Source organism: Rana temporaria, chromosome 1 (assembly GCF_905171775.1).
Source record: "Rana temporaria chromosome 1, aRanTem1.1, whole genome shotgun sequence".
Classification (NCBI taxonomy): domain Eukaryota; kingdom Metazoa; phylum Chordata; class Amphibia; order Anura; family Ranidae; genus Rana; species Rana temporaria.
This window is the reverse complement of record NC_053489.1, coordinates 688,686,396-688,758,484: the sequence shown is the minus strand read 5'-3', so window position 1 is coordinate 688,758,484 and position 72,089 is coordinate 688,686,396. Positions and strand designations below refer to the sequence as shown.

General features: G+C 48.2%; 1 protein-coding gene across 1 annotated transcript; it reads left to right on the top strand.

Moving 5' to 3' along the window:
• Positions 1 to 22,056: 22,056 nt before the first annotated feature.
• Positions 22,057 to 62,207, top strand: LOC120946177. Its single transcript, XM_040361000.1, has 10 exons — positions 22,057 to 22,260; positions 32,325 to 32,645; positions 43,361 to 43,552; positions 45,899 to 46,093; positions 48,031 to 48,070; positions 48,930 to 49,078; positions 49,471 to 49,523; positions 60,977 to 61,045; positions 62,059 to 62,127; positions 62,187 to 62,207. The coding sequence occupies exons 1-10, from the start codon at positions 22,167 to 22,169 to the stop codon at positions 62,205 to 62,207; spliced, it is 1,203 nt and encodes a 400-aa protein (XP_040216934.1). The 5' UTR covers positions 22,057 to 22,166.
• Positions 62,208 to 72,089: the final 9,882 nt, after the last annotated feature.

Here is a 72,089-nt window from a genome sequence, read left to right as displayed (position 1 = left end):
TAGTGTGTATATTAAAACACACAGTTTTTATTCACGTTAATTCACGAATTTGTCTCACGATTCGTCGTTCATCCAGAACGCAAAGTAAAGCCTTTAAACAGCAGAAGCTGCGCTATTTTAACATTAGAAACCCTCGGGTTTTATCACATAGGAACATCTTTTCATTTTATTTTAGACTTGTTTTTTATTGTATGTATATGGCGATACATCGCACACTCATGTGGAGATTAGATTGTAACGGGACATTACCACGGAGCTCAGCGGTGTGATCGAGTGAGAGCGCCCTGCTGGTTTGCAGATTCGGGTGACACGCTCTCCAGCTCTATGAATGTGAGCTCTGTAGTCACAGGAAGAGGGCGTGTCCTCACAGACTGTGGTGATGCCTGAAGGGTTGCCTAGGCAACAGGCAGGTATATAAGGTTTCACCTCATTTGACCCACCCATCTGACGAAGGCCAATGAGAGGCCGACACGCATTTAGAAGGGAGGAGCCATATCTGTGACGTCAGGTGAAGCGCCGTGGGTCTAGATCGGCGGTGAATGAGCTGGTTATTTGATACTTGCTGTTTTTATTGTTATTTCTTGTAAGTGTAACTTTTTAGGGGACTCTCGCTATGACTAAGCACTAGTTTCAGTGTGAAACGCGTCAGCAGTCGGGTTTTATTTTGCTGTGACTTGTAGTGCTGTCCTTCTTTTAATAAAGGCGACAATTTGTTCAGAGTGCGGCTGTCCAGAGACAATTTTTGTTCCTGTGTAACTTTTTAGGGGGGTCTTTTATAATAAATTCAGAAGCAGAGAGCACTATGGTACTTGTGTTTTTTCTTTCATGTCCTTCCCCCCGGGATAAAGAAGTGGAATTGATTATTAATAAGTGAATGGAGGAAGGTGGTGTTTGGAGACAATTTATACGTTGATTCCCCACACAGAGGTGCAGTCTGGAGACTGTAGGAATTACTACCATTGGTAAAGTGGACGGATCGTGATCGGACACGAGGAGTGATCTGTCTATGAGTTTTATACTCACCCTTGAGGTGAGCATGCATTTTAGCAGGTGGGGGTGCGCACTGAATATTGGATCCATTTAAATCGGATTTTTCACAGCGGTGACAGCTTCGGAAACCTCCATATGAACTGTTTTTTATTTTCATTTATTTATTTTTTCATAAATAGTTTTATGGAATGTATAATTATTTGTTTCTATAAGATTTATAGATACGCAGCGCTGCACTATTTTCACACAATTAATACGCAGCTTCTACTTTTCAGAGGTGCGATATCCTTCTCTGTACAATCCGTGTTTTATTGATTGCATGGAATATTGGAATTTTCTGAGATTGTGGATTTGGGGTTTTCATGAGCTGGAAGCCACAATCATCACAATGATGACAAATCACGGCTTGAACCCTCTTGCTTTGCATGTAACGAGTCTCTCTCATATATTAGTCTCGCCTTTTAAGTTGCATTAGTGAAATAAATGAACTTCTTCACCATATTCAAATTTTTCGAGTTTCACCCGTATATCAGGGTGTGCTTCTTCCCCACATGTCCAGCAACATTCACATACAAGACATTTCCCGCACTCACTAATACACCTCGAGGGTTGTGTGGGACCCCTGATGTACAGGAAGACAGGACTTCAGTGAGGAACATTTCCCTCACTCAGGACAGGAATACGGCTTCTCCCCCGTGTGTGATCTCTGATGTGTGGAAAGACTGGACTTCACTGAAAAACATTTCCCGCACTCAGAACAGGAATACGGCTTCTCCCCCGTGTGTGATCTCTGATGTCTGGAAAGATAGGACTTCAGTGAGGAACATTTCCCTCACTCAGGACAGGAATACGGGTTCTCCCCCGTGTGAGATCTCTGATGTGTGGAAAGATTGGACTTCACTGAAAAACATTTCCCGCACTCAGGACAGGAATACGGCTTCTCCCCCGTGTGAGATCTCTGATGTGTGGAAAGATCGGACTTCTGTGAAAACCATTTCCCGCACTCAGGACAGGAATACGGCTTCTCCCCAGTGTGAGATCTCTGATGTGTGGAAAGATGGGACTTCTGTGAAAAACATTTCCCGCACTCAGAACAGGAAAAAGGCTTCTCCCCCGTGTGAGATCTCTGATGTCTGGAAAGACTGGGCTTCACTGAAAAACATTTCCGGCACTCAGAACAGGAAAAAGGCTTCTCCCCCGTGTGTGATCTCTGATGTGTGGAAAGATCGGACTTCTGTGAAAAACATTTCCCGCACTCGGAACAGGAAAAAGGCTTCTCCCCCGTGTGAGATCTCTGGTGTCTGTAAAGCTTGGACTTCATTAAAAAACATTTTCCGCACTCAGAACAGGAAAAAGGCTTCTCACCCGTGTGAGATCTCTGATGTTTGGAAAGACTGGACATCTGCGAAAAACATTTCCTGCACTCAGGACAGGAAAAAGGCTTCTCCCCCGTGTGAGATCTCTGATGTCTGTAAAGATTGGCCTTAATTGAAAAACATTTTCCGCACTCAGAACAGGAAAAAGGCTTCTCCCCCGTGTGAGATCTCTGATGTCTGTAAAGCTTGGACTTCATTAAAAAACATTTTCCGCACTCAGAACAGGAAAAAGGCTTCTCCCCCGTGTGAGATCTCTGATGTTTGGAAAGACTGGACATCTGCGAAAAACATTTCCTGCACTCAGGACAGGAAAAAGGCTTCTCCCCCGTGTGAGATCTCTGATGTCTGTAAAGATTGGCCTTAATTGAAAAACATTTTCCGCACTCAGAACAGGAAAAAGGCTTCTCCCCCGTGTGAGATCTCTGATGTGTGGAAAGATAGGACTTCATTGAAAAACATTTTTCGCACTCAGAACAGGAAAAAGGCTTCTCCCCCGTGTGAGATCTCTGATGTGTGGAAAGATGGGACTTCTGTGAAAAACATTTTCCGCACTCAAAACAGGAAAAAGACATCTCCCCCGTGTGAGATCTCTGATGTGCGGAAAGATTGGACTTCATTGAAAAACATTTCCCGCACTCAGAACAGGAAAAAGGCTTCTCCCCCGTGTGAGATCTCTGATGTCTGGAAATATAGGACTTATCTGAAAAACATTTCCCACACTCAGGACATGGAAACCTCTTATGTGTTGGAAAGATAGCACCGTCCCGCACAGTCTGAGGTTCCTCAGGATAAGAGGAATACGATGGTCTGGCACCGTCCCGCACAGTCGGAGGTTCCTCAGGATAAGAGGAATACGATGGTCCGGCACCGTCCCGCACAGTCTGAGGTTCCTCAGGATAAGAGGAATACGATGGACCGGCACCGTCCCGCACAGTCTGAGGTTCCTCAGGATAAGAGGAATACGATGGACCGGCACCGTCCCGCACAGTCTGAGGTTCCTCAGGATAAGAGGAATACGATGGTCCGGCACTGTCCCGCACAGTCTGAGGTTCCTCAGGATAAGAGGAATACGATGGTCCATCTACACTGTGTGGTGCCGGATGGACATTTGAGGTAGTCGGGTTTTCTCCTGGACTATACTGTGTGATGTCCTCATCTTCTACTTTACAGTCTGGAGACAAAGTGAGACAATCCTCTGAGGTTTTCCTCATCTCCCGTCCATCTACTAAAATAGAAATACAAAGATTATTACTAGACATGAGCTGATTGGTTCCCCTAAACCAGGACTCCGCCCACATCAGGCAGCTTTGTCTCTGAGGATCTTACAATTCCCCCCTCAAGGTAACTAGTAAATGGGTCCTCTGATCTCCTACCAGATCATTTCTTTATTCATGGACCTTAGTCAGAGAGTGAGGAAACAACGAGAACTGTCTTTTATAGGAGTGACAGCGATGAGGGGATTATAGGACGAGGGTCAGGAGTATGTAATGTACAACATAGAGTATATAGTGCAGGGGTCAGGAGTATGTAATGTACAACATAGAGTATATAGTGCAGGGGTCAGGAGTATGTAATGAACAACATAGAGTATATAGTGCAGGGGTTAGGACTCATGATATTGGTATTCAGTAATCAGTGGTGGATGAAATGTTTACTGGAGTCAAGTTGCAGAGATCCCACCCCGCTGCCTCCCATCTCCTGAGACTGCACTCAGTGACTTGGGTCTGAGACTATACAGACATATCCCTCCACCACGCACAGCCAGCAAATAACAGAGCAAGTAAACCCGGGAGAATTGTTCTGTCAGAGATCTCACTAGACCCGGGCATGGGGCAGAAGACCCAAGGTACATACCCCAGGTGTCTAGGTCAAGCAAACCCTATGGTGAAAATCAACATTTTGCTGCCAGCTGAACCCCAGAATCTCCATAAATCCAGTCTAGAGACATAAATTGTGTCTGCAGCACAGAGAAGGAAGATTATCCGAGAGAAATACAGGAATACAGGACGGGGAACACAGCTCAGGAAAGTGACCAGGGGATTACAGGCTGATATCACCCAGTCCCCGCCCTACTCTGGACCAATCAGTGAGCAGTATGGGTGGAGGAATGGATTTAGTGTTAATGACCCACCTGTGCTGATCTCTGTAGGAGTGTCCTCCTCTATAAACGTCCCCGTTATTCCATCCTCCTCCATAGACTGCTGATCATCCCTCACATACGTCTCTTCTTCTTCTGATTTCACCTCAAATTCTATATCGATTGGATCTCCACTCTAAACCAAGAGAATGAGAGAGAATGTCATCTGTAAGATATAAACTTACATACAAAATCCACACATCATCTCCACCAGTCCATGTTCTAGATGTTCCGTCCCACCGACCTTGTAACAGTGGGGGATGGTGTGACCTTCCTGTGTGGAATCCCGGGAATACAGAGGACGGGGACATCTCTCTGGTGGGTTCCTGGTATTAGGTGGCTCCATCATATCCTTGTGTCCTTCTGAAAACTCCTCCATCCCTCCATACTCCTCATCCTCCTCTTTATACTCTTCTTTAACATCAATATTATCATCCCCGAGGTTTCCACTCTGAATATATAATAAAACATTCATTATAATAAACATGTCTGTGTATAAATCATAACCACCAATAATTGTTCCTCATCTACCTGATGATGGTGGGGGATGGTGTGTTCTTCCTCCATCACCCCATCCTCATCATCCTCCTCTTTTATCTCTTCTTTAACCTCAACTTTAGGATCTCTCAGGTTTCCACTCTGAATATAGAATAAAAATGACATCAATGGTAACAATGCAGATAATGTACAGATCCTAATGATACTATCAGTGATTGTTCCTCATCTACCTGATGATGGTGGGGGATGGTGTGACCTTCCTGTGTGGAATAATCCCGGGAATACAGAGGACGGGGACATCTCTCTGGTGGGTTCCCATTACTGGATCCATCTGTAGGAAACACACACACTGACTGAATACATTGTTTCTATGTGTTTATCAGATGATGGGGGATCTAGGTGGAGCCTCCGTACTGCTCTCTCCTTTACAATAAAGTCTCCTCTTACCCGGTGATGTGAGGGGCGGCTGATTGTCCATCATGACGTCCTTGTAGAGATCCTTGTGTCCTTCTAAATACTCCTACATAGGGAAATAGACAGCGACATCACCTGATACTTACAAAGATAAAGTCATCATCCAGACACATCCCTTGTGTTGAACCTTCACAGACATCAGGAATAGTTATTTCCTCCTCCATAAAGATTATAAAATCAAAAACAAGTATCATAAGTCCACCTCTAACTAAAACCCAACCCGTATTATCGTATAATCTGTTAGTATAAACTGAAATGAAGAGAATGTTCCGGCCCTGTAAGTGGGGGAATGTTCTGCCCCTGAAGGGGTTAATCTAGGTCTCCACACTATATATGTGTGTATCATCATCTGTTGGAGATAAAAGACGTCACAGTGACTATGGGGGAAGAGGACGGACATGACAGGGTTACTGGGTGTAAATAGAAGATAAGATCTTATTACCTCCTCTGCTGCTTCTTCCAGCGACGTCTCCTCACTAATTCCTCCCGACTCACCTCTCACCCGGAACTTCCTGTCTGTCCCTGACATCACTTCCTGTCTTCCATAGAGACTTCTTCTCTCTATGGTAGAAGTGAGATCACCATCTTGTGGAGATCAGAGAAACTGCAGCCCAGAGAAACGTCTCATAGGTGTCCTTTTATGAAAGTTGTGGTAAAATACCGCTATTCAGTTCTCAGGCATTCTCAGGGGAGATCGCTCTCCTCTGAGTGCCTGTTTATGAAGCTTTGTAGATCGATTCTCATGTTGAGATGAGGAGCGATCTACAAAACGGCTGGAAACTCCTGAGAACTGCTTCTCTCACTGTAATCTGGCGTGATGTAGCGGGATTACAGTATGAGGAAGTGAAAAATACAGAAAAAGTTGAACACGAATCAGCACACATTATACACCACATATTAATAACATAATAAAGTTACATTCCCACCAAACAATATACATTAACCTAATTATTAAAAAACATTGTTTTTATCAATATTTAAAGCTCATACATGTGCCTATTTACATGTGAATGGTGTATAGGAAATGAATGGAATCCCACATATGTAATGCAGCTATACACCATTCATATCAATGAAAAATACATTTATAATCATTACATCTTTTTTTAACCACTTAAGGACCGGACCAATATGCTGCTACATGACCCAAGGGGTTTTTACAATTCGGCACTGCGTCGCTTTAACTGACAATTGCGCGGTCGTGCGACGTGGCTCCCAAACAAAATTGGCGTCCTTTTTTTCCCCACAAATAGAGCTTTCTTTTGGTGGTATTTGATCACCTCTGCTGTTTTAATTTTTTGCGCTATAAACAAAAATAGAGCGACAATTTTGAAAAAAATGCAATATTTTTTACTTTTTGCTATAATAAATATCCCCCAAAAACATATATAACATTTTTGTTCTTCCTCAGTTTAGGCCGATACGTATTCTTCTACCTATTTTTGGTAAAAAAAAATCGCAATAAGCGTTTATCGGTTGGTTTGCGCAAAATTTATAGCGTTTACAAAATAGGGGATAGTTTTATTGCATTTATATAGTATTTTTTTTCTTACTACTAATGGCGGCGATCAGCGATTTTTTTCGTGACTGCGACATAATGGTCGGACACTTCGGACAATTTTGACACATTTTTGGGACCATTGTCATTTTCACAGCAAAAAATGCATTTAAAATGCATTGTTTATTGTGAAAATGACAGTTGCCGTTTGGGAGTTAACCACAAGGGGGCGCTGTAGGAGTTAGGGTTCACCTAGTGTGTTTTTACAACTGTAGGGGGGTGTGGCTGTAGGTCTGACGTCATCGATCGAGTCTCCCTATAAAAGGGATCACTCGATCGATGCGCCGCCACAGTGAAGCACGGGGAAGCTGTGTTTACATACGACTCTCCCCGTTCTTCAGCTCCGGGGAGCGATCGCGAATATAAACGAATAGCCGTGCCGTCGTCCCGGATCGCTCCCCGAGGGAATCCGACCGCCGCATGTACCGGGGGGGGGGGGTCCCGATCGGACCCCGGACCCACGTCTAGGCAGGGACGTACCTGTACGCCAATGTGCCTGTCCGTGCCATTCTGCCGACGTATATCTACATGCGGCGGTCGGGAAGCGGTTAATAAAGTATACAAATATAAACCCCGTATAACTGTAATAGAACAGTCCATGGGTAAAACCATATTTTAGGGTTTACAATTTTTTTTTACTAATAAATAAAAAATTATATAAAAATGACTTTAATAACATTTTAATGCAGGTAGACTAATATATATATGTAGCGGGGTCATCCTGTCAAAGTTTTATGACAGGTCATCCCCGCTGGAACTTTATCCATTTTTGTAAATACTTAGGATACCTTTAAGGAAATGATGCTTTGTGGGACTGCAAGTAGCAGGAGATATGGACTCCATTGACTCGTAGAGAAACAGACTACACTTCCCACAATGCTCTGTACTATTAGAACATGTGACACCTCCGCACAGACTTATGGGGGAGTTTACTTAAGGAAAGGGGTGTGGCTGTTTTTCGCTCTCTCGGGACCTGCGCTTCTCTCCTCTGCGGAGTTGCTAGCAGAGCACAGCCATGCTGTTAGGCCAGAAGCCTGGGCCTATCCACTGAGAGACCAGCTCTCCCCACGGAAGCAAGACTCCAGCATCCAGGCCGTGTTCCTGAAGATTGAGAAGACTGCCCAGCTGACACTGAAACAGTGGAGTACCTCCGTCCGGGATCCTGTGTGCCGTGGAGCAGAGCTCGTCAGCGTGCCCCTTTCTGAGGAGAACTCAGGCGGATCGGCCTGTCGGGTGAGAGAGCACCTCCTCGGTTTCAGACTCTGGGTTTAACACCGACACCTAGTGCCATTTCACAGGCCACAGACACTTGTTCGGCCTATAGCCGGAACTTAGGCCCCATACACACGACCGGATCTATCCGCTGAAACTGGTCCGACGGACTGCTTCAGCGGATATATCCGCCCGGAGATTTCTGTCTGATGGTTGTACACACCATCAGACAGATGGACCAATAAAGCGACCACTTAAAATGAGCTCTGGGTTTGGACAGAATTTGGCTTGTTTAGGTGATTGGTTGCCACAAGTGTCCTAACACCCAGTGATGTACACCCACCAGGCTTATTCAGCTGTCAGCTGGGGATTTTCTGGTTGGCCGGTAAATGTAATGTTAATAAAAGTACAAAAAAATAGGATTTTTATAACAGCTTACCTGTAAAATCCTTTTCTTGGAATACATCACGGGACACAGAGTTCTAGTCATTACTAAGTGGGTTATATGTTCCACCTTCAGGTGATGGACACTGGTGTAATCAATTAGACAGGAAGTTCCCTCCCTATATAACCCCTCCCATACTGGGAGCACCTCAGTTTTTGTAGCAAAGCAATAAATGTCCCAATATTCCCCAGACAAGAGGGGCGGGAGCTTTGTGTCCCGTGATGTACTCCAAGAAAAGGATTTTACAGGTAAGCTGTTATAAAAATCCTATTTTCTTTATCGTACATCATGGGACACAGAGTCTAGTCATTACTAAGTGGGATGTCCCAAAGCAATGCTTACTGAGGGGAGGGAGACACAAATAACGCAGACCGCCATCAGACGTGAGGACCTATAATGCTGCCTGCAGCATACTGCGCCAAAAAGCGGCATCCTTAGACACTGGAGAAACAACGGAGGTGCTCCCAGTATGGGAGGGGTTATATAGGGAGGGAACTTCCTGTCTAATTGATTACACCAGTGTCCAGCACCTGAAGGTGGAACATATAACCCACTTAGTAATTACTAGACTCTGTGTCCTGTGATGTACGATGAAGAAAAAACTGTATGGACCCCCCACCACCAAGAAATTCATACTAGACCCTTATTAGAGCATGCAGCCTGACTGCCCAGGGAAGGGTGGGGGTGGGGAGTGAGCATGCCTCCTCCTGAACCATACCAAACCACATACCCTCAACATGGGGAGAGAATCTTGCCCAGTCCATTCCCTCCTGGTTGGAAAGTTGAACAAGTCCAATGTATGATCTCGTATCGGGGAACATGAGGGATCTGTACAACATAAGACATCGGGAAATGTATATCTGTCTGCAGAACACAGGGGAGATATTGGAACTCTAATTCATGGTCACCTGGAAATAATGAAAAGGAGAAAGTCCATCCAAACCGTGAGATTGGTCAGAGACTAATTGGTATCATTCTGGGCATTGCCAGACTAGGTCTTGGTGACAGAGTGAAGGGTGATGCTGCTCATACTATATGTGACCCTCATCTACATCATGGACATCTTCTTCAGCTTCTTAGTAAATAGGATAGAAATCTTCACAATCCTATAGAAGAGGTTGGGGGTCCTGAGTAGTCATAGAAAGGCCCAGCACCCCAATAGTAGAGGAAGAGGTGGTCTGGTGACATGGAGAAGAAGACTCCGGTTAGTCTCTGGATCTCCATCATTGGAAACATGGTGAGACAACAAATACAGCGGGATGGTGGAGGAGATGTTGGTGTCGGTGTGGAAATGGACAGAACACGGGATGATGACACTGAAAGAACAATACGGCTTCATTCTACGATATGTCAAGGAGAGAACCGTACAGGAGAGACTTTTCTCTCTAATTAATGTCAGCAGAAGATCAAATCTGTATTCCAGATATCCCACTACATCCGCCCCTGATGAGTGTTTTTCATATACACGAAACGCTGCGTCGGGCTTACAAAGATGTAGCTATACGCGTTTATGGGACCCATTCTGATCAACCAGCACTTTTATGATCTATTTACATTTTATACTTCACCTATTGCGTGGTTATGCTCAACCTCTATGTGGTTATATATGTTGTCATCAACTGTTATTTATTCAATGTATTTTTATACCAACGATTGTATTATGTATGAAATGTATGTTCTGTACTTTTGTACAAGCTATTTGTTTCTACCAAATATTCTATTTTCTCAATACATGAACATTTCATCTATGGTTTGTTTCATTACTTTGTCCCCATTTAGCCCACTCTTTCATTTAAAGTCCCAAATTCCCTTCATTGCAATTTTCCGCATATGGGATGGAGATATAGTATGGATGTAATCTCATATAAAGTCCAGACACAAGGATGGAGATGCATCACAGAGGTATTCTCATTTAAAGTCCCAAACACCTTCGGGTGGTTCCCCCCCTTTTTTTCAAAAATGTTCATCAAACCCACCTCCCTCCGGCTAGGTTACACAGGATGGGTCTCCTGGCCTCGGTTGCCTGTTTCCATGGCTGTGGCCAGGAGGCCGATTTCTTACACTGCTTCTGGTCATGCCCAGTAGTTTCGGAACTTCTGGGAGGAAGTGGGTGCTTTCATCTCATCGGCGCTAGGCCTCCCAAACATAATCCACCACAAGAACTGCCTATTTTGGCAAATTACACCTATCATCACATGCCAAGAGACTGCTCCGCATACTCTACTTCTTTGTTAAAAAAGCAATTTTACTGTACTGGAAGGGCGCACAGACCTCTCTGAGGTCCCTCTGGGTAAAACTTATTAATGATTCTATCCCACTGTATAAACTTACTTTTGAACTCCAGAAACAGAACAAAACCTTCCACAATATTTGGGGTAGATGGTTGGCTAGTCCGCTAACCCTCTCCCAGCACTGATTGTACTACTCTTGATTGACCATTGATGGGCCGTGCCCCAGGGATCTATGCCCTGGTAATATACCTGAACCTTTTACCATTGTGCCTACTTTATATCTTTGCACTGATATCTGTTTATTTTTCTATGTCTGAGCATATTGCCTACTGTTTATGACCAGCTTGTCTGGTGGTATTGTTGTTGTTTTTTGTGTTTCTTTCTGTTTGTTGGTTTGTCTTAAATCCAATAAAAATATCTTAAAAAAAAAAAAAACAATGTCCCGCCTCCAGTGGTCACGTCACACTGATTAAATGTCCCCGGCATTGGATCAGTGTGCCGTCTATCACAGGAGGCGGGACATTGTTACTGCGGCTCTGGCAATTCATCTCCCTGACACAGGAAGATCGCAACTCTGCAAGGAGAGGAGGGAGGGGAGGGCAGGTCAGGACCTTGAGCCATCAGGATGACACCCCGCAATGGGCGGACCCCCGGAGGCACGGCCACCGCGTATGTGCAATTATCTGCACTTTTTTTTTTCTTTCGGCAATATGCTGAAAACACCATTTTGGGACGATAGTTTCGGCCGATTCAATTCCGGAGCATCCCTAATTATAAATACACCTCTTAATAAAACCCCCATCCCGTATTATCGTATAATCTGTTATTATAAACGGAAAAGCTGAATTAGATTGGAAAAAAAAAACACATTTCAGAAATTAATAGAATGTTCCGGCCCCGTAAGTGGGGGAATGTTCTGACCCTGAAGGGGTTAATGTACGACTCCACACTATATATGTGTACATACCTCCCAACTTTCTGAGATGGGAATGAGGGACTTCTATTAGCAAAAGTATGTAGGCATAGGACACACCCCTTAATGGAGACATTAAAAAAAAAAAAATCGGATAAACCCACAAGTGCATTTTTACCACTAATATTCCTAAAATGCAGCAGAAAAATGTAGAAATTGGATGGAAGGTTTAGCACCGGGAAAGACTTTTTGATAAATAGTGCATTTTATATACATGTATATAGATCAGACCAACATGAGGGACACATGAGGAGGAAAGAGGGACTTTGTTGTGTATGAGGGACAGTCCCTCCAAATCAGGGACAGTTGGGAGGTATATGTGTGTATCATCATCTGCTGGAGATAAAAGACGTCACAGTGACTATGGAGGAAGAGGACGGACATGACGGGGTTACTGGGTGTAAATAGAAAATAAGATCTTATTACCTCCTCTGCTACCGATTCCAGGGACGTCTCCTCACTACTTCCTCCCGACTCACCTCTCACCCGGAACTTCCTGTCTGTCCCTGAAATCATTTCCTGTCTTCCATAGAGACTTCCTGTCTCTATGGTAGAAGTGAGATCACCATTTTGTGGAGCTCAGAGGAAATTGCAACCCAGAGAAACGTCTCGTAGTGTGAACATGGCCTTGTGCTGTGTGTGTATGTATTGTATATCCTTATAGATGCTGCTCATACTATATGTAACCCTCATCTACATCATGGACATCTTCTTCAGCTTCTTAGTAGGGATGAGCCGAACATACCCGGGTTTGGTTCGCACCAGACATACGTGCACTTACAGTAAATGCGTTTACGTGCTATTAAAGAGAAAACTTGCACTTGCAGAAAATGCGCTTACGTGCGATTAAAGAGCAAAATTGCACTTGCAGTAAATGCGCTTAGTTGCAAATAAACAGGACACGTGCACTTACAGTAAATGCGCTTACGTGCGATTAAAGAGCAAACTTGCACTTACACAAAATGTGCTTAGTTGAAAATAAACAGAACACGTGCACTTACAGTAAATGCGCTTACGTGCGATTAAAGAGCAAAATTGCACTTGCAGTAAATGTGCTTACGTGCGATTAAAGAGCAAAATTGCACTTGCAGTAAATGCGCTTACGTGCGATTTAAGAGCAAAATTGCACTTGCAGTAAATGCGCTTACGTGCGATTTAAGAGCAAAATTGCACTTGCAGTAAATGCGCTTACGTGCGATTAAAGAGCAAAATTGCACTTGCAGTAAATGCGCTTACGTACGATTAAAGAGCAAAATTGCACTTGCAGTAAATGGGCTTACGTGCGATTAAAGAGCAAAATTGCACTTGCAGTAAATGCGCTTACGTGCGATTAAAGAGCAAACTTGCACTTACACTAAATGCGCTTAGGTGCAAATAAACAGGACACGTGCAGTAACACCCAGTACGTTTAGGTGTAAACTACACAGCACACACACAGGCAATACAACACGTTAGAGCACTGCAGCTATGCACAATCTCCTGCCTGACAAATACTAAGAGCAGATCTAGCTAAGCTATACAGTGTATAAATATATGTACAACTCCTAGGGATGTGAATATATTCTCTACACACTGTATTTCAAGCTAAACTGACCACCCTGCTCTATCTATCTAAAAAGATAATCTCTCTGTCTCTCTAGCTGCTCTCAGTAACAAGCCGGAACACACTACACGAGGCCGCCGTGCAGGCTGCCTTTTATAGTGTGGGACGTGTGCTAAAGCCCTGAGCCATAATTGGCCAAAGCAACCCTGGCTTTGGCCAATTATGGCTCTTTGTTTTTTGCGCGCTGTGATTGGCCAAGCATACAGCTCTCAATGCCAAGCATACAGCATGCTTGGCCAATCATCAGCGCTCAACGCCGCAGTGAATTATGGGCCGTTTTGCGTCACTCGAATTTGGCGCGAACGACCCGTTTTGTTCGAATTTCGACGAACGATCGAACGGCCGATGTTCGAGTCGAACATACGTTCGTATCGAACGCGAAGCTCATACCTAGTAATAAGGACGACCACCACACAAAAAATAATGGGAAGCCAAAATTTCCACAGAATTAAATAAAACTACTGTAACTCCTCAGTGAAGCCACTGTCCTGGATAAGATGATATGGCGGAGTCAGAGCTTCATGGGATTCGCTTAAGGTCTAGGGATGGGCCAAACACCCCCCCCCCCCGTTCGGTTCACAGCAAAACTCCCAAACAGGGGAAATGTTCTAACCTGAATGGCAAACCCCATTAAAGTTTATGGGAGCTGAACAGGAAAAAAATATCAAATGTGCCCATTTTGAAGGCTTATATGCATGTATTTGGCCATAAAAGGGGTATGGGGGTCTGGGCATCGCCCTGGGGGAAAGCCCATCCATCCAGCGGTCTTCACATTCACGCTGAAGCACGGATGTGTCCCTCGTTAAGGCTCTCTATTGGAGGAACTGTTGGACGCTGATTATTCACCTTAATTTGTGAGTGTATCGGATTTTATTCTTTTATATCCAATAAAAGACGTTATTGCACCATGAACCTCTGCGCTCATATTCTCTTTTGTTTTTCCTTGTCCCCATCAACATGGGGACAAGGTGCTTTGGGGTAGGGGAGGTCTGCACCAAAGCACCTACTCCCCCCCCTCCATGTTAAGGGCATGTGGCCTGGTACAGTTCAGGAGGAGGGGGGCACTCGCTCGTCCCCTCCTTTTCTGACCTTCCAGACTGCATGCCTGGATAAGGGTCTGGTATGGATTTTTAATTTACCAGTTTTTTTTTTATTCAGCTGTCAGTGGGGAAACCCATTTACAGCTGATGACTATTGGGTTGTTAAGAACACCGCAGATGGCTTCCCATCCTCACTCCTTAACAACCAGCTTATACTGCACCCTGATTGGGCAAAGCTTTGCCCAATCAGGGCGCAGAATGCACTGTGCAGCACTCAGTGTATTGCAGGGTGTTCATTGGGGGCGAACACCCTGAAAACTCGGTGTAACGGAATGACCCGGGACAACCAGAGACTTTGTGAGGATGGAGGATACTCCTGTGTCAGCGTCACTGATAACTCTTGGGTCTGAGTCCACTCTGTGCCCTTTGGGTATGGGGTGGCAAGTGAATCATAATTCATGTATTACATGAGATAGGACATCACTGATAGTTCGTATTGCAGGATTTTGAGACACTGCAAGATGTTGGTTAATTGTGACCCCAACCAGTCAATAGTGTCTCATCTCTCTCTGAAGACTGTTAATATGTTAAATAAGGCTGGCTTTTGAAAGGCCTTTAATTGTGTGATAACACTGTCTAAAACCTATTGATGCTCAGAGGTGTGAATAGGTGTCAAGCTGTATGCGGAGACGAAACGTCTGCCTAGGGAACTGAGTGGGTGAAGGTGTTTTGTTGTTATGCTGTTGATTAAGGAATGTTAAGTAATTAGCCTTAGTGTGTGATTAGGGGGGTGGAGATCTCATTGTTGCTTTAATGCCTTGTACTGTATAAAAAGCTGAGAAGAAACCATTAAAGTGTCATTACATTTGAAACCAGAAGCACAGAGCTGTGTCTCGTGTCTGGGGGGAATTCTTATGGATCGGGTCCTGTTGGTTGGAGTGTCGATAAGCTGTCTTGGATGGGATGGAAGGTCGTAAACGGTGGTGACCGTTACACTCGGATGTTCAGCGAACAGACAAATGTTCGGCCCAAACTCATGCTTGGGCTGAAATGTTCGCCCCATCCTTATTAAGGTCCAGTCTGGACAGAAGTTCACACCAAATCCTGGCTATTTAGGTGCTTGCCTGAACATTTACCCATTCTGCATGCAGGCTACGCCGAGTCCATAGCAACCAAACACATCAGCTGACTCCAATCCCTTACATGGGCAGAAATCCCCAGCCATGAAAGCAATGGAGGTGGAGGTGATTAAAAACAACAAAACACCGCTGGGGTTCCTCCTAATTCATCCCAGGAACTTCAGGTATGATAAGAATTTTAAGGGGGGCAACACAAAAGAAACCAAAAAAGGCATAAGGCCCCTCAAATTCTTAACCAAACCTTTTGGGTCTGGCATTTATTTTAGGAGGTGCCAGGAAAAGGGTGGAGCCACACCAGGCTACATGGATATATGGTGAAATGGTGGGTTGATGGGTTTCATGATTTATGTGGATCTTTTGTACATCACTGGATGACATGATTGATGATGGATCTACATCCTGGGACTTTTCTGTGGTTTTTTTTTTTTTCATTAAAGAATTTGCCAAAAACTGTGCCTGTGTGTTTATTTACACTTTCTATTTTTACTGGGAATTGCTATGTACCCAAGGGGGCCCATATCTGGGTGCCCACTTATTGTTAAAGGGGGCTTCCAGATTCTGATAAGCCCCCTGCCTGCAGATCTGCACAAACACTGAGCCAGGGTTGTGGGGAAGAGGCCCTTATCTTAATCAGGGTGGGGAAGAGTGTTTTTCCAAGGGGTCCCCAAATTTGCCAAGGTGCCCTTGAGTGCATGTGGCTTGGTATGTTTCTGGAAGGGGCACACAACCATTCCCCCTTTTCTGACCTGATAGGCTTCTGCATTGATTGTCCCATTCTGCCGGAATAGCAGCTCACCACCCCTTTGTAAACACACCTCTGGTGATAAGGATGTCCATCTTTGAGGCACAGGCATTCATACCCCTTAGTATTTGCCCACACCAACATCTATGACCCGAGGACCCCCGTTACAAGAGCAGGGGAGGAAGAAACAGGGTCTGGGAAGAAACTATGCCACAAATATTGCCTGATTAAACTAGGTAGACATGACAACCTTGTAGACCTGTGAACCTATTTTTTAGCTGAGAAGTACAGTACTTCTGGCTGCAACAAATGATATCACAAATAAAGTAATAGTACAAAAAATAACAAAATTTCATTGTTTAAAACAATATTATTATGCCAAGTGACAAATAAGCAGAAAACACAGGGGCCCAGATTCTCAAAGGGCTTACGCCGGCGCAACGCCATGTACGCCATTGTAAGTCCTAATCTGGGCCGTCAAGGTTACTATTTGTTCAGAGTGCGGCTGTCCAGAGACAATCTTTGTTCCTGCTATTCTGATCTTTAGATGGCAGCACCCATCCTTCATCTGTATGTAACATACTCAAATACCTGATCTGAGCACTAGATGGCAGCAGAGTACCCATCCTTCGTCTGTATGTCACATACTGAAATACCTGTTCTGAGCACTAGATGACAGCAGAGAACCTATACTTGTCTTTTATCTTCCCTGCCATCCCTGACACACACAAGAATATTCAATCTGAGCTCAGTATGACAGCAGAATTCCCATTCCCTGCCTGTATAATCTCTGCACCCCCCTGACACACACTACACACCACCCTCAACATCTGTGTGTTCTCTGCACCCCCCTGACATACACTACAATACCAAACCTGAGCTCCAGACAGCAGCATATATCCCACCCTCAACATCTGTGTGTTCTCTGCAATCCCTGACATACACTGCAATACCTGATCTGAACTCCAGATGGCAGCAGAGATCCCATTCTCAACATCTGTGTGTGCTCTGCAATCCCTGATACACACTGCAATACCGGATCTGAACTCCAGATGGCAGCAGATGTATTCTATGCAGCCATTTGCACACACTGCAATACCCTATCTGAGCTACAGATGGCAGCAAGGTTCCCAACATTGGCCCGTGTCTTCCCTGTAAAACCTGACACATCCTACAATATTTGATCTGATCTGTAGATGTCAACAAAGTGCTCATCCTTGGCCGGTGTCTTCGCTGCAGTCCTGAACAAACTGCAATACCTGATCTGCACTCTAGATGGCAGCAGGTTACAGAATGTTGTGTTAAAGCCCAACCAAAATGTTTTGAGTATTTTTTTTTAAAGCCTTTCTCTGCAATCCCTGATACACACCGCAATACAGGACCTGAACTCCAGGTGGCAGCAGAGATCCCATCCTCTGCCTATGTACGCTATACAGTCACTTGCACACACTGCAATACCCTATGTGAGCTCCAGATGGCAGCAAAGATCATATCCTATGTCTGTGTATGCTATGCAGTCAATTGCACACTCTGCAATACCCTATCTGAGCTCCAGATGGCAGCATAGATACCATCCTTTTCCTGTGTACGTTATGCAGTCAATTGCACACTCTGTAATACCCTATATTAGCTTCAGATGGCAGCAGAGATCCCATCCTCTGCCTGTGTATGCTATGCAGTCACTTGTACACACTGCAATACCCTATCTGAGCTCCAGATGGCAGTAGAGTTCATATTCTCTTCCTGTGTGTTCTCTGAAGTCCCTAACACAATCTGCAATACTTGATTTGAGCTTTAGAAGGCAGAAGAGAGCCCATCCTCTGTCTGTATGTTCTTTTCAGTAACTGATATACATTGCAATACCAGATCTGGCCTGTGTCTTCCCTGCAACCCCTGACACACACACAGAAATACCCTATCTGAGCTCCAGATGGCAGCAGAGTCCTGTGTCTTCTCTGTAGTCCCTGACGTGGACTGTGTGAAGCATATGCTTCAGTGTAATTCTCCCTGCTTGTTTTAGTTATATTGTGTGTGTTAGAGGTAAAAAGGGTTCATGTGTTACATGCTGATTGATATGTTAATGACCCTTCCTCAGCCAGCTCCCTATTTCAAAGAGTTAATTGACTCTCTTGTGTGTATTGTTCTAAATGTTAATTGATAAAGAAATGTGTCTGATCAGGTTAAACATAGCGGAGCCGAACCGGCTAGATACTGATTAGTTCAAAGAAATATCCTTATTTCAAAGGATCTGTATTGAAGACCCCCCACTGTGTGAGGGGGGGCGGAGATTGTCATTGTAACAGTTGTAACCACATATAAGCTCTGTGTTATACCCATTAAAAGTCTGTCTGGTTCCAGCAGTAAGCCTTGTCTCATGTGTGGATGATTCTGTGATGTTCTGTTATGGGAAGAAGGGACTGTTTGACGGGGATATCATACCAATACCGTCACAATTGGTTGGCAGCGGTGGGATTTTCCCTTCTATTCCCCTTTACATCCGGATTCCAAGCAGACACTGGAAGAACTACTGGAAGTTTGTGGAAGGATTGCTAGCAACAAAACCAAGCGGGTCATCATAGCAGAATTAATGGAGCGAGACCAGGAGGACGGGATTGCAGCAACGCCAGCAGTACAAGAGATGGAGACACCAGTGATTCAGGAGGAGGAATCACCAGCCAACAAAGTAATGAGAGAGAAGCTAGCATGGTTCGGTCCGAACCCAACGGCAGATGTGGTGCTGAAAGTGATGGACCTGTTAGCAAAGGCAGAACTACAGAAGGCTAAATAAATAAGAGACTCAGAACTACAGAAGGATAAACAAATAAGAGACGCAGAACTACAGAAGGATAAACAAATAAGAGATGCAGAACTACAGGAGGCTAAACAAATAAGAGATGCAGAGCTACAGTTAAAACTGGCAGCAGTCCAACAAGCAGCCGCACATCCTCCAAACAGTGAGTACAGCACAGCAGACGCAAGGAAGATTCCGTTTAGCGCTTTTAAAGCTTTTGATGAAAAGGACTGTGAGATTGATAACTACCTGGCAGATTTTGAGCGACAATGTAACCTGCACCGAATAGCTAGAGGAGAGTGGGTCGCAATATTGTCAGGCAAACTGTCAGGCAAAGCTTCTGATGATTTCCGGACCGTGCCAGATCAGGATATCCATAGCTACGCCAGGGTTAAAGAAGTGCTCCTGGCTCGTTATGCAGTAACCCCAGAGTCCCACCGACAGAAGTTCAGGGACTCACGCAAAACCACGAAAGACTCTTACGCAGAATGGGCATGCCAGTTATCTCTGTCGGCCTCTAACTGGGTTAACAGCAGCCAGGCCACCACCGCAGAGGACATTTTGCAACTAATGCTCCTGGAGCAATTTTACAATCACATCCAGACGGACGTCAAAGACTGGGTGAGAGATCGCAGGCCCATGACTCTACCAGAGGCCGCGAAATTGGCGGATGAATATGCGGATACTCGCAAGACGAACCAGGTCACACCACAGGTACAACCTCCACGACCAACGGCGCCCTCACACCCACCAGCCGCTAGATACCAACCTCCTAACAGACCGGTGACATCTAGCCCTCGCTATCCACGCCAGGAGGACAACGAACAACGCTGCTTCCGGTGCAAACAGCTGGGTCACTTCAAGCAGAATTGCCCCATGAACAACAACACCAGGTCAAATTGGTCTCAACCTGGGTACCGCCCACCAGCAGCAGCCCATTGTGTAGACTCGGCTTGGGATCCCCAGGAGCTGGGTCAGGAAGAACCATTGGGCACCCCTTACGAAGCCCTCACGGTACAATCTGTTATTACGGACAACAGGGAACACCATTGTCAGCTGGTCATGGGTGACAGCCATGAGCCGGAGGGGCCCTGGAGGGAGCTGGGCAGAAAGAGGCACCGCCGGCTACCCCCCAAGAAGAAGAGGTCCTGGAAGCTGTATAACCAGCTGACCTGGGAGGAGAAGAAGCGACTGGAGGAGAGGAAGTCGCAGCGGGCGTCCCAGATGCGGGCCGAGATGTTCACCAAGGGCCCACCGGTGGCCCCTTACACCACCACCCAGTTCCTGATGATGAAGGACCACGTGGAGAGCCTGCAGGACATGAGCAAGCAGGATCTGATCCGTGAGTACATAGAGCTGGAGGAGTGCATAAGCCGCATGGAGGAGGAGAACAACCACCTGAGGTCACAGCGGGCTGACCCCCCCAGGCTCCTTGAACTGGAGATGGAGCTGGAGAAGCTCAAAGAGGAGAACCGGCGGCTGCGGAGGGAGCAGAGGGTGGCTGACCCTATGGGGCACTGATCCCCCCCCCGGACTCTGAGCACCAGTGCTACAGCATTTCAACAAATATAACTTTTTCTTTTTTTTTTTATGAATCTCCTGTGATTGTCACTTCAGAGCCATAACCTGCACTCCCATAGCGGGACACCTAGACGGCGGTGCACAGACCCATTCGCCGTCTTCACACTGACTTCTGGTGACTCTGCAGATTGCACCAAGACTTGGGGACTGACCGGCGTGTGATCTGACGACCCGGTGGCATACCTGAGTCTGAAACAGTTGCCAAGGGAGGTCAGTTACGCCAAACAGAGTTAACCTCGGACTAAAAGCTCTGAACCCGTCAACCCTACTGGACCAGGAAAGGTCCAACCGGGTTTGCTGGAGCAGGGAGAAAAAGGGGGGCCATTGTGAAGCATATGCTTCAGTGTAATTCTCCCTGCTTGTTTTAGTTATATTGTGTGTGTTAGAGGTAAAAAGGGTTCATGTGTTACATGCTGATTCATATGTTAATGACCCTTCCTCAGCCAGCTCCCTATTTCAAAGAGTTAATTGACTCTCTTGTGTGTATTGTTCTAAATGTTAATTGATAAAGGAATGTGTCTGATCAGGTTAAACATAGCGGAGCCGAACCGGCTAGATACTGATTAGTTCAAAGAAATATCCTTATTTCAAAGGAAACTGTATTGAAGACCCCCCACTGTGTGAGGGGGGGCGGAAATTGTCATTGTAACAGTTGTAACCACATATAAGCTCTGTGTTATACCATTAAAAGTCTGTCTGGTTCCAGCAGTAAGCTTGTCTCATGTGTGGATGATTCTGTGATGTTCTGTTATGGGAAGAAGGGACTGTTTGACGGGGATATCATACCAATACCGTCACAGACTGCAATACCCAATCTGAGCTCTAGATGTCAGCAGAATTCTGAACCTGACCCATTATGCAACACTCTATGTGAGCTCTAGATGGCAGCAAAGTGCTCGTCCTTGGCCTGTGTCTTCTCTGCAGTCCAGGACACACTGCAATACCTGATCTGAGCTCTAGATGGCAGCAGGTTGCAGATTGTTGTGTTAAAGCACAACTCCAGCTAATATGTGTATATATTTTTTATATTTAATTGTTCTTCCTTTCTCTCCCTCTTTCTCTCATTGTGCCTCTCTCACCTCATCTGACTGCCCTCCCCCTTAATCACTATGGTGGTACTAAGAGTAAAACACCCTGCAGTCTCACTTACTCTGCAGCGTCATAACAGAGTGTCTGTGTTTGGCCCCCACTGATCATCTGAGAATGTGGTCAATAGACAGGAAGTCACCACTGAGTTATTTTCATCTCATATAATTGTGTTCCCGACACTGAGATCTGATGTTCTCCTTTCTGTTCTCATTTCTCATCAGCACACGGAGCGTTCATCAGAGGGGCACCGCTGTCTCCTGGGGTCCCTCTGTGTCCCATTGTCCAGGATGAGGGTCTCCGCTGTGATCTGGGGGTCCCTCTGTGTGCCATTGTCCAGGATGAGGGTCTCCGCTGTGATCTGGGGGTCCCTCTGCCTTATTGGTAAGTTCATCAATACATAAGTATTAGGGGTGAGAGGGATATAGGATGAGGGGATCCCCCACAAATTGGGGTCCCTCTGTATGTCAGTGTCTGGGATGAGGGTCTCCACTGTGATGTTGGGTCCCTCTCTTCATCAGTGTCTGGGATGAGGGGCTCCACTATGATCTGGGGTCCCTCTCTTTATTGGAGTCTGGGGTGAGGGGCTCCACTGTATTCTGGGGCTCCTTTCATCAGTGTCTGGGATGAGGGTCTGCCCTGTGATCTGGGGTCACTCTCTTCATCAGAGTCTGGGGTGAGGGGTTCCTATATGATCTGGTGTCTTTCTTTATCAGTGTCTGGGTTGACGGGCATAGCTGTGATGTTAGGGTTCTGACTTGATCTGGGGTCCCTCTTCTCATCTGTGTCTGGGATGAGGGGCTCCTCTGTGATCTGGGGTCCCTCTTCTCATCAGTGTCTGGGATGAGGGGCATAGCTGTGATCTGGGGTCCCTCTCTTCATCAGTATTTGGGATTAGTGTTCTGCCTTGATCTGGGGTCCCTCTTCTCAGTCTGGAATGAGGGGCTCCGCTTTATTCTGAGGCTCCTTTCATCAGCGTCTGGGATGAGGGGGTCCATTGTGATCTGGGGTCCCTCTCTTCATCAGTTTATGGGATTAGAGCTCTGCCTTTATCTGGGGTCCCTCTTCTCACCAGAGTCTGGAATGAGGGGCTCTGCTGTATTTTGAGGTTCCTTTCATCAGTGTCTGGGGTGAGGGACTCTGTTGTGATCTGGGTTCCCTTCTTTAGAGTCTGGTATTAGGGTTCTGCCCTGATCTGGGGGTCCCTCTTCTCATCAGATTATGGGGTAAAGAGCTCCACTATGATCTGGGGTCCCTCTCTTTATCAGAGTCTGGAATGAGGGGCTCCACTGTATTCTGGGGTTCCTTTCATCAGTGTCTGGGATGATGTCCTCCTCTGTGATCTGGGGTCTTTCTCTTAATCAGTGTCTGGGATAATGGTGTCCTTTGTGATATGGAGTCCCTCTCTTCATACACTGTGATCTGGGGTCCCTCTCTTCATCAGTGTCTGGGATGAGGGTCTCCCCTGTGATCTGGGGTCCCCCTCTTCATCAGTGTCTGGGATGAGGGTGTCCATTGTGATCTGGGGTCCCTCTCTTCATCAGTGTCTGGGATGAGGGTCTTCCCTGTGATCTGGGGTCCCTCTCTTCATCAGTGTCTGGGATGAGGGTCTCCCCTGTGATCTGGGGTCCCTCTCTTCATCAGTGTCTGGGATGAGGGTCTCCCCTGTGATCTGGGGTCCCTCTCTTCCTCAGTGTCTGGGATGAGGGTCTCCCCTGTGATCTGGGGTCCCTCTCTTCATCAGTGTCTGGGATGAGGGTCTCCCCTGTGATCTGGGGTCCCCCTCTTCATCAGCGTCTGAGATGAGGGTCTCCCCTGTGATCTGGGGTCCCCCTCTTCATCTGTGTCTGGGATGAGGGTCTCCCCTGTGATCTGGGGTCCCTCTCTTCATCAGTGTCTGGGATGAGGGTCTCCCCTGTGATCTGGGATCCCTCTCTTCATCAGTGTCTGGGGTGAGGGTCTCCCCTGTGATCTGGGGTCCCTCTCTTCATCAGTGTCTGGGGTGAGGGTCTCCCCTGTGATCTGGGGTCCATCTCTTCATCAGTGTCTGGGATGAGGGTCTCCCCTGTGATCTGGGGTCCCTCTCTTCATCAGTGTCTGGGATGAGGGTCTCTGCTGTGATCTGGGGTCCCTCTCTTCATCAGTGTTTGGGATGATGGTCTCTCCTGTGATCTGGGGTCCCCCTCTTCATCAGTGTCTGGGATGAGGGTGTTCATTGTGATCTGGGGTCCCCCTCTTCATCAGTGTCTGGGATGAGGGTGTTCATTGTGATCTGGGGTCCCCCTCTTCATCAGTGTCTGGGATGAGGGTGTTCATTGTGATCTGGGGTCCCTCTATTCATACACTGTGATCTGGGGTCCCTCTCTTCATCAGTGTCTCAGATGAGGGGCATATCTGTGATCTGGGGCCCCTCTCTTCATCAATATCTGGGATTAGGGTTCTGCCTTGATCTGGGGTCCCTTTCTTCATCAGTGTCTGTGATGAGGGGGTCCATGGTGATCTGGATCTTTGGGAGTCAGAGGTAAAGGGCATTTGCATAGTCCAGTCTGGAGTTTACAATTGTTCCCACCACGACTGCTATGTCTTCTTTAGGAATAAATGGAATAAGTCTGCGTAGAAGGCGCAGCAGATGGTGAGATCCGCTGACTACTGACCCTATTTGTGCATCCATTGTCATATGGGTGTCAAAGATGACGCGGAGACTTTTGACTTTGGTGCTAGGGGTGATGATTTTGCCCAGAATGGGCGGGGGAGTCCAGGTTTTTAGCCTGTTGATTCTTTCGATTGGCGTGAAACAGGAGAAGTTCTGCTTTCGAACCGTTGAGTTTAAGATAACTGTTTGTCATCCCGTTGTGAATCAAAGAGAGACATTTCTCTAGATCGAGATGATGATCCTTTTTGTTGCAGATGCGGAAATACAGTTGTGTGTCATCTGCATAAGAGTGGTAGAGCAGCTTCTGGCTACTGATGATTTCAAAGAGAGGGCGAAGATAGATATTAAACAATACCGGCGACAGAGGGGATCCTTGAGGGACTCCGTAGGACACTGTGCGTTTCTCAGAAGTGAAAGGTCCCAATTTCACTATTTGTGATCGGTTTTCCAAAAAGGAGGAGAACCACGATAGGTCACATTCCGCGACTTTGGCTATTTCAGCTAGCCGAGTCAGTAACTGTTTGTGGTCTACCGTGTCAAAAGCTGCGCTTAGGTCCAGCAGTACTAGAAAACAAGATTCTCCTTCGTCTGCGGCCTCGAGGGCGTCATCCCATATTTTGAGCAATGCTGTTTCCGTCCCGTGCCTGGGACGGAAACCTGATTGAAATGGATCAAGCTAATTATGGGTGTCTAGATGCTGTTGCAGCTGTTGTACCACTACTTTCTCCATTACCTTGGAGAAAACGTTCAGGCCTGTTATGGGACGACGATGTTCAGGGTCCTTGGGGTCAAGGGTGGGTTTCTTTAAGATGGGTTTGATTATGCCTTGTTTCAACTGGGAGGACACTATGCCTTCCCTGAATGACTGGTTTATAAGCTGCGTGATAGGCGGTGCCAGAATATCGGCACATTCCTTCAGCAGTTTGGTGGGGATGATATCATTAGGCGCTGTGCTATTTCGCAGAGTACCGATGATATTTTTTGTGGCCTCGATGAAGATGGGTTTAAGAGTGAACTTTGTTATTTGCGGTGAATTTATGTGAGTATTGGGCGAATGATTGAGGGGGGGGGGTTGAGGGGGGTACTGTTTCGCTGAATGCTTTCACGGATCCTTTCAATTTTGTTAATGAAATAATCCGATAATTCATTGCAAAATTCTTGGGTATCTGAATTGGGGGCTTCAAGACAGACTGGATTCATGGTCTGGGTGACAAGCTTGAAGAGTTTGCGGGGGCGGTTTAGGGCATTTGTGATGGCATTGGAAAAGTGATTTTTTTTGGCTTTGAAGATTTCTTTGTGATATTTTTTTGTTATTGCCTTGTAGATGGTGTGGTTTTCCTCTGAAAAGCTTATTTTCCAAGCTGCTTCCGCTCTTCTGCGTTCTTGCTTCAGCAATGACAGCTGGTCGTTAAACCAGCTGGAGTTGTTTTTCCGGATGCAGGTTTTGCGTTTGGGCGCTACTAAGTCTGCTGACTGTAGTAGAGCCTTGTTGATGGCATCCAGGGTTTCTGCGGCTGTTTGATGTAGTTGGATTGTTTTTATTTTGTTTCCTAATGTTGTTTTAAGGAGTTCCGAATGGAGCTTCTTCTGAGATCTCGTCCAGTGCATTGTCACTGGTTTTGATGTTTTTACTAAAGGGGCATTTTTGGTAATCATGAATATGATTACATGGTGGTCTGTCCATGGTAACGGCTCATTTTTGAGAATTTTTACTTCCAGATCTTGTCTGAAAATAAGATCGAGCGTGTGACCAGAAGCATGTGTGGTCCCACATACTAGCTGCTGCAGCCCTAGTTTTTTTAGGTGGTCAATGCAGGCGACGGCCATGGGATCCTGTGAGGAGTTGGCCCACAGGTTGAGATCCCCAAGCAGCAGAAGATGTTTGCTGCTTAGGGTATAAGTGGAGATGAACTCTGTTAAAGATGAGAGCAGCTGCGATTTTCGACCCGGAGGTCTATAGCAGAGTAGGATATGGACGGTCTCCTGGGGATTTGTTTGAAGTTGTAGAGTGAGGGTTTCCATGAATGAAAGTGGGTTTTGGAGGACTGGTTTAATGATCGCAAGGTGATTCTTGTGGATCACTGCCAGGCCTCCTCCTCTTTGCCCCACTCTGTTTTCTGTTATTATGCGATAATTTTCTGGCACCAGTTCTCCTAGAATGGAGTTACAGTCGTTACAGCCAGCTTTCTGTAATAAAGAGGCAGTCTAAATCGCATTGTAGGATGAGTCTTACTGTCGATCTTGTGTTGACCAGAGTGCATGATATGCGCTTTGGTTGGGATAAGGGGATGTGATGTTTGACTGTCGATCGTCGATCGATTCTAAACAGTCGTTTGGTCCTTAAGGCTTTTTTGATGTCGACCGGTAATATTGAGGCAAACGGCTTTAGTCCCCGAATGGTTGCTGCAGAGTATCTCAGATTAGTCATAGTCGCTACTGTACTGGGGGGCAGATGTCTGACAGGGGGGGGTTTCAGTATTGATGGGAGGGACGATTCGTTGAATCCTACTGTGACGGTATCGGTATGATATCCCCGTCAAAGATTCCCTTCTTCCATAAGAACATCACCCCAATATTCCACGAGGAGGAATATTCCTGAGATCGCCCATTAAGCCACACATTAGTCCAGGCTTACTGCTAGAACAAGACAGACTTTAATGTTATATCACACAGCTTATATGTCATTTCCAAAACTGTTACAATGACAAATCTCCGCCCCCTCACACTGGGGCTTCCATACAGATGAGTAGGCAGACACGACGGAGCAGAGTCTGAAAACACATTTTCTTTAGACAATGACATCAGTGACGCTGATTACTAGTTGTACTGAATACATTAACTAGACAACTCGACCCCGCATATAGAGAGATAATTACCACAATGAAGCAATCAGAATAATTAACACAAGCCACATAAACACAGATCTCCTTCACACAACACAATAGATCAATTAACCTTTAGAAATAGTGAGGGGACATTAGCACTTCAATAACCGGATGGTAATCACAATGGCAAGCAGGGAGAATTAAACTGAGACATATAGGCAAATGCATCACAATGGCTCCCCTTTTTCTCCCTGCTCCGGAAAACCCGGTTGGACCTTCCCTGGTCCAGTAGGGTTGACGGGTTTAGAGCTTTTAGTCCGAGGTTAACTCCGTTTGGCATGACTGACCTCCCTTGGCAACTGATTCAGACTCAGGTATGCCACCGGGTCGTCAGATCACACGCCGGTCAGTCCCCAAGTCTTTGTGCGATCTGCAAAGTCACCAGAAGTCAGTGTGAAGACGGCGAATGGGTCTGTGCGCCGCCATCTAGGTGTCCCGCTATGGGAGGGGCAGGTTATGGCTCTGAAGTGACAATCACAGGAGATTCATAAAAAGAAAAAGTTATATTTGTTGAAATGCTGTAGCACTGGTGCTCAGAGTCCGGGGGGGGGGAGGGGACTCAGAGCCCCATAAGGTCAGCCACCCCCTGCTCCCTCCGCAGCCGCCGGTTCTCCTCTTTGAGCTTCTCCAGCTCCATCTCCAGTTCATGGAGCCTGGGGGGGTCAGCCCGCTGTGACCTCAGGTGGTTGTTCTCCTCCTCCATGCGGCTTATGCACTCCTCCAGCTCTATGTACTCACGGATCAGATCCTGCTTGCTCATGTCCTGCAGGCTTTCCACGTGGTCCTTCATCATCAGGAACTGGGTGGTGGTGTAAGGGGCCACCGGTGGGCCCTTGGCGAACATCTCGGCCCGCATCTGGGGCGCCCGCTGCGATTCCATCTCCTCCAGTCGCTTCTTCTCCTCACAGGTCCGCTGGTTATACGGCTTCCAGGACCTCTTCTTCTTGGGGGGTAGCCGGCGGTGCCTCTTTCTGCCCAGCTCCCTCCAGGGCCCCTCCGGCTCATGGCTGTCGCCCATGACCAGCTGACAATGGTGTTCCCTGTTGTCCGTAATACCAGATTGTACCGTGAGGACTTCGTAAGGGGTGCCCAATGGTTCTTCCTGACCCAGCTCCTGGGGATCCCAAGCCGAGTCTACACAATGGGCTGCTGCTGGTGGGCGGTACCCAGGTTGAGACCAATTTGACCTGGTGTTGTCATTCATGGGGCAATTCTGCTTGAAGTGACCCAACTGTTTGCACCGGAAGCAGCGTTGTTTGTTGTCCTCCTGGCGTGGGTAGCGAGGGCTAGATGTCATCGGTCTGTTAGGCGGTTGGTATCTAGCGGCTGGTGGGTGTGAGGGCGCCGTTGGTCGTGGAGGTTGTACCCGTGGTGTGACCTGGTTTGTCTTGCGAGTATCCGCATATTCATCCGCCAACTTCGCGGTCTCTGGTAGAGTCATGGGCCTGCGATCTCTCACCCAATCTTTGACGTCCGTCTGGATGTGATTGTAAAATTGCTCCAGGAGCATTAGTTGCAAAATGTCCTCTGCGGTGGTGGCCTGGCTGCTGTTAACCCAGTTAGAGGCCGACAGGGACAACTGGCATGCCCATTCCGCGTAAGAGTCTTTTATGGTTTTGCGTGAGTCCCTGAACTTCTGTCGGTGGGACTCTGGGGTTACTGCATAACGAGCCAGGAGCACTTCTTTAACCCTGGCGTAGCTATGGATATCCTGATCTGGCACGGTCCGGAAAGCATCAGAAGCTTTGCCTGACAGTTTGCCTGACAATATTGCAACCCACTCTCTTCTAGCTATTCGGTGCAGGTTACATTGTCGCTCAAAATCCGCCAGGTAGTTATCAATCTCACAGTCCTTTTCATCAAAAGCTTTAAAAGCGCTAAACAGAATCTTCCTTGCGTCTGCTGTGCTGTAATCACTGTTCGGAGAAGGTGCGGCTGCTTGTTGGACTGCTGCCAGTTTTAACTGTAGTTCTGCGTCCCTTATTTCTTTAGCCTCCTGTAGCTCCATCACTCTCAGCACCACATCTGCCGTTGGGTTCGGGCCGAACCATGCTAGCTTCTCTCTCATTAGCTTGTTGGCTGGCGATTCCTCCTCCTGAATCACTGGTGTCTCCATCTCTTGTACCGCTGGCGTTGCTGCAATCACGTTCTCCTGGTCCATCTCCATTGATTCTGCTATGATGACCCGTTCGGTTTTGTTGCTAGCAATCCTTCCACGAACTTCCAGTAGTTCTTCCAGTGTCTGCTTGGAATCCCGGGTGTAAAAGGAGAGTAGAAGGGAAGATCCCGCTGCTGCCAACCAATTTGTGACGGTATTGGTATGATATCCCCGTCAAAGATTCCCTTCTTCCATAAGAACATCACCCCAATATTCCACGAGGAGGGGTATTCCTGAGATCGCCCATTAAGCCACACATTTGTCCAGGCTTACTGCTAGAACAAGACAGACTTTAATGTTATATCACACAGCTTATACGTCATTTCCAAAACTGTTACAATGACAAATCTCCGCCCCCCTCACACTGGGGCTTCCATACAGATGAGTAGGCAGACACGACGGAGCCGAGTCTGAAAACACATTTTCTTTAGATAATGACATCAGTGGAGTTGAGTACTAGTTGTACTGAATACATTAACTAGACAACTTGACCCCGCATATAGAGAGATAATTACCACAATGAAGCAATCAGAATAATTAACACAAGCCACATAAACACAGATCTCCTTCACACAACACAATAGATCAATTAACCTTTAGAAATAGTGAGGGGACATTAGCACTTCAATAACCGGATGGTAATCACAATGGCAAGCAGGGAGAATTAAACTGAGACATATAGGCAAATGCATCACACCTACCTCCCTGTTTGATCCAGAGGAAGGTGAAAAACCCCCTGTCCGTGCTATGCCAATGTGCCGTGGCAGGGGAAAAAAATCATTCCTGACCCCCTGGGGGCGATCGGACGTAGCCCTGGATCAAATGCTGAGAAAAACCGTGGTGGTGACCTTGGGGGGAGAATGGGGAGGGGGGGAGTACCCAACTGGCAGTTATTGTGTTGTGGATTGGGAGGGGGGGTGAGTGGTAGGAATATCCCAATTGCAGGGGTGTACCAAGATGGAGCGGAGGCTGCTCAGGGATGGCTTGTGATGGATAGGGGGTGGGGGGGGGGGGAAGTTGTGTCCTGTTAAGGGAATTTTTTTGGAGGTTGCTGGAGGTGAAGTGTGGCGAGCCGCTAGGCCGCGGGTGAAGCCGCGGTCTTTCCTAAAATCGCGGCCGCCGCTTCGTTTCACGAGGTGGCGTAAGGGCCGCCGCCACGGCTTGTCCTGAAAAAGACGGCCGCCAGCAGTACTCGGGGAGGTGGAAATAGCCCTGTGCCAGGGGCTTACCTTTTGATAACTTGCGGAGGAAAGAGGGAGCCGGGGAAAGGCAGATAGCAGGTCCTGGAGCTAAAGCTGATGGCTGACTGGGGGTGGAAGCCCTGCCTGTCTGGATCCAGGAGCCACACGTCCTACTGCTAGGTACGTGCGCCGATTACTACTGGAAGCAGTTCAAGCCCTGGGGAGGAGTCACTCTTTCAGACTCGATCCTGTGTCTGGGATGAGGGGGTCCATTGTGATCTGGGGTCCCTCTCTTCATCATTGTCTGGGGTCAGGGGCTTCTCTGTAATCTGGGGTCCCTCTCTCTATCAGTGTCTGGGATGAGGGGGTCCATTGTGATCTGGGTCCTTCTCTTCATGCACTGTGATCTGGGGTCCCTCTCTCTATCAGTGTCTGGGATGAGGGGGTCCATTGTGATCTGGGTCCTTCTCTTCATGCACTGTGATCTGGGGTCCCTCTCTTCATCATTGTCTGGGGTCAGGGGCTTCTCTGTAATCTGGGGTCCCTCTCTTCATGCACTGTGATCTGGGGTCCCTCTCCATCATTGTCTGGGGTCAGGGTCTTCTCTGTAATCTGGGGTCCCTCTCTTCATGCACTGTGATCTGGGGTCCCTCTCTTCATCATTGTCTGGGGTCAGGGTCTTCTCTGTAATCTGGGGTCCCTCTCTTCATGCACTGTGATCTGGGGTCCCTCTCTTCATCATTGTCTGGGGTCAGGGGCTTCTCTGTAATCTGGGGTCCCTCTCTTCATGCACTGTGATCTGGGGTCCCTCTCTTCATCATCGTCTGGGGTCAGGGTCTTCTCTGTAATCTGCGGTCCCTCTCTTCATCATTGTCTGGGGTCAGGGGCTTCTCTGTAATCTGGGGTCCCTCTCTTCATGCACTGTGATCTGGGGTCCCTCTCTTCATCATTGTCTGGGGTCAGGGTCTTCTCTGTAATCTGGGGTCCCTCTCTTCATGCACTGTGATCTGGGGTCCCTCTCTTCATCATCGTCTGGGGTCAGGGTCTTCTCTGTAATCTGCGGTCCCTCTCTTCATCATTGTCTGGGGTCAGGGGCTTCTCTGTGATCTGGGGTTCCTCTCTCTATCAGTGTCTGGGATGAGGGTCTCAGAAGTCATCTCAGGCCCCTTCTCTTTAGCAATATCTACGATGAGGGTCTCCAGCATTCTTAGGGTCAGTAGTGTTCTCAGTCTGCTCTTCCATGGAGTGGGTCTTGGGGCCCAATGGGACGGTGTAATCTGGATGGTTCTGTTGTCTTGTTGGGTCCCAATCCTCCCTCCATAGAGATCATGGTTTCCATACACTACACTGATGGTGGCCAAGAAGCCTGAACCCCCCGTGGTCAGGTTGGAATGAACGGCCCTTATGATATTTGGCCATACTTGTACCATCCCCCGGCAGTGTGATGCTATCTGAGTAGATGAAATGGTTCTGTTGGATTTTTCGATGTTGGGGACATTTTGTATCATTTATTGTCATACAATGTGACATCACAGGGACATTAAGGGTTATGTTCTCTTCTCTCACAATAGGAGCCGGGGCCCTCAGGGGCCCCAGTGAAGTCATTGTCCCTTACGGAGAGGAGTTATCTGTGACCTGTGATTACGATGACGGCTTTAGGTCTCATGTGAAGTATTGGTGTAGAGGAGTCTACTGGAAGACCTGTGAGATCCTCATCAAATCAAGTGATGGAGGATCCGAGAATCGATATTCCATGGAGGACAATCCGCTGTCACTCAAGTTCATTATTACCGGAAGACCAATGAGACCGGAAGATTCCGACACGTACTACTGCGGGATGGAAATAATTGGGATTGATAAAATGCACGTCGTGAAGGTGACCGTCCTCCCAGGTAACGTCCTCTTCGGGGTCCGTTGGGTTTATTGTCACAATGATGTCACACAATGCCACCCCACCCCCCTCACAGAGCAGACTGAGGTTTGATTAACCGCTTCCCGTCTGGCCTATAATGGAATGATGGCCGAGCGGGAGCGCTGCCATCCATCCTGGGGGGATATCATATGATGTCATTCCAGTATTGCACCAAATCGGGACCCGTGTGGTGCCACCCGCTGTATCCTGCTCTGTCCAGTGGACGACAATTCATTGTATTGCAAGGACATGGAAGGTAGAAGAGGGGGAGGGGTGAATCTATATGTAAGAAATTATGTAAGGGTGGTACCGTGTTTCCCCAAAAGTAAGCCCTACCCCGAAAGTAAGCCCTAGCGTGATTATCGGGGTGGGCTGCAGTATAAGCCCTACCCCGAAAGTAAGCCCTATCGTGATTACCGGGGCGGGCTGCAATATAAGCCCTACCCCGAAAGTAAGCCCTATCGTGATTATCGGGGCGGGCTGCAATATAAGCCCTACCCCGAAAGTAAGCCCTAGTCAAAGTTCATTAAAATTATATTTTTTCAAACCTAGACATTGCTGCAGTGTTTCCGTTTATTACTGTGTTAAAAAATATGGTACCGTTATGTTTAAAGCCACTGCTGATCCGTCCTCTTCTCGCCTCGTCTACATCACGTCCCTCTTTACCTCTTTTCCTCCTCTCCTCCCCCCTGACATCTTCAGCCCGTCCCTTCTTACTGCACAGAGCGAGCCGATGACAGGTGACCTCGGCTCTTCTCTCTCCTTCTCTCCTCCCGCCTGACATCTTCAGCCCGATCCTCCTCAGCGGGCCGGCTCTTCTCGTTCCTCCTCTCCTCCCCCCTGACATCTTCAGCCCGTCCCTTCTTACTGCACAGAGCGAGCCGATGACAGGTGACCTCGGCTCTTCTCTCTCCTTCTCTCCTCCCGCCTGACATCTTCAGCCCGATCCTCCTCAGCGGGCCGGCTCTTCTCGTTCCTCCTCTCCTCCCCCCTGACATCTTCAGCCCGTCCCTTCTTACTGCACAGAGCGAGCCGATGACAGGTGACCTCGGCTCTTCTCTCTCCTTCTCTCCTCCCCCCCCTGACGTCTTCAGCCCGTCCCTTCTTACTGCACAGAGCGAGCCGATGACAGGTGACCTTGGCTCTTCTCTCTCCTTCTCTCCTCCCGCCTGACATCTTCAGCCCGATCCTCCTCAGCGGGCCGGCTCTTCTCGTTCCTCCTCTCCTCCCCCCTGACATCTTCAGCCTGTCCCTTCTTACTGCACAGAGCGAGCCGATGACAGGTGACCTCGGCTCTTCTCTCTCCTTCTCTCCTCCCGCCTAACATCTTCAGCCCGTTCCTCCTCAGCGCGCTGAGCGGGCTGACATCAGCGGGATCTCTTCTCTCTCACTCTCTCCTCCCGGATGACGAAAGAAGAGCAGGTGAATACCGGTACACCAGGGAGCTGTATACCCTGCGGTAAAAGGTATTTTCTATGGTACTGCACCTTATACAGTGCCAAGATGTCTTTCTCAAAATACCGTAATGACTCCTGACCTGACAGTTGGGGGGGGGGGGGGTGACAGGGGGACACAGAATCTTTGTAAAATGTGTACATTCCTTAAATAAATAAGCCCTACCCCAAAAGTAAGCCCTAGTGTGTTTTTTGTGGACAAAATTAATATAAGACCCGGTCTTGCTTTCGGGGGGAAACACGGTAGAGAGGAAAGGTCTTAAGTTTCTGGCCTAGCAGCCCGGGGCGATACAACACACGTCCAGCCAGACAGCCGTCCAGGTGGCACAGAACCCCGATCACCTGACTCCACCCAAACAAATAGGTTTTCCCAGCAGGCCAAGGGACCCAAGAACATCCCTGCCCATTGGCTGAGACACCCCCATCCATTCCTAATCTGTCCTTGCAATGCCCTTGTCTTGTCTAATGTCACCAGATACCCCGCCACCTAGTGACAGAAGAGAGAAGTGCAGCAATTCCACAATTAGGGTCATTGATCTCCTAACTATTGGCCAAGACAACTATCGCTTGGCAAATAAATGTAATAGCACCCCTGCCTAAAAATCAGGGGGCTGCTACATTCATCTCTTCATTTTCCAGAAAATTGTGGCCCAAAAAAACTTGACATGCCTCCTACTTAATACCTCAGACTGTGTTATTTCCAAAAAGGAGTGATTTGGGGGGGGGGGTAATTTATATTGTCCGGGCGTTTTAGGGGCTCAAGAAATCAGGAATTATTGATTATCACATATTGTATTCCACAGTGTCCCATCATTGGTGTCAGTGGGAGGAATAGTGTCCCATCATTGGTGTCAGTGGGAGGAATAGTGTCCCATCATTGGTGTCAGTGGGGGGGAATAGTGTCCCATCATTGGTATCAGTGGGAGGAATAGTGTCCCATAATTGGTATCAGTGGGAGGAATAGTGTCCCATCATTGGTATCAGTGGGAGGAATAGTGTCCCATCATTGGTGTCAGTGGGAGGAATTGTGTCCCATCATTGGTGTCAGTGGGAGGAATTGTGTCCCATCATTGGTGTCAGTGGGAGGAATAGTGCCCCATCATTGGTGTCAGTGGGAAGAATAGTGTCCCATCATTGGTGTCAGTGGGAGGAATAGTGCCCCATCATTGGTGTCAGTGGGAGGAATAGTGTCCCATCATTGGTATCAGTGGGAGGAATAGTGTCCCATCATTGGTGTCAGTGGGAGGAATAGTGTCCCATCATTGGTGTCAGTGGGGGGAATAGTGCCCCATCATTGGTATCAGTGGGAGGAATAGTGTCCCATCATTGGTGTCAGTGGGAGGGATAGTGTCCCATCATTGGTGTCAGTGGGAGGAATAGTGTCCCATCATTGGTATCAGTGGGAGGAATAGTGTCCCATCATTGGTATCAGTGGGAGGAATAGTGTCCCATCATTGGTGTAATTGGGAGGAATAGTGTCTCATCATTGGTGTCAGTGGGGGGGAATAGTGCCCCATCATTGGTGTCAGTGGGAGGAATAGTGTCCCATCATTGGTATCAGTGGGAGGAATAGTGTCCCATCATTGGTATCAGTGGGAGGAATTGTGTCCCATCATTGGTGTCAGTGGGAGGAATTGTGTCCCATCATTGGTGTCAGTGGGAGGAATAGTGCCCCATCATTGGTGTCAGTGGGAAGAATAGTGTCCCATCATTGGTGTCAGTGGGAGGAATAGTGCCCCATCATTGGTGTCAGTGGGAGGAATAGTGTCCCATCATTGGTATCAGTGGGAGGAATAGTGTCCCATCATTGGTATCAGTGGGAGGAATAGTGTCCCATCATTGGTGTCAGTGGGAGGAATAGTGTCCCATCATTGGTATCAGTGGGAGGAATAGTGTCCCATCATTGGTGTCAGTGGGAGGAATAGTGTCCCATCATTGGTATCAGTGGGAGGAATAGTGTCCCATCATTGGTGTCAGTGGGGGGAATAGTGTCCCATCATTGGTGTCAGTGGGAGGAATAGTGTCCCATCATTGGTATCAGTGGGAGGAATAGTGTCCCATCATTGGTGTCAGTGGGGGGAATAGTGTCCCATCATTGGTGTCAGTGGGAGGAATAGTGTCCCATCATTGGTGTCAGTGGGAGGAATAGTGTCCCATCATTGGTGTCAGTGGGAGGAATAGTGTCCCATCATTGGTGTCAGTGGGAGGAATAGTGCAATAGAGATATCCATTAAACCTAGGGCAATATCAAAACAAGCATCGGACAGTAGATGTATTTGTTAAACATAGCTAAGGTCAGGGCAGGCAGCAGACAGCAGAGGTACAGTATAAATTAAATGTAGCTAAGGTCAGTGCAGGCAGCAGGCAGGAGCTGTATCTGTTAAGTATTACCAAGGTCAGAGCAGGCAGCATGCAATAGAGATATCCATTAAACCTAGGGCAATATCAAAACAAGCATCAGACAGTAGATGTATTTGTCAAACATAGCTAAGGTCAGGGTAGGCAGCAGACATTAGATGTATTTGTTAAATGTAGCTAAGGTCAGGGCAGGCAGCAGACAGTAAATGTATTTTTTAAACATAGCTAAGGTCAGGGCAGGCAGAAGACAGTAAATGTATTTGTTAAATTTAGTTAAGGTCAAGGCAGGCAGCAGACAGCAGAAGTAACAGACAGGGAATGTATATGTCAAATGTATCAAAGGCCAGGGTAGGCAGCAAAGATGTCTACTAAATGTAGCTCTGGTCAGGACAGGCAGCAGACAATAGATGCATTTGTTAAACATAGCTAAGGTCAGGGCAGGCAGCAGACAAAGATATCTATTAAGCATATATTTCATTTCTTATATCTTTAAAGAGTATTTCCACTTTTGCAGCCAGATTGGGATAACCCCCGACCTTATATTTGTCCCCATTCACGTAATATCACTTTAAAAAATATTCAAAAACCTCAACTGACCTTTCTTTAGATGCTTTGTTCTGGACCTTCCAGCAAGGAAACATCCTACATAGTTCTCTTTGTTTGTAAGGGGGCGGAGCAGCCAGCTGCATTTCCCATGATTAACCCTGTCAGTACTGTGCTGACAGAGCTCATTATCATTTGTAAATACATTTGAACATTGTGGGGGGGGGGGAATTTACTAAAACGGGTGTATGGCAGCCAATCAGCTTTGTTCCTATGATTGGTTCCTATGCAGAGCTGCACCACGTTTTGCACTCTCCAGTTTTAGTAAATACCCCACCCCCCCTGTTTCTCCTAACACATGTTTTAGAGGTAAGGCTTCTTCCATTGTATGTTAATGAGGACAAACTTGGGACAGACTCACTTTAACATTGTTAAAAAAAAAAATCTTGCAGTCGGCCATGACACCTCCTCCTAGGTAATTATTTGAAAACATTGGCCTAGATTCAGGTACATTTACGCATTTTTTACGTAGGCGCAGGGCACCGTTTTTGCCCTGCGCCCCCGCAAATTTACTGCGCTACCCGCGATTCACGGAGCAGTAGCTTCGTAAATTGCGTGTGCGCTCTTTAAAATTGCCCGGCGTAAGCGCGCGCAATTTAAATGATCCCGTAGGGGGCGGGAATCATTTAAATTAGGCGCGTTCCCGCGCCGAGCGTAGAGCGCATGCTCCGTCGGGAAACTTTCCCGACGTGCATTGCGGCAAATGACGTCGCAAGGACGTCATTTGCTTCAAAGTGAACGTGAATGGCGTCCAGCGCCATTCACGAATCACTTACGCAAACTACGTAAAGTTCAAATTTTGCGACGCGGGAACGACGGGAATACGTAACATTGGCTGCCCCTAATAGCAGGGGCTGCCTTACGCGAAAACCGCCGTACGCAAACGACGTAAACTGCGTACGCAGGGCTCGCTTAACGTTGTGAATCGGCGTTAGTATGCAATTTGCATACTATACGCTGAGCACAACGGGAACGCCACCTAGCGGCCATCGCAAGAATGCAGCCTAAGATATGCGGGCATAAGAGCCTTATGCCACGCATATCTTAGGCTGCAGTCGGCGTAACGAGCTCTCTGAATCAGGAGCACTCGTTACGCCTGCGCAAGTAAGCAATTGCGCTGCGTAACTATGGTTACGCAGGCGCAATTGCTCTCTGAATCTGGGCCATTGTTTTGCTGTGTGAATTGGAACTCATAGCCGACACATATTGAGGGGTTTTCACAAATGGAACCGCAAAAGTAGAAATAAACTTTAATCTCACCCACAGTCATATCTCTTATTTCCTTCCCTTTTCTCTCATCCTGCACTTCCCTTTTTTATAGTGCAGCACCTTTCCTTGAAGTAGTGCAGCCGGCGATGAAGGGCTTTATCCTTCCCTATAGTGTTAGAGAATATCTAATCCTGAGAAGGAGAAGAGAACCCATAACGCAGCTCGTCAGTCCTCAGATGTAGCGGCTGCATTCGTTTTCCTTTCTCAGGCTTTTTGTAACTTCTTGTGCCATAAACTGAAACCCCAAACTATGGACTTCCTCAGCAATCTTCTGTGACCTACAACTCACCCCCCCCAAATAAATGCAAATAAATCGAGGGGTGTACTGTAGTCCTAACACACTTCCTGTCCTAGGAAGTGACAACTCCATAGATACAGTGCAGTAAGTGAGCGTTGTCACCCTAAAACAGGAAGTGTGCTACTGGCAGGATCACCGGGTGAAAAGGAAGAAAAAACATGCCCGAAAACACAAACGAATGCAGCCACTACGTCCTGCAAGCTGCAATACAGTGGAACCTCGGATTGTGAGTAACGCGGTTAACGAGTGTTTCGCAATACGAGCGCTGTATTCGAAAAAAAATCCTAACTCGGTTTGCGAGTGTTGTCTCGCAAAACAAGCAGGCTTCAGTCCAAAGTGCTGTGCAGTACCCAGGGGCGGACTGACCATTGAGGCACCCGGGCACTGCCCAAGGGCCCGATTGCCACTAGGGGGCCCCATCAAGGTTGCCAGGCTCAGTAAAACCAGGGACAGTATGTAAAAATCTGTGTTTTTTATTTTACACCTGTCCCTGATATGTCCGAAACCGACATGCTTTTGGTGTGAAAATCTAGAGATTTTAGCTGCCCCGCCTCTTCACTGCCTCCTGGTGTGGTGGCCATCTGTAAGCTCGGGGGCCCCATAATCTTCTATTGCCTGGGGGCCCCATGAGTTGTCAGTCCACCCCTGGCAGTACCGCTTTTGGCCTGAGGTGGGTGGGTGCCTGAGCTGAGCCGAACGACGGCGATCGCAGCCTATCGGCACTTTCAGAAAGACACGGAAATACTCTGTTTCCGAGGTTTGCCAAGGTCAGCCGAGGTGTCCTCGGGCCTTTCTGGTTGTTTCCGAGGCTCTACGGCGCCCCCCACCTCTGGTCGCATGCGGTATTGCATGCCATTGAAGTCCATGCGGAACAAATTATTTTCGCTTCCAATTACTTCAATGGGGAAAGTCGCTTTGATATGCGAGTGCTTTGGATTGCAAGCATTCTCCTGGAATGTATTATACTCGTAATCCGAGGTTCCCCTGTATCTGACACTTTTCCTCTTGTGTTTAGATTCCCTTTAATGCCAATCCCAGACATTCTCAATATTGGATAAATGTTACACTTTTATCCAGATTCATAATGAATTTGGATAAAATAGAGGTGCATCACCTAAATATCTCCCCTGCACAAGAAAAATCTCTGCTCAGTTTCAGTGGAATCCGGTGGATAATAAATATTTGGGTGGGGAGCTGCGGTGGCTCAACGCGATTGGCACTGTGCTGACAAGCCATTCACCTCTGCAGCTAGAGGTTCGGATCCCGGTCTCGGCTTCATGTGAATTGAGTTTGGTGGTCTCAGCCCGGCTCCCGGTGGGTGTGCTATGCAAGGTAAGCCTGTGCTTAGTACGCCCACCCCCTCCCACAAAAACCACCACACCTACACACGCACTCTAAATTGGGTTAACACATGCACTTTGATCACGCGGTCTCTAAAAGAGAGGCGAAGGACTAATTGGGCTGGTTGAGCTGGCTAATCCTCTCACTCCCTTATAGGGAGTCCCTCTGCCCCGTTGGGCTTCAAAGCGGAGCAGGTAGGGCGGGCTGTGTGGGAGGACCCCCTCACACACCCGCCATTGCCACCCGGGGCATGGAGAAAGATGGCAGATTGCCTCTGGGGGAGGCCTGCCTACTCCCAACTCCTGCAGTCCGGCTCCTCTCTCGAGTACACGCACAAAATACACTTTAAAAAAAAAAAAAAAAAAAAAAAAAAAAAAAAATAAATAAATAAATATTTGGGTGGAACCTTAATGGGCTCCCCTTGTGATCCCTACAGATTGAACTATGAAATCTCTAAACAGAACCCAAGTGGGCGCCATAAACTCCATGAACAGATCCAAAGATGGAACATGTGAACAATGTGGTCCTGATCATTCTGTATAAATCTTCATTCATTCGGATCCCCTCTAGGATCTCATCCCTTTTCATGTTGTTAGGCTTTTGTGGCAGAAGTTTGGTAAACTTACACATGGTGAAGGTTCGAGTCCCCGGATTCTATGCCAGGAAATGAAGTTGGGTCATGCAATGGGTCCTCTCTGTCTCTTGTCCCTCACAATCCCTCTAGATGAAAGTGGAAGGTGATCTTCGTCTAATCCAGTGGTCTCCAAACTGTGCCCCGAGGGCCGGATGCGGCCCTTTGCTTGCCTTTATCCGGCCCTTGGAGCACTATCCCTCCCACTGATACGAGACACTATTCTGCCATCTGACACCGACAATGGAGCACCATTTTTCCCGCTAACACCACTAATGGGGCACTGTTCCTCCCTATGATACCAGCAATGGGGCACTGTTCCTCCCTATGATACCAGCAATGAGGCACTATTCCTCCCTATGATACCAGATGTTTTCTCCCACTGATGCCAGGAAAATATTCACTCCCGCTGGCCAAAGTCCGGCCCTCCGAGAGTCTGAAGGACAATAAACCGGCCCTTTGTTTCGAATGTTTGGAGACCCCTGGTCTAATCAGTAAAATCGAATATTCCCCAGATCATTTTATATCTGTATAAAACCTTACCTATTAATTGTCCCATCCAGGATCTCTACAAAAAAAGACATTTCTGATCTTGGTACACATTTCCCTCCTATTTTACCCTTTCTAGCACAAATGCCCCAAATAAACCCTCCTAGTATAAATCCTCTTCACCCATCTCAACACAAATCCCCCACAAAGCACCACTTTCAGCACCCCTCCCCTAGAATAATTCTTACCCCCTACCACCCCCCAAATTTCCCCTCCCAACACAAATCCCCCCAAAGCACCCCTCCCCCAAATTCCCCCTCCTAGAACAATTCTTACCCCCTACCACCCCCCAAATTTCCCCTCCCAACACAAATCCCCCCAAAGCACCCCTCCCCCAAATTCCCCCTCCTAGAACAATTCTTACCCCCTACCACCACCCAAATTTCCCCTCCCAACACAAATCCCCCCAAAGCACCCCTCCCCCAAGTTCCCCCTCCCAGAACAATTCTTTGCCCCTACCACCACCACCCCCAAATTTCTCCTCCCAATACAAGATTCCTCCCCCCAATCTCTTGGTGCCCCACTACCTCACATGATACCACAGTGCCCAGGGCAGGCGTTCCTCCTGCCCGCCCCTTGTCCCGGCCCTGATACCAAGCCATGGTGAACGGCCTTCCCAAAGGACATGGTTTATCGAGATACTTTTGGACATTTCTCATCATTGGCTTCCTCTCTGCAATCAGCCTGACATCTCGGAGCTGCTAAGAAAGTCAGTGCTGGAAGATTTCCATCAGTTACTGTGACGGGAACGTCCCACACTCCGCTTGAGTGCCTCTGTCAGTATACCGCTTCCCAATTCCTGGAACACGAGACCGATGCATCTGTCTATAGCAGACCTGGGCAAACTACGGCCCGCGGGCCGTATACGGCCCGGCGGACCTTTTATTCCGGCCCACCGCCGCCGCTGCCACGTTAATCACCGCGGCGGGGAACATTACAGACAGCGTTCGTTTGAACAGCTGTTTTCCCCGCCGCGCATAGACACTCCCCCTTGGACGGATCTGTCCAATCGCGAGCAAGGGGGAGTCACATAGACACTCCCCCCTCACACGCAGCCTCTGTCCCCCTCCTGTGTCATGTCCCCAGCCTCTGTCCCCCTCCTGTGTCATGTCCCCAGCCTCTGTCCCCCTCCTGTGTCATGTCCCCAGCCTCTGTCCCCCTCCTGTGTCATGTCCCCAGCCTCTGTCCCCCTCCTGTGTCATGTCCCCAGCCTCTGTCCCCCTCCTGTGCCATGTCCCCAGCCTCTGTCCCCCTCCTGTGCCATGTCCCCAGCCTCTGTCCCCCTCCTGTGCCATGTCCCCAGCCTCTGTCCCCCTCCTGTGCCATGTCCCCAGCCTCTGTCCCCCTCCTGTGCCATGTCCCCAGCCTCTGTCCCCCTCCTGTGCCATGTCCCCAGCCTCTGTCCCCCTCCTGTGCCATGTCCCCAGCCTCTGTCCCCCTCCTGTGTCATGTCCCCAGCCTCTGTCCCCCTCCTGTGTCATGTCCCCAGCCTCTGTCCCCCTCCTGTGCCATGTCCCCAGCCTCTGTCCCCCTCCTGTGTCATGTCCCCAGCCTCTGTCCCCCTCCTGTGTCATGTCCCCAGCCTCTGTCCCCCTCCTGTGTCATGTCACCAGCCTCTGTCCCCCTCCTGTGCTATGTCCCCAGCCTCTGTCCCCCTCCTGTGCCATGTCTATAACAAGTACTCGTACCAGTTTTCCAACAATGATATTTACTGCTTTTTTATAAAGAAATACAATTGATTTTATGCAGTATTGAGTTTAGCCTTTTGGCCCGGCCCTCCAAAATATTTTTAGTTTCTCATGTGGCCCCATCGAAAAAATAATTGCCCACCCCTGGTCTATAGTAACCCCCAAGAACCAGACAACACCAGTCATGGAGGACATCAGGAATAGCATTTTATTTGAGATCTCACACAATATATACACAAGGAGGACAATACAAACTGTAACCAGAAACCTAATTAACATGAGCTAATTATGTAATCCTTTAGACAGCCTAGGTGACCTTTGAGTTCCTAGCCTGGCTGTCTCCTAGCTCCCTAACTACAATACACATGATCATAAATACAAACACATGACGCCTTCACACAATTGCCGGGTCAATTAGCAAAAACGATTATTTCTCTGATCATTTACAACCTGACCCCATAGATATAGATGTAATAATAATATCGGTGTGTTGTGTCTTCTCAGGGGTCTGTAGGGAGACTCCGCTCTGGGCCTCCATCGTGGATTTCCCTCCTGGATTTGAGACCATAGAGGAGAACAAAGTGGTGGAGGTGTCATGTAAGGAGCAGTATGACAGAAGGACGTTCCCTCTGACGTGTGTGAAGGAGTCGGACGTTTTCCAGTTTTACCCTCATCCTGAGACGTCATCGTGTACACGTGAGATCCATTCACTTATTACAGACCCCAAGACTTGGCTGAGCTACATATATGTCAGAGATCTTGTCTTTTGCTTGGTCAGAAGGTTTCTTTACCCGGGTGTTCAAACAACTGACTCTCATTCTGTACTTTGGCTAATAACGTGTCTCTCCACCCAGAACTGATCCCAACATTGTACTGTGGAGCCCCGAGGTTTAGTCAGGGAGCCCCTCACCAAATTCCTTGTCAGGAGTATCTACTGCAGTTAATTAATAGAGATCTATTGACTTCTCCCTAAGTTTGGCCTAGTTGCACTTTTCTCTTCTACCACTAGGTGGCCGAGTAATTGGTGGTACTAGATTTGAGAAGGGCAACCCAAGGTCAGATTATGGGTATATGGGGTATCCCAGCCAATGGACAGGGGTTTTCATGAATCCCTTGAACTGCTGAGAGAACCTATATATTCGGGTGAGGTCAGGTGATTGATGTTCTGTGCCACCCGGACGGCTGTCTAGGTGGACGTGTGTCATACGCCCCAGGCTGCTAGGCCAGAGACTAGGCCTAACCTGGGGGCTTCGGGCTGCCAGGCTGTGTGAGGGCCTATCCAGAAGTAAGAGGGCAGCGCAGGGTTGGGACTACGGGTTGCAGTCAAACCACAACTGCTGGTTCTGCCGGCCGGAGATCCTGTCATGGTCGGAGGTAGAAGGGAAGCTGTCGCCACTAAGGGACCAATTACCTTTACCAGGGACCACAGTGAGTAACTGAAGCAAGTATCGGAGCAGAATTCTTACTGAATGGACACGGTGGAGAATCAGGAAACTTCAGGCGGTGATCAAGTCAGGGACCCAACCAGCGGAGGTGAAGCTTGCAGGGCAGCCTTGTGAGTCAAGCCAGGGACTGAGCAGGCCAGTGGGGTGAAGCTTGAGAAGTATCCGAAGTGCCAAGCTGGGGACCCAGCAGGGAAGTGGGGGTGACACTTGAGGGAGATACCACTGCAAAGCCTTGAGGATCTCACGGGATTTAGAGTTAGTACGTGCTGATGTTGCACCTTACTAGGGGCTTTCCCTGCATGGCTGTCCTCCTGTTGAAGTCTCGGAGTCTGCCAATTGAAATGGCAACTAATTAAGGGTGTCCTGGCCCTAACACTGTTTCCCTTCAAAATATAAAAAGGACTGGTAACAGAAATAAAAGAAGTGTCATCCAAGAAGTGTCTGGCGCCCAATTACTTTCATCATCTTTGCATCCACTATGCCTCACAACCCTCTACATATAGAAGGATGTTGGCTGTCTTTTGGAATTAAAGGTCCTCATTAGGCTGGAAGAGGTTAAAGACTTTGCTATGGTATAAAGAGCTGATCCATTAACCCCTTCCTCTCCTCAGCCATCTGCTTGATTTGTGGTTTCCTATCTTCTGCACCTCTGCTCCAGACCTTTCCTTTATTAACACTCCAGATTTCCAGTCTGGCCTTGTATTACACTGGGCCCCCCGTCATCCTCTGTCTCAGCTGTGTCATCAGTGAGGGCCACAGGAGTGTCACCGTTCCCCTTTAGGAGCTCCAGTGAACACATGGTGGTCTGGAGTCCTGACACCTCTTGGCAGGGGCGTTCCTAGCCCAAAGTCCAAGGCCAGAAACGGGGGGGGGGGGGGTTGGGGTATGTGGCGCTGGCTTTTTTTGGGCTGGGCAGTGGGGTTGTGTGGCTTACCAGTGCCCATCAATGCTGACCACTAAACTCACCTGCCTGACATTGACCATCACACTGACCTACCTGACCTACATATCCTGACATACATATACTGTCTAACCTACCTCAGCTCATCCATGGAGTACGGTGTCACAATAGCCAGTCATCCAATCAGTCAGTTGTCAGAGGAGGAGACCGCCCACCCGAGTGATAAGCGGGGATGTGGTGCAGTGGCCGCATTGTAATTCCCGCCTTCTGGAGCCTACAGCGCCTATGATGGACGTCACACGTCCCGCGGTCCTGGCATTGGACCAGTGGGATTCCATCATAGGCGCTGCAGGCTCCAGACTTGGCCACACTCGGCGGCACTTGGCCACACTCGGCGGCACTCGCCGCACTTGGGATCAGATCGGTCCCGGCGCTCGTGGCTAACAATGGAATGCTGCATGCCATAGATTCTGACCTTTTTGGGGACCCATTCAGGGCTCCAGCCCCCAAGCCCCGCCCTCCCGGTGAACTTGCATCTTGGTGAGACCCTACTGGTGAGTCCACCTCTACTGTTTCATCCAGCCATTCTACCATCTGTGTGTACCATGGTATGCACTTATATTACTCCTAAACCTTGTCAGGCCTTTGGCATCCCGGTGACCCCCAGTAATGGTCGTTGTATCTTCTCTATTCCAGGGAAATGTGGGAGGTTGATGGATTCAGAGCAGAATATCAGCATGTATCCAGAGAAGGAATATTATGATCAGGATGAGGAAGTGACATTGACGTGTCCCGCTGGATATTCACCCAATTACAGCAAAATCCGATGTGTGAGAGCCGACGGCACCAATATCTGGAATGTGACCGAGGTTTTATGTATCTCCTCACCAAGTAAGTCTTACTTCCAATTGGCTGGAGCTCAATGGCCAGATCACCCCTTATACTCATAATGTCCCCTCACCGACCCGTGTGACAATATGGAGGACATTTTATTTTTTTTCCCTAAAACTCCACTGAATCCAGTATGGATGAAGCAGTGCAATCAGAGCTTAACCCCACCCCCACCCTGTACACCCCCCAGCCCCCCATGGAGCAGAGCAATCCTTACATGTGTAGCACTACCCCCGAAGGAGCTGCTGGTTTGTTTTGGGTGGCATGTTACCTCGTGGCTCCTCCGCCGGCCTAGGGGTGTATGGTGCATATAGCAGTAATGGAATGTCCACGACAGGTGCTCTTTTTCTGTGCTCTTGTGGTGAAGAGTAGAGACTCAGCAGAAGGAGAAATAGCAGAATCTTAGCCGTCCTGATTGCACCCTTACATTTCTTGTTGCATTCTTTGTACAGTTGGAATGCTGATGATGATCCCTCAGCCTTGCATGTTTTGAAGGCCTTCTCTTTTGCTTCTATATGTATTTTTACATTGGAGTTCAGCCATCCAGGACTTTTGGTCGCTCTTTTAAACTTATTACCCGATGGGATGCACTGGCCAATGCCCTTATTTAATATGAAGAGAACCCGTCTCTCCTCCATGTTCTTTGTTCCTAAGATTTTATCCCAATTCATGCCTTCTAGCAAGGATCGTAATTTAGGGAAGTCAGTGTCTTTGTATTCCCCTTATGTTTCCTATTTGTGTGATTTATACTGAAGCCGATTGACCTGTGATCGCTTTTTCCTAAATTGCCCCGAATTTCCACATCCATGATCAGGTCTGTATTGTTAGTAATCAGGAGATCCAGTAACGCTTTATTTCTAGTTGGTGCGTCTACCATCTGACCCATGACATTGTCCTGCAAGACATTTAATTGCTACTTTGCTTCTCTGTATCTCCTGTCTGATCAATGTTTATAAACAATGGCCCAGATTCAAGAAGCAATTGCGCCTGTGTAACCATAGGTTACACAGCGCAATTGCTTACTTGCTCCGGCGTAGCGAATGCTCCTGATTCAGGAACATCGCTACGCCGACTGCAGCCTAAAATCTGCGTGGCATAAGGCTCTTATGCCACGCAGATTTTAGGCTGCATTCTTGCGTTGGCCGCTAGGGGGCGCTCCCATTGTGATCGGTGTATAGTATGCAAATTGCATACTAAGACCGATTCACAACGTTGAGCGAGCCCTGCGTACGCAAATTACGTAGTTTGCGTACGACGGGTTTCGCGTAAGGTTACACATCCTAATAGCAAGCGCAGCCAATGCTATAGGATACCCACGTTCCCGCGTCGCGATATTTAAAATCTACGTCGTTTGCGTAAGTGAATCGTGAATGGCGCTGGATGCCATTCACGTTCACTTTGCGACGTCATTTGCCGCAATGCACGTCGGGAAAGTTTCCCGACGGAGCATGCGCTCTACGCTCGGCGTGGGAGCGCGCCCAATTTAAATGATTCCTGCCCCCGGCGGGATCATTTACATTGCGCACGCTTACGCCGGGCAATTTTGCCGGCGCGCCCTCGCAATTTACGGAGCTACTGCTCCGTGAATCGAGGGCAGCGCAAAATATTTGCGTGGGCGCAGGGCAAAATCGTTGCCCTGTGCCTCCGCAAATAAAGTGCAAGTCGTACCTGAATCTGGGCCCATGTTTATAAACAATGTTACTTTGTATCTCTCTATTTCTGATCAATGTTTATAAACATTGTACCTGCTCTATGTACACAGCAAGTATGACTGTGAGAGTTGGGAGATGCTGGGAAGTGAGATTGGGAGAATAATAATCTGATGAGGTGTGTGTAGGACATCCTCCCATCTGCACAATCAGATAAGAACTCTATTTATCTGCCGGTGATTCATTATCTGAATTCTGATTCTCTCATTTTCTTTTCTTTGATTCCAGCTGTTATTCCGATCATCTCCAATCACTCCGTGTCCTGGAAGTGAGTATGACCCTCGTCTGACATCTAGTCCAGCCATTGGGTGTCTACTGTCTATAACCCCTCCCCCTCCACCAACCTGCAATCTACATCCACAGTGTGCAGACAGCATCCCCACCTAAGTGCAGACCCCCATCAGTACAGACACACCCATCCAAGTGCAGCCCCCCATCCGTACAGACACCCCCACCTGAGTGCAGACACCCCACCCAAGTGCAGACCCCCCCATCAGTACAGACCCCCCTCAGTACAGACACCCTCCCTCAGTGCAGACCCCCCTCAGTACAGATACCTCCCCAGTGCAGACCCCCCAGCATTACAGGCCCCTCTAGAATCTCAGATCTCCCTCAGTACAGACACCCCCCCTAGTGCAGACCCCCCAGCATTACAGACCCCCTTGAGTGCAGACCCCCCCCCAGCAGTATAAACGCCTCCCCTTACATACCTCAGAGAAGCGCTGACAGATACACACACTGTGTGTCCATCGACTGCAGGCTCCTCCTCCTCTGTGGATGTAAACAGAGAGGAGGAGGCGGCTTCATTCCGCGCTGGTGAGGTACACAGCGGCGCGAGGCACAGCTAATCAGGGTAGTGGGCGGTGTTAGCGGTGCTGCTACCCACGGGTGTCACCCCTCTGGCGGGTGTCACCCGGGTGCGATCTGCAACCCCCCGCACCGGCCTAGCAACGCCTCCGGGGTGCCATTAATAATGAATGTGTGTGAATGACGTTTGATTGGCTGGAAGAATAAGAAATGTTGATAGTAGAAAGTTGTGTTGGTGGAGTAGAGAAGGATGGAATGTGTATTTCTTCATTCTCCTCCATTCTATCATACCCATCCCCCGTCTCCTCTCTCTCTCTCAGGGATATCGGGGTTTCCTGCTGTCTCGGTGTCATTCCTCCGATGGTGGTGAAGCTGATAACCATTCTGGTGATCCTCACTCTCAGGTTCTCCGTCTTTGTACAGAGAAGATCCTCATCGGTGGAGGAGAGTCCCCGCCAAACACAGCCAGGTGATCCCGACACAGAAGATCTTCCCCGGAGTCCCCCTATAATACGGTGTTATTACCTCTCCGTCCGACCAGTAGAGTTGTTCTATTTCCACTTCCTGTGACAGGGAGACGAGGATGTTTGTGTTTTTATAACAACATTATTGATTACAGTAGGGAAGGCCCTCCAGTTCAGCCCTTATTATCTGCAGAACAGAAGCAGGTGAGGATCCTCTACAATCTTCACAGTCTTAGCTCTGACCTGCGAGACATTTTTTCCCCCCATTTGCCCCTTTCCAGTCCTCTCGGTCCCCCCAGTCCTGAGTCCCTTCTCTATAAGTGTACAGGAAGTCCTGTCCTCCCATTTATTGCTTCCCCCTCTCCATTAATGTGCTGAAATTGTTTTTTCTCATCAGATGTAAAGATTATGAAATCGTCACACCGGGCGAGGACCAACCTCTACCTTAAGGTGAGACCTCCATCGCCGCAACCAATCAGCAGTTGACATTTCTTTGATAACAGATTAATATAAAATGTAAGAAAGCCTCTGGTTACGAGATGAGGCTCTGGTTACGAGATGAGGCTCTGTGATACGAGATGAGGCTCTGTGATACGAGATGAGGCTCTGTGATACGAGATGAGCCTCTGGTTACGAGATGAGGCTCTGTGATACGAGATGAGGCTCTGTGATACGAGATGAGGCTCTGTGATACGAGATGAGTTCTGTGATACGAGATGAGGCTCTGTGATACGAGATGAGGCTCTGGTTACGAGATGAGGCTCTGTGATACGAGATGAGGCTCTGTGATACGAGATGAGCCTCTGGTTACGAGATGAGGCTCTGTGATACGAGATGAGGCTCTGTGATACGAGATGAGTTCTGTGATACGACATGAGGCTCTTTGTTGAGGTTCAAGCATGACTCACAATCTTTATTGAAATACTACAGGCTTATTAACAGTAAGAGAGGAGGTGGATACATATCCTGCTCTAATTACTCTGAAAATACACCTGTGACCAGACCTAATTAACATGAGCTCATTAAGTAATCGCTTTAAGCAGCCAAGATGACTCAGAGACATGACCTTTGAGTTTCCTAGCCTGGCTGTCTCCTCTCTCTAACTGGAATACACATTAACACAGAACTCCTTCACACAATTGCAGGGTTAATCGGCACACGTATCACGTATCACACGTATCACAGCCACAATGAAAGATCCGTAGAAGTTATCCTAGACTCATTTACATTATAACAGACAGACAGGTGGCCGGAGATGAACACATTAGCATCTCCTTACATTATATGTCCCAACAGTATGAATCAGTCACTCTTTCTAATATGACATACTGTATATCCTGGGAGATATTGTGGATAAATATTACTGTCCCATTTTAAGTAATCCAAGATATATACTTAAAGCGGAGTTCCACCCAAAAGTGGAACTTCCGCTTAATCCACTCCTCGCCCCCTTACATGCAACATTTGGCATGTAATTTTTTTTGGGGGGGGAGTGGGGGCTTCAGGAGGAGTGGGACTTCCTGCCTAATCGCCTTTCTGCAGCCCCTCCCTGTAGGCGATCGCCTGGGCATGTCACAGGTCCCAGGCGATCGCCTGTCCAATTGGATGGCGCGGCGCTGCTCGCGCATGCGCAGTGACGCTCACGCATGCGCAGTGGGTGCCCGGCCGTGAAGCCAAAAGCTGTCACGGCCGGGTGCCCACACTTGGAATTAAGATGCCGGCTGGCGAGGGGGGAGAGGAGTGGATCCCTGGCCGGCGCGTCGCTGGAACGTGGAGCAGGTAAGTGTATGTTTATTAAAAGCCAGCAGCTACACTTTTTGTAACTGCTGACTTTTAATAAACATAAAAAATGACTGGAACACCCCTTTAATGTCCATTATTTTCTTGCTCATCCTGTGCCCCTAATAGACACAGGGTGACTTAGACATAAGGGGCCAGATTCAGGTAGGAGAGCGGATCTTTAAATCGGCGTAACGTATGTAATTTACGTTACGCCGCCGCAAGTTTTTCAGGCAAGTGCTTTATTCACAAAGCACTTGCCTGTAAAGTTGAGGCGGCGTAGCGTAAATCACCCGGCAGAATTAAAATTCGGCGGGTAGGGGGCTTGTATCATTTAAATCACGCGCGTCCCCGCGCCGAACGAACTGCGCATGCGCCGGCCGCGACTGAATCCCAGTGCGCATGCTCCAAATCACTTTGCTAATTGTCAATGAAAGCGACGTGAGCGTAACTTGCGCCCAGCTCAATTGTGAATCGACTTGCGCAAACAACGTAACTTACGTCTGTCCCGACGTCCATACTTAACATTGGCTGCGCCTCACTATAGCAGGGGTAACGTTACGCCGGCTGTAAGTCTTACGCAAACGACGTAAACAGATACGGCGGCCTGGCGTACGTTCGTGAATCGGCGTATTTGCTCATTTGCATATTTAACACCGGGAACGCCACCTAGCGCCCAGCGTAAATATGCATCTAAGATACGACGGTGTAAGTGCCTTACGCCGGTCGTATCTTAGCAACATTTAAGCGTATCTCATTATGAGCATACGCTTAAATTTGCGCGGGCTCAGATTAGGACTTACGACAGTGTATCTACTGATACGTCCGTCGTAAGTCTTTCTGAATCTGGCCCAAGAGGTGCATGGGGAGCTAAAGCAAGGGTATCCCATACTTTCCAAGGGATTCTGGGTTCCACGGGGCCCTCCCGTCACAGTAACTAAACTTGGTAGAGCGGGACTGTCCATGGCTTGTCCCCGGGACGGATATTCCGAGCTCCGGTGAAGAATTAGCAGTGATCATGGCTGGTTTATGAGTTCAGGAAGGATTCCCTTGCTCTGTTTTCTTGCAGTTCCACATCAATTAAACCCATAGACACCAATCACTCTGACCCGTGCCATGGCTGTCAGACCACCAGTCCGGGCCCCCGGTATTTACTGACACTTACATACCAATAAGAAGATTACAAGAGATTCTCATAGTGGAAGGTCATTGAGGTCCACAGATTGGGAGGAAGGAGAACTCACAATATATATATATAGAGGATGGAAAAGATTCTCATGAGATCTAGACAACCATAACATGTCCTTCACCATGGACTCACCCAGATACACCACAGCATTGTACACAAAACCAAATTGAATTTGTAAGTCACACATAGAATCTTTTTAACAGTTTTTCCTATTTTAGTAAAGATTTCATATAAAAACACATAAAATGCAGATATGACTGTAGATGATTCAGCGTTTCCACCCATCAGGAGATCCTCCCCCTCTGCCCTTTCATTCAGACAAACAATATATCTGATTTTTGTACACAGGGGTGTATTTTGGTTTTGTGCTGCCCTAGGCAAGACTAAAATAGGACGCCCCCCTCATCCCAATCTGTGGCACCCCAGCCACATTATACCATTCTTGTCTCAGAATCTTGCGAGGAAGCTGCAACCGTTCACAATGAACAGCTGCAGATTCCTCATCTGACCCTGAGACTTGATTAATCCAAGTACCACATATGTGGTCAATTGGGTAGAATATGGGGTCAGAAGGACATAGGACGGGGTCATCAGGGCAGAGGATGGGGTCAGAAGGACATAGGATGGGGTCATCAGGGCAGAGGATGGGGTCAGAAGGACATAGGATGGGGTCATCAGGGCAGAGGATGGGGTCAGAAGGACATAGGATGGGGTCATCAGGGCAGAGGATGGGGTCAGAAGGACATAGGATGGGGTCATCAGGGCAGAGGATGGGGTCAGAAGGACATAGGATGGGGTCGTTATGACAGAGGATGGGGTCAGAAGGACATAGGATGGGGTCGTTATGACAGAGGATGGGGTTAGAAGGACATAGGATGGGGTCATTATGACATAGGATGGGGTCAGAAGGACATAGGATGGGGTCATCAGGGCAGAGGATGGGGTAAGTCTGGACTAGAGGACAGGGTCAGTAGGGCAGAGGATGTGGTCAATCGGGCAGAGGATGTGGTCAGAAAGACATAGGACGGGGTCATCAGGGCAGAGGAGAGGATCAGCAGGGTATAGGACAGGGGTCAGTAGGGCAAAGGATGGGGTCAGTAGTGCAGGGGATGGGGTCAGCAGGGAATAGGACTTAAAAAATGGAAGGTTGGGACTTTAAATGAGATGCGATTAGCATAATGCGATTAAATATACATATGGAAAATACAAAAATTCTTTTTTGTCTTTTCAGTGCTCTCATTTGCCAGACCAACCATAGATAGGGGCGGTTCTATGTTGCCTTCTGCTCCCTGTCTATTAGTTAGCACACCTGGGTTCCTCCTTTTGGAGGCCTTTAAATTCATAGTTAGGACTGCAGTTACATAGAGTGCCGTGACGTGGCCTGCAGCTTCCCAGACATTTGCAAATGACTGCAACTAAACCTCTGTTTTAATTACATACAGTTAGACAGATGAATTTGGTTTTGTGCTTCTTTGATTTGGCATTTTTGAGCCTGACTATTATGGTAAGAATTTTTGTATTTTCCATATGTATATTTAATCGCATTATGCTAATCGCATCTCATTTAAAGTCCCAACCTTCCATTTTTTAAACCCTTTCAGGGATGGAGGCCTGTGGTGGTGCAAACCACATGCCTCATTTAAAGTCCCAACCCCACTTTTTCCTATAGCAGGGAATAGGACAGGAGTCAGTAGGGCAGAGTATGGGATTAGTGGGGCAGTGGAAGGAGTCAGCATGGCACAAGATGGGGTCAGTAGGGCAGAGGATGTCTTTAATGGGGCAGAGGATGGAGTCATCGGGACATAGGATGGAATCAGCAGGGCACAGGATGGGGTCAGTAAGGCAGAGGATGTGGTGAATGGGGCAGAGGATGGGTTCAGCAGGGTATAGGACAGGGGTCAGTAGGGCACAGGATGGGGTCAGTAGGGCAAAGGATGTCTTCAATGGGGCAGAGGATGGAGTCGTCAGGACATAGGATAGAATCAGCAGGAAAGAGGTTGGGCTCAGCGGGGTATAGGACAGGGGTCAGTAGGGTAAAGGATGAGGTCAGTAGTGCAGGGAATGAGGTCAGCAGGGCATAGGACAGAGGCCAGTAGGGCAAAGGATGGGGTCGCTGCTGGCAGGGCTCTCAGCAAAGCTGCTCCTTCCCACACTGCACACAGCTGAGGTTGGATTCTTTTACAGACACAGCCTCAACCTGTGTAGCTCTGCTGCCTTTCCAATATAAGGATTTCACAGGTCAGGACTGCAACAGCCAGCTACACACAGTGCAGATTGAGGTTTTATCTGTACAAGAGTCCAATCTCGGCTGTGTGCAGGCAGGAGCAGCTCTGCTTTATGCCCTATGTGACGCTAAGTACAGTATGATAATGGGGGGGTCTTACCAATCCCAGCACATCATTGGGGGGCGCACCACCCGTTAGATCCAGCTGTCCTCAATGTCTCCTCAGTGTGGTGCCCCCGGGTACTGCCCATAGGGGAAGAGCTCCTGGTGGGAGATATCAGCGGAGAAGCTGATCAGCAGGCAGTGCCAGTGCAGGATGCAGAGCACCTGGCCCACCATGGCTGAGGATCGGCACTGGACTGAGCCGTGACCCCCAGACCCCCACAGCAGACTGAGGGGTCAGGGGGACAGGGGCTGACACCCTGGCAGAGGACTGAGCTGTCCTGTTCGGGAGCAGAGGGGCACTTTAATTAGGCAGCAGAGAGGCCAAAATAAAGAGCCGTTCCTGCCCTTCTGCCTGGAGAGTGACTCCGCCTGAAAAATATGCCTTGTGGTAGATAAGCCCCTGATTGTACACAATATATAATAGGGATGAGCTTCGAGTTCAAGTCAAACTCATGTTCGACTTGAACATTGCCTGTTCGGCGAACAACGAAGAATTAGGGGTGTTCGCGGCAAATTTGAAAGGCCGCAGAACACCCTGTTAAAGTCTATGGGAGAAATCTAAAGTGTTCATTTTAAAGGCTAAAGGCTTTAAAGGGGGGGTGTAAAGTCAGCATGTGAAAAAGCGCATGTTTCCCGAACATAGAACTGTCCCTGCACAAAGTGTCATTTCTGAAAGAAAAAAGCCATTTAAAACCGGCTTTGCGGCTATAATGAATTGTCAGCTCTGGCAATTCAGAGATGATTCATTCATAAAGAAAAATAGCGTGGGGGTCCCCCCAAATTCCATTACCAGGCCCTTCAGGTCTGATATGGATATTAAGGGGAACCCCGCCGTCAATTTAAAAAAAAATGACGTGGGGTTCCCCCCAAATATCCATACCAGACCCTTATCCGAGCACGTTAACCTGGCCGGCTGCAGAAAAGAGGGGGGGCAGAGTGCGGCCCCCCCTCTCCTGAACCGCACCAGGCTACATGCCCTCAACATGGGGAGGATGTCCTCATGTTGATGGGGACAAGGGCCTCATCCCCACAACCCTTGCCCGGTGGTTGTGGGGGTCTGCGGGAAGGTGGCTAATCAGAATCTGGAACACCCCTTTAACAAAGGGGACCCCCAGATCCTGCCCCCCCTATGTGAATTGGTAATGGGGTACACTGTACCCCTACCATTTCATGAAGGAAGTGTAAATAGTTAAAAAAAACACACACACCGTAGAAAAAAATCCTTTATTAATAATAAAAAAAAAAGCCCGGTCTTTCCCAGTGATGTACGAGGGTGCGTCAGAGGGGGCGGGGTCACGTGACGGGTGGCCGCTTCCCCTATATAAGTAATGTCAAAGCTCCAGCGCGTCATTCCGCTGGGCTGTGTCCAGCGGAGAGAGGAGCTCGTCTGCTGCGCTCTGGACGGATGGATCTTCTCATCGCTGGACCGGACCGCTGATCACCCGTCGCTGGAGAGATCATCCGTCGCTGGATAGAAGACAACGTTGGAGCAGGGAGCCGCATCGAGAGTGGATTACCACCGCTGGATTTTTTATTTTTTATTAACCACTTAAGGACCGGACCAATATGCTGCTAAATGACCCAAGGGGTTTTTACAATTCGGCACTGCGTTGCTTTAACAGACAATTGCGCGGTCGTGCGACGTGGCTCCCAAATAAAATTTGCGTCCTTTTCTTCCCACAAATAGAGCTTTCTTTTGGTGGTATTTGATCGCCTCTGCAATTTTTATTTTTTGCGCTATATACAAAAATAGAGCGACATTTTTGAAAAAAAAAACAATATTTTTTACTTTTTGTTATAAGAAAAATCAAATAAACTAAATTTTAGTGAAACATTTAGGCCAAAATGTATTCAGCCACATGTCTTTAGTAAAAAAAAATCGCAATAAAAAAAAAAATAGCTACCTAGCGGGAACAGCGACACTAATACCAGAAAAATGATCGCTTTGTGACACTGGCAATAGGGAGTAAAAGGGTTAACTAGGGCTGTGATCAAGGGGTTAAAACTTTATTAGGGGGGGGGGGGTACGGGAGGCTACCCTGAATCTAACACTAACTGCCTGTCACACTGACACTAAATGCAGTGATCAGTACATATATGATCACTGCATTCAGTGACACTGTGACAGGGGGGTGGTGATCGGCGGGGTTAATGTGCCTATGTGTACTGGTGTCAGTGTAGTGTTGGTGCGACTTACTGTGTGATGTGATCTCTCCTCAGCGGCGGTTGAAAATACCGCCGAGAGGAGAGATCACATCACTTCCTAAACACAGGAGGAGGAAGTGACACGCAGGGGGAGCGTGCGGATTGGCTCAGAGCGATCCGGAGGGGGCGGACAAAAACAAACAGCCGCCCCCTCATCCCGGATCGCTCGGACAGCCACGGGGACCGCCGCAGGTACCGGGGGGTCCCGATCGGACCCCCGACCCACGTCTAAGCAGGGACGTACAGGTAAGCCAATGTGCCTGTACGTGCCATTCTGCCGACGTATATGTACATGCGGCGGTCCGGAAGTGGTTAATAAAGGAATTTTTTCTACGGTGTGTCTGTGTGTTTTTTTTTAACTATTTACACTTCCTTCATGAAATGGTAGGGGTACAATGTACCCCATTACCAATTCACATAGAGGGGGGCCAGGATCTGGGGGTCCCCTTTGTTAAAGGGGTCTTCCAGATTCTGATAAGCCCCCTGCCCGCAGACCCCCACAACCACCGAGCAAGGGTTGTGGGGATGAGGCCCTTGTCCCCATCAACATGGGGACATCCTCCCCATGTTGAGGGCATGTGGCCTGGTGCGGTTCAGGAGAGGGGGGGGCCGCACTCTGTCCCCCCCTCTTTTCTGCGGCCGGCCAGGTTAACATGCTCGGATAAGGGTCTGGTGTGGATTTTTGGGTGAACTCCACGCCTTTTTTTATTTTTTTTATTTGGGGTGGAGTTCCCCTTAAAATCCACACCAGACCTGAAGGGTCTGGTATGGATATTTCAGGGGAACCCCACGTCATTTTTTTTTAAAATTGACAGCGGGGTTCCCCTTAATATCCATATCGGACCTGAAGAGCCTGTTAATGGAATTTGGGGGGACCCCCAGCTTTTTTTTTTTATGAATGAATCATCATTGAATTGCCGGAGCCGACAATTCATTAGAGCCGCAAAGCCGGTTTTAAATGCCTTTTTTCCTTTCAGAAATGACACTTTGTGCAGGGACAGTTCTATGTACGGGAAACATGCGATATTTCACGTGCTGACTTTACACCCCCCCTAGGTATGAAATTTAAAGTAATATTACACTTTTATTGTTTCACTTTTAGCATTATTAAATTCACTGCTCCTGAAAAAAACGGCCTTTTTTAAAACTTTTTTTGCATTGATACATGTCCCCTGGGACAGGACCCGGGTCCCCAAACACTCCCCTGGGGCAGGACCCGGGTCCCCAAACACTCCCCTGGGACAGGACCCGGGTCCCCAAACACCCCCCTGGGGCAGGACCCGGGTCCCCAAACACATTTTAGGACAATAACTTGCATATTAGCCTTTAAAATTAACACTTTAGATTTCAAACGTTCGAGTCCCATAGACTTTAACAGGGTTCTAAAGTTCACACAAACATTTGGTGTGTTCGCAGGTTCTGGTGCGAACTGAACAGGGGGGTGTTTGGCTCATCCTTAATGTATAACATACCTGATATCCATTCAAAATGTCACAGAAAGATTCACAGATGGCAAGAGGATAACCGTGTTTCATGAATCAAACGTTCACTTCCACGGAGTATATAGGAAGTATTGGGGGGACAATTGTGGAATCCCTGCCACGGCATTCACAGAATTTCTGCCAGAACTTCCAGAATCTCTGCCAGGATTTCCACTGGCATTTGTAGACATTCTGGCCCAGATTCTTAAAGACTTACGACAGCGTATCTCCAGATACAACGTTGGAAGTCCAAATGGCCGCCGTCGTATCTATGCGCCTGATTCATAGAATCAGTTACGCATAGATTTGGCCAAGATACGAGCAGCGTAAGTCTCCTACGCCGTCGTATCTTAGGTGGCAATAATTACGCTGGCCGCTAGGTGGCGCTTCCTTGATTTCCGCATTGAATATGTAAATGAGCAAGATACGCCGATTCACGAACGTACGTACGCCCGACGCAATTAGTTACGCCGTTTACGTAAGACATACGCCGGCGTAAAGTTAAAGCTGGTCTCTAGGTGGCGCAGCCCATGCAAAGTTTGGACGTCAGAACAAGCGTATCTTGCAACGTTTGCGTAAGTCGTACGCGAATAGGGCTGTGCGTTCACGTCGTAGGCAGTGTTCGACGTATCTTAGGCATTCTATCCGACGCATGCGCACTGGGATACGTTCACGGACGGCGCATGCACCGTTCATTCAAAACGTCATTTACGTGGGGTCATGCTTTATTTACATAAAACACGCCCACCTCTTCACAATTTGAATTAGGCGCGCTTACGCCGGCACATTTACGCTACGCCGCTGTAGCTTAGGACGCAAGTGCTTTGTGAATACAGCACTTGCCTCTCTAACTTGCGGCGGCGTAGCGTAAATACGATACGCTACGCCCACTCAATGTAACACCGCCCTACGTGAATCCGGGCCTCTGTCTTTAGGGACCTCAGGAACCCGGCCTGTAGTTCCAATAATGCCTGCAGAATCCCTGATAGCATTGTTCCAGCAAACTCTGAAATACCTAGGTGTGTTCTCTGACCCAAAGTGTATTTAAGGTCCAGCCTTTAGAGTGGCTGATATTGTGTCTGCTCACCAGATACCCCTTGTTACAAGTGTTATAATACTTACTCTACCTATGATATTGACTTGACTGTTGCTGACTTGGATTGGTTAAGATTACTCTTCTGCCTGCTGCCTGCCAAGACCCATGACTAGACTTGATTACTGTTCTGCCTGTCAAGACCCCTGCATGGACCCAACTACTGTTCTGCCTGCTGCCTGCCAATACTCCTGCCAAGACCTGACTATTGTTTTGCCTTCCGCCTGCCAAGACTCTTGCCTGGACCTGACTTTTCTTCTGCTTGCCCCTGCCAAAATCCCTGCCTGGACCTGTTGGCTCTTTTTTTTATTTTCCTGGGCATTAAGCAGGCTTTGTTGTTACCTCTTTTGCCTGCTGCCTGCCACAACTCCTACCTGGATCTGGCAATTCTTCTGCCTGCCACCTGCCAAGACTCCTGCCTGGACCTGACTATTCTTCTGCCTGCCCCTGCCCGTACTGGACTATCCTTCTACCTGCCATCTGCCAAGACCCCTGCCTAGACCTGACTGCTCTTCTGCCTCCCACAACTCCTGCCTGGACCTAGTAATTCTCCTGCCTGCCACCTGCCAAGACCCCTGCCTAGACCTGACTGCTCTTCTGCCTTCTGCCTCCTGAAACTCCTGCCTGGACCTGGTAATTCTTCTGCCTGCCACCTGCCAAGACCCCTGCCCGGACCTGACTATTCTTCTGCCTCCCACAACTCCTGCCTGGACCTGGTAATTCTCCTGCCTGCCACCTGCCAAGACCCATGCCTGGACCTGACTGCTCTTCTGCCTGCTGCGTGCCAAGACCCATGTCTAGACTTGACTACACTTTTGCCTGTCAAGACCCCTGCATGGACCTGACTATTCTTCTGCCTGGATCTAATTCATATTTTGCCTGCTTCATGTAAAGGTCCCTGCCTAAAGTTGACTACTCTTCTGCCTGTTTCTTGTCAATACTCTTCCCTGAACTTAATCTGCCTGCTGCCTGCCAGGACCCCTCCCTCAATTTTACTCTTCTGTCTGCTTTCTGCCAAGACCCCTGCCTGCACCTCACTCCTCTTCTGCCTGTTTCCTGCCAAGACCCCTGCTTGGACCTGACTATTCCTCTGCCTGCTGCCTGCCAAGACTCTTGCGTGGACCTGACTATTCTCTTGACTGCTGCCTGCCAAGACTCTTGCGTGGACCTGACTATTCTCTTGACTGCTGCCTGCCAAGACTCCTGCATGGACCTGACTATTCTTCTGCCTGCCACTTGCCAAGACTCCTGCATGGACCTGACTATTCTTCTGCCTGCCACCTGCCAAGACTCCTGCATGGACCTGACTATTCTCTTGACTGCTGCCTGCCAAGACTCTTGCATGGACCTGACTATTCTTCTGCCTGTCACCTGCCAAGACCCTGCCTGGACCTGACTATTTTTCCTCCTACCACCTGCCAAGACCCCTGCCTGGACCTGACTGCTCTTCTGCCTGGTGCCTGCCAAGACACCTGCCTGGAGAGACTGGAGAACATATGAGAAAGTCAGCAGCTCCCCCTGCTGGCTGGATATTACTATATATATATTATTGGTGAGCAATGTTTCATATTTGCCTGATTTATGTAACATTGTTCAGTCCTGCCTGTAACAGATAAAGACAAGATATGTAAGCGCACTGTGAGAAGCTTCTTCCTGACAGAGTTTCTCTCTTATTCTACATATGTGGGCTGGAATAACATGAACACTGCCAGAGTTCTCTCTCCTCTCTATGAGTCTCAGGATTTTATCATCATTATTTATTTCCAGGTGACTGAAGATCAGAAGATCCCTGAGGATGCAGAAGATGATCCGGATCTGCTCTATGCAAATACAGAGGTGACCCTTCCCTGTGGTCTGTACACGTCCGTCTGCTGTGCCCTTGACATATGCTCCAGGAGGGTTTCGACCCTCCCTGATCCCCCCTTATCTACGCCCCTAGTGTGCCAGCATGGAGGACTAAAGGATGGAAATGTTCCCACATCGCCCTCTAGTGATTTCTGCGAGAAGCCACCTCCTGTTCTCAGCACTCAGAGTTTCTCCCATATTCTCTCTCTCTCTCTCTCTCTCTCTCTATATATATATATATATATATATATTTATATACAGGGCTTTTTTTCTCAGAGAATAGGTGCAGGAACTCATCCCTTCCAAGCCAGCCCTTGACTCGGTCCCCTACCCAACTCCGAGCACCGTTCCTTGGTTCCACCCTTTACCCACCTTCCAGTACCACCCCTTTTAGAGAATACAGAACCAAGTATCATTTTGTGGTGCTACAGTAGATGTTTTGTATGGAATTTGTTAATAACAAAGGCAGTAAAATAGATCTAGTAACAATAGACACCCAACAGTCAGCATCAATAGACCCTTCAGCAGCCTGCCACAGTAGATTCCTTCCAGTAACATTAGATCCCCCTCCAGAAACAATAGACCCCCGTCCAAAAATATATCTCCTCCAGCAACAATATATTCTCCATCAGCCAGTAGCACAAGACCCCTACCTCAACAGTAGATTCTTTCCAGCAATGATTTACCCCCTAGCAACATAAGACCCACTTCAACAACAATAAATTCCCCACCAGCAACAGAAAACCTTCCCAGCAACAATAGACCCCCTTCCCCTGCAAAAATAGATCCCCTTCAGCAACAATAGATACCCCAGCAGCCAGCATCAATAGACTCTCCATCACCCTTGCCATTACATACATTCAGTTCTGGAGGTGCCGGAACTGTGATCCCCCACGTTCCTGCTGAAAAAAAGCCCTGTATATATGTGTGTGGGAATATTATGCACTGTACACTGCCAGAGTTCTCTCTCCTCTCAGGATTTTATCATCATTATTTATTTCCAGGTGACTGAAGCTCAGAAGATCCCTGAGGATGCAGAAGATGATCCGGATCTGCTCTATGCAAATACAGAGGTGACCCTTCCCTGTGATGTGTACACGTCCATCTGCTGTGCCCTTGACATATGCTCCAGGAGGGTTTCAACCCCCCCTGACCCCCCGTTATCTACGCCCCTAGTGCGCCAGTATGGAGGATTTAAGGATAGAAATGTTACCACATCGCCCTCTAGTGATTGCTGCGAGAAGTCACCTCCTGTTCTCAGCACTCAGAGTTTCTCCCATATTCTATATATATATATATGTGTGTGTGGGAATATTATGCACTGTACACTGCCAGAGTTCTCTCTCCTCTCTATGAGTCTCAGGATTTTATCATCATTATCTATTTTCCAGGTGACTGAAGCTCAGAAGATCCCTGAGGATGCAGAAGATGATCCGGATCTGCTCTATGCAAATACAGAGGTGACCCTTCCTTGTGATCTGTACATGTCCATCTGCTGTGCCCTTGACATATGCTGTGGGGGGGTTTCGACCCCCCTGATCCCCCCTTATCTACGCCCCTAGTGCGCCAGCATGGAGGACTAAAGGATGGAAATGTTCCCACATCGCCCTCTAGTGATTTCTGCGAGAAGCCACCTCCTGTTCTCAGCACTCAGAGTTTCTCCCATATTCTCTCTCTCTATCTCTCTCTCTCTCTATATATATATATATATATATACAGGGCTTTTTTTCTCAGAGAATAGGTGCAGGAACTCATCCCTTCCAAGCCAGCCCTTGACTCGGTCCCCTACCCAACTCCGAGCACCGTTCCTTGGTTCCACCCTTTACCCACCTTCCAGTACCACCCCTTTTAGAGAATACAGAACCAAGTATCATTTTGTGGTGCTACAGTAGATGTTTTGTATGGAATTTGTTAATAACAAAGGCAGTAAAATAGATCTAGTAACAATAGACACCCAACAGTCAGCATCAATAGACCCTTCAGCAGCCAGCCACAGTAGATTCCTTCCAGCAACATTAGATCCCCCACCAGAAACAATAGACCCCCGTTCAAAAATATATCTCCTCCAGCAACAATATATTCTCCATCAGCCAGCAGCAAAAGCCCCCCTCCCTCAACAGTAGATTCTTTCCAGCAATGATTTACCCCCTAGCAACATAAGACCCACTTCAGCAACAATAAATTCCCCACCAGCAACAGCAAACCTTCCCAGCAACAATAGACCCCCTTCCCCTGCAAAAATAGATCCCCTCCAGCAACAATAGATACCCCAGCAGCCAGCATCAATAGACTCTCCATCACCCTTGCCATTACATACATTCAGTTCTGGAGGTGCCGGAACTGCGATCCCCCACGTTCCTGCTGAAAAAAAAGCCCTGTATATATATGTGTGTGTGGGAATATTATGCACTGTACACTGCCAGAGTTCTCTCTCCTCTCTATGAGTCTCAGGATTTTATCATCATTATTTATTTCCAGGTGACTGAAGCTCAGAAGATCCCTGAGGATGCAGAAGATGATCCGGATCTGCTCTATGCAAATACAGAGGTGACCCTTCCCTGTGATCTGTACATCTCCGTCTGCTTTGCCCTTGACATATACTCCAGGAGGGTTTTGACCCCCTCTGATCCCCCCTTATCTACGCCCCTAGTGTGCCAGCATGGAGGACTAAAGAATGGAAATGTTCCCACATCGCCCTCTAGTGATTGCTGCGAGAAGCCACCTCCTGTTCTCCCATATTCTCTCTCTATATATATATATATATATATGTGTGTGTGTGTGTGGGAATATTATGCACTGTACACTGCCAGAGTTCTCTCTCCTCTCTATGAGTCTCAGGATTTTATCATCATTATCTATTTCCAGGTGAGAGAAGATCAAAAGATCCCCACAGGCACACAAGACGATCCGCAGCTCATCTATGAGATTATGGAGGTGACCCCGTCCTGAGATGTTTACCTGTCGCCTTGCTAAGAGCCAATCGTCTGTCACTGATGGATGTCACTCGTCTGTCACCGATGGATGTCACTCGTCTGTCACCGATGGATGTCACTCGTCTGTCACCGATGGATGTCACTCGTCTGTCACCGATGGATGTCACTCGTCTGTCACTCGTCTGTCACCGATGGATGTCACTCGTCTGTCACCAATGGATGTCACTCGTCTGTCACCGATGGATGTCACTCGTCTGTCACCAATGGATGTCACTCGTCTGTCACTCGTCTGTCACCGATGGATGTCACTCGTCTGTCACTGATGGATGTCACTCGTCTGTCACCGATGGATGTCACTCGTCTGTCACCGATGGATGTCACTCGTCTGTCACCGATGGATGTCACTCGTCTGTCACCAATGGATGTCACTCGTCTGTCACCGATGGATGTCACTCGTCTGTCACCAATGGATGTCACTCGTCTGTCACTCGTCTGTCACCGATGGATGTCACTCGTCTGTCACTGATGGATGTCACTCGTCTGTCACTGATGGATGTCACTCGTCTGTCACCGATGGATGTCACTCGTCTGTCACCGATGGATGTCACTCGTCTGTCACCGATGGATGTCACTCGTCTGTCACTCGTCTGTCACCGATGGATGTCACTCGTCTGTCACCAATGGATGTCACTCGTCTGTCACCGATGGATGTCACTCGTCTGTCACCAATGGATGTCACTCGTCTGTCACTCGTCTGTCACCGATGGATGTCACTCGTCTGTCACTGATGGATGTCACTCGTCTGTCACTGATGGATGTCACTCGTCTGTCACCGATGGATGTCACTCGTCTGTCACCGATGGATGTCACTCGTCTGTCACCGATGGATGTCACTCGTCTGTCACCGATGGATGTCACTCGTCTGTCACCGATGGATGTCACTCATCTGTCACCGATGGATGTCACTGATGAATGTCCTTTGTCTGTCACCAATGAATGTCGCTCATCTGTTACTGATGGATGTCACTCGTCTGTCACCGATGGATGTCATCACTGTGTTGCTTCCCAACTCCTTGCCCCTGTTTTATTTAAATAGGGATGGAGACAACCGACCTCACCAGGTCACCACCTCATTTAAAGTCCCAAGTGTTCCCCCCCCTTTTTTTCATCCACACAGGGATGGAAGCACATAGGCCCGGATTCACGTAGGGCGGCGTAACTTTGTGTGGGCGTAGCGTATCTTATTTACGCTACGCCGCCGCAACTTAGAGAGGCAAGTGCAGTATTCACAAAGAACTTGCGCCCTAAGTTACGGCGGCGTAGCGTAAATGTAGTAAGCCCGCGTAGATCAAAGTAGGCTGGTAGTGGGCGTGTTGTATTAAAATTAATCTTGACCCCACGTAATTGACGCTCCTAACGAACGGCACATGCGCCATCCGTGAAAGTATCCCAGTGCGCATGCTCCAAATTACGCCGCAAATAGTCAATGCTTTAGACGTGAACGTAACTTGCGCACAGCCCTATTCGCGTACGACTTACGCAAACAGCGTAAACGACGCAAAATTCGACGCTGTCCTGACGTCCATACTTAACATTGGCTATGCCTCATATAGCAGGGGTAACTTTACGCCGGAAAAAGCCTTACGTAAATCAATGCGCCGGGCGCACGTACGTTTCTGAATCGGCGTATGTAGCTCATATTGCACATTTAACGCGTAAATCTACGGAAGCGCCCCTATCGGACAGCGTAAATACGCACTCCAAGATACTACGGCGTAGGAGACTTACGCCGCTCGTATCTAGGCAACAGTGAGGCGTATCTGATTCTATGAATCAGCCGCAGAGATGCAACGCCTCACACTCAGAGTTACGACGGCGTATCTGGAGATATACGCCGTCCTAACTCCTTTGTGAATCTGGGCCACAGTCTTTTTCTGGTTAGGTCTTATTAATTCTAATTTTTATTTTATATTATTTACTTCATTACCTTGCCTATTGCCTTCTCTCTCTCTCGGGATAACCCCCACCAGACGGGGCTGCCATCTCCCATCCCGTTATTAGATATCGCTATCTCTGTCATAAGTGGGGTGCATTGTCCAGGTAGGAGCTTCGGCTCCATCATTTCCAGGAACTGCGATGCGTCCCACGGGCCTTCCTCATCCGCCTCCTTCCAGGGTGGGTGGACGTCCCTGCGCCACACATCGACATCACGCTACCAGTGGCGCCGCCGATCCCACCACGGCTGTTTCCATCAAGCAGCTAAATGGAGGGATGACTTTGGTGCTGATTTTGGGGCGGCTTGTCCGCCCAGTTGCAGGCGCCTCCCCTCCACAATTACTCGCCAGCGTGACATTGGTGGGTGTGGCGGCTGTGCCCGTATAGGCTTCCCCCGGGGCTTATGGTGGTGTTATCGGTTCACACCGGTTTACTCCACGTATCACTCTGGACCCCAGGGTTCTATGCACTCGTCTCTGGTAAATTGTCACCAGTTTTTATTGGCACATTCAGGTTGATACTTATCTCTTTTGCTTGGTGGTTTTGTCTTTAATTTTTAACTATTTCAACCCTTTAGACCAGCAGTCTCCAACCTTGGGGCACTATTCCTCCCACTGACACCAACAAGGGGGCACTATTTCTTCTACTGATAGGGGCCCTACTCCTCCTCCTACTGACCACCAACCTTGAGGCCATATTTATTCTCACTGGTGCTGGGCCCGGGACATTTTCTGCCCCCGCTGGCTACAGTCTGGACCTCCTAAAGTTTGAAGGACAATAAACTGGCCCTTTGGTTGAAAGGTTTGGAGACCCCTACTTTAGACCTACACTAGCTCCGCCCTCACTGATACTCTTCACGTTCCCCTTGTCCTTTCCTTTACCGCGTATAGGACACATCGCACATTGTAATTAAAGATCTCTTTTCTGTAGTCCCCATAGATGGTTCCAGCACTCACCGTTACTTCTGATTATTTCCACCTTGGAGGTTGTCCTCCTTGGATGTCATGCATCCTTGTTGGGCCCTAGGCCGTCCACACCCGGTACTGACACCCTTAGGGGATCTCTGGCTCTTATGCCTCGTACACACCACCATTTTTCTCGGCAGGAAGTTTTTCCCGACGTGATTCCTCTCCAGCCTGACTTGCATACACACGTTCATGCAACAAAAACGTCCGACCGAAGCGCGGTGACGTGCAACACGTACGACGGGACTATGAAGGGGAAGTTTCTTTCAAACGGCGCCACCCTTCGGGCTGCTTTTGCCGACCCTCGCGTTGGTAAAAGTTTGGTGAGAGACGATTCGCGCTTTTCAGCCTTGTGCTTTTCAGTCCGTTACAGCGCGACGAATGTCCTATCTCCATTACGAACGCTAGTTTTACCAGAACGAGCGCTCCCGTCTTTTTTTCCCCCTCGGAAAAGCCTACACACGACCGTTTTTTTCGCGTTGAGAAAAAGACTGGCGGTAAACACGACAGGAAAAAAAAAGGGCGGGTTTTTAATTTTTTTGGCGGGCAGTTTTTTCATCGAGAAAACTGCTAGGGAGCGTACACACAACGGGTTTTCACGACCGATATAAAAAATGGCGGTGTGTACGCGGCATAAGTCCCACACTTCTATCATGCGGGTATATTTTGTACATACTTCAGAGAGTGGAGTCCATACAGTTTTATTTATAGTCTATTTATTTTATACCTTTTTCTCCTTGGCCGCGTCAGACCATTAGAATGAATCTCCATCATATTACATTGCTCCTCTAATTCACGCGCATGCGCCTGAAGAGCGGATCAATCCATGAAATGCGTAGAGCTGTTATATGCCGTGTTCTCATGTATTACTGGATATATATTTCTTTGTATATATATTACCAATTGTTTGCAATCATGTGGATCACTTCCCTTACTGTATGTACATTGATCTTCATGAAGTCTATTGGACTTTATATGTTGTGTTTTTTATGATTACTATTATATATCACTATACTGATTTCCAATAAAATTGTACTTGTTACCTCCGTGCTTCAATCAAAGTCTCCACTTCTTCCCCTCCCCCCCCCGTTTCATTTATATAGAGATGGAGGCAGGACCGGACTGGCCTACCGGGATCCCGGGATTGGAGGACACCGGCCTCACCAGGCCACCACCTCATTTAAAGTCCCAAGTGTCCCCCCTTTTTTTTCAGTCATCACTGTGTTATGTTTGTTTGGGATTTTGTTTTGTAGCTTATTTTTTCACTATAAAGTATTTTTATTACTTTATAATAATGGAATGTGACAATTCTATGGACAGGGGCCCAGATTCAGGTAGCAATTGCGCCTGTGTAACCATAGTTACGCAGCGCAATTGCTTACTTGCCCCGGCGTAACGACTTCTTCTGATTCAGGAACCTCGTTACGCCGACTGCAGCCTAAGATATGCGGGCATAAGGCTCTTATGCCCGCATATCTTAGGCTGCATTCTTACGCAGGCCGCTAGGTGGCGTTCCCGTAGTGGTCAGCGTATAGTATGCAAATTGCATACTAACGCCGATTCACAACCCTACGCGAGCCCTGCGTACGCAGTTTACGTCGTTTGCGTACGTCGGTTTTTGCGTAAGGCTGCCCCTGCTAATAGCAGGGGCAGCTAATGCTAAAGTATACCCGTCATTCCCGTGTCGCAAAGTTTAAATTTTATGTCGTTTGCGTAAGTGAATCGTGAATGGCGCTGGACGCCATTCACGTTCACTTTGAAGCAAATGAGGTCCTTGCGACGTCATTTACCGCAATGCACGTCGGGAAAGTTTCCCGACGGAGCATGCGCACTACGCTCGGCGCGGGAACGCGCCCAATTTAAATGATCCACGCCCCCTACGGGATCATTTAAATTACGCGCCCTTACGCCGGGCAGTTTTCCGGAGCGCACACGCAATTTACGGAGCTACTACTCCATGAATCGAGCGTAGCGCAGGAAATTTACGGAGGCGCAGTGTTAAAACGGTACACTCCGTAAGAAAGGGGCAAGTCGTACCTGAATCTACCCCAGGGCTTTTTTTCTCAAACAATAGGTGCCGGAACTCAACCACGACCCCCCAAAACCCCTCCCCCTACACACACACACACCCTCCAAATCACATCAAATAGTGGGTGTGGTCAGTCAAGGGTCTTAAAGGGGCATTAACCACTTACGACCCGGACCATTATGCCGGTTAAGGACTTTGCCCCTTTTTGCGATTCGGCACTGCGTCGCTTTAACTGACAATTGCGCGGTCGTGCGACGTGGCTCCCAAACAAAATTGGCGTCCTTTTTTCCCCACAAATAGAGCTTTCTTTTGGTGGTATTTGATCACCTCTGCGGTTTTTATTTTTTGCGCTATAAACAAAAATAGAGCGACAATTTTGAAAAAAATGCAATATTTTTTTACTTTTTGCTATAATAAATATCCCTCAAAAATATATAAAAAAAATGTTTTTCAGTTTAGGCCGATACGTATTCGTAAAAAAAATCGCAATAAGCATTTATCGGTTGGTTTGCGCAAAATTTATAGCGTTTACAAAATAGAGAATAGTTTTATTGCATTTTTATTAATCATTTTTATGGCGGCGATCAGCGTTTTTTTTTTTTTTTTTCGTGACTGCGACATTATGGCGGACACTTCGGACACTTTTGAAACCATTGTCATTTTCACAGCGAAGAGTGCTATAAAAATGCACTGTTACTGTGAAAAAAATGACAATTGCAGTTTGGGAGTTAACCACTAGGGGGCGCTGTAGGGGTTATGTGTGACCTCATGTGTGTTTCTAACTGTAGGGGGGCGGGGCTGGACGTGTGACATCATTGATCGCCTTTCCCTATATCAGGGAACAGACGATCACTGACATCGCCACAGTGAAGAACGGGGAAGCTGTGTTCACACTCACCTCTCCCCGTTCTTCAGCTCCGGGGACCGATCGCGGGACACCGGCGGCGATCGGGGCCGTGGGTCCCGTGGGCGCGGTCACGGAGCTTCGTACCGGGTCGCGAGCGCGCCGCCGGTCGCGCGCTCGCGACCCCATGGCTGGGCCTTAAGGAGACACGTACAGGTACGTGCCTGTACCCGGCCGTGCCATTCTGCCGACGTGTATCGGCGTGAAGGGGTCCTTAAGTGGTTAAAGCCCCAAGTGTCCCCCCCCTTTTTTCAGTCATCTCTGTGTTATGTTTGTTTGGGATTTTGTTTTGTAGGTTCTTTTTTCACTATAAAGTATTTTTATTACTTCATAATAACAGAATGTGATAATTCTATGTACTGTGTATACAGGGCTTTTTTTCTCAAACAATAGGTGCCGGAACTCAAACACGACCCCCCCCCCAAAACCCCTCCCCCTACACACACACACCCTCCAAATCACAAATAGTGGGTGTGGTCAGTCAAGGGTCTTAAAGGGGCATTAAAGTGGTGTAAACCCCAATTTTTTTGGGCTGGCACAATGTATGTGGGGGGTGGCATCCCTTTACACGTGCTCTGGGCTGCCCCTGCTCTAGATGTTTTATGGCATGATAGATTGCATAGGATACACAGCCCCTGTCCCTTCCTGCGCCTCAGTAGTCCGTCTACAGATGTGATGTAGAATGAGATGTACAAAGAGCCCGTTCACACTGAGAGTGCGGGGGCGTCAGCGGTAAAGAGCTGCTAGTTTCAGCGGCGCTTTACCGTCATAACCCCCACTAGCGGCCAAATGAAAGGTTCAAAGGTGCCAGTGCCGAAGCGATTTACAGGCACTGCCCATTGATTTCAATGGGCAGGGGTGCTTTAGAGGCGGTGTATTCACAGCTCCTAAAGCGCCTCAAAGAAGCTGGACGTCCTGCCAGTGTACCGCCCCAGTGTGAAAGCATTCGGGCTCTCACACTGGGTTTGCAGATGAGGCTTTTTTCAGGCGCTATTTTTAACGCTAAAGCACCTGAAAAATGATCCAGTGTGAAAAGGGTCTAATGGACCGTCTTCTGTACTATGTCTGCGGTCTCTGGCCGTCTCCTATATCATGTCTATAGTTTCTGACCGTCTCCTGTACTATGTCTGCAGTCTCTGATCATCTCCTGTACCATGTCTGCAGTCTTTGATCATCTCCTGTACTATGTCTGCAGTCTCTGACCATCTCCTGTACTGTGTCTGCAGTCTCTGACCATCTCCTGTACTATGTCTGCAGTCTCTGACCATCTCCTGTACTATGTCTGCAGTCTCTGACCCTCTCATGTACTATGTCTGCAGTCTCTGACCGTCTCCTGTATCATGTCTGCAGTCTCTGACCATCTCCTGTACTATGTCTGCAGTCTCTGACCATCTCCTGTACTATGTCTGCAGTCTCTGACCCTCTCATGTACTATGTCTGCAGTCTCTGACCGTCTCCTGTACTATGTCTGCAGTCTCTGATCATCTCCTGTACTATGTCTATAGTCTCTGACCGTCTCCTGTACTAAGTCTGCAGTCTCTGATCATCTCCTGTACTATGTCTGCAGTCTCTGACCGTCTCCTGTATCATGTCTGCAGTCTCTGACCATCTCCTGTATCATGTCTGTAGTATGTCTGGGGGTCTCTCTAACAGACTCTCTAACAGAAGCCCTCTCTGTGCCCATCAGAGAGACGCCCCCCTCCAGGTCCCAATAAAGTACTCTGCTTCTCTTCCTGTATTTTGTTTATTGTTAAGAGATCATGTAAGGATCCCGGGGTAACAAAGACTTTGTGGGGGGAGCATTTCTGTGGTTGAGTCGTTACCAAAGAAACATTTGTAAAGGGGAGGGGTTGGTAAATTGACCACACCCATGTGGGGGCGCCAGAAATATTTCTGCACCCAGGCGCCTGTCACCCTAGGATTAGCCCTGCTTCGACGCGCATCTCCAGATACGCCGTCGTATCTCTGCCTAGCGCCGTCGTATCTATGCGCCTGATTCTTAGAATCAGTTACGCATAGATATCCATTAGATCCGACAGGCGTAAGTCTCTTACGCCGTCGGATCTTAACTGCAATTTTTTTTTTTGCCCGCTAGGTGGCGCTTCCGTCGATTTCCCCGTCGAGTATGCAAATTAGCTAGATACGCGAATTCCCAAACGTACGCGCGGCCGACGCAGTAAAGTTACGACGTTTACGTTAGGCTTTTCCC

Bases quoted from the DNA above. Each gene is read 5' to 3' on its own strand.
- LOC120946177 (XM_040361000.1), top strand. From the start codon at position 22,167: ATGAGGGTCTCCGCTGTGATCTGGGGGTCCCTCTGTGTGCCATTGTCC. The intron at 32,646-43,360 runs GTAACGTCCTCT...GTGTCTTCTCAG, and splicing joins GAAGGTGACCGTCCTCCCAG to GGGTCTGTAGGGAGACTCCG. The intron at 43,553-45,898 runs GTGAGATCCATT...TCTCTATTCCAG, and splicing joins TGAGACGTCATCGTGTACAC to GGAAATGTGGGAGGTTGATG.